Source organism: Camelus dromedarius, chromosome 4, assembly GCF_036321535.1.
Source record: "Camelus dromedarius isolate mCamDro1 chromosome 4, mCamDro1.pat, whole genome shotgun sequence".
Lineage (NCBI taxonomy): Eukaryota > Metazoa > Chordata > Mammalia > Artiodactyla > Camelidae > Camelus > Camelus dromedarius.
In genome coordinates, this window is record NC_087439.1 from 59,622,086 (window position 1) to 59,694,174 (window position 72,089).

The 72,089-nt window shown below is 38.8% G+C and overlaps 1 protein-coding gene across 2 annotated transcripts; it reads right to left on the reverse strand.

The window, feature by feature from the left end:
• Positions 1-22,335: 22,335 nt before the first annotated feature.
• Positions 22,336-43,795, reverse strand: SLC40A1 (solute carrier family 40 member 1). Of its 2 annotated transcripts, XM_064484978.1 has the most exons (9): positions 43,713-43,795; positions 40,790-40,976; positions 40,233-40,300; positions 35,063-35,222; positions 32,768-32,883; positions 31,597-31,723; positions 25,469-25,714; positions 23,998-24,651; positions 22,336-22,885 (listed from the first exon to the last, which is right to left on the reverse strand). In XM_064484978.1, exons 2-9 carry the CDS (start codon positions 40,830-40,832, stop codon positions 22,572-22,574), a joined length of 1,728 nt encoding a protein of 575 aa, XP_064341048.1. In that variant the 5' UTR covers positions 40,833-40,976; positions 43,713-43,795; the 3' UTR covers positions 22,336-22,571. The 2 variants fall into 2 exon arrangements, with proteins under 2 accessions (XP_064341048.1, XP_010990174.1); XM_010991872.3 differs by lacking the exon at positions 43,713-43,795 and having other exon boundaries at positions 40,790-41,186.
• Between the last annotated feature and the right edge of the window lie 28,294 nt (positions 43,796-72,089).

The window sequence follows — 72,089 nt, forward strand, 5'->3', positions numbered from 1 at the left end:
GCTCTGTTTTAGTAAGAGGTTTGCCCAAATCTTCGTTAATGAGATTAATAGGATCAATTCTTTCATACAATTACCAACGTATAATAAAGCCCCAAATCCCCATACTCTGACTAAGACTCCAACGGATATTTATAAGCTTTTCCTACTTTGTGTGGCATACTTTACTTGATATGAATGTTTTGATTTGTTCTAGTTTTGGGGGACTTTTTTCCTAAGAAAAAAGTTTAAAAATATATTTTTTTAAACAAATAGCTCCTGGGCCCCAAGCAGCTTAGTTAGCTGAAACACCCTTAAATTAAGTCTTATAATCATTTAGAAAGCACCTAGGCCAGATAATCAGAAAGATTATTAGTGTTTTCTCCTAAAGAACACAGTACACAGAAAAAAAAATCTAATTCAATTAGTACAAATAATAACCCAATACATTTTTGCGACACTTCAGAATTACAGAGTAGGTCCACACCCATTACTTTTTTAGTCTTTATAAGGTTCTTGTGAGATAGATGCTAATCTCTTATTTAACAAGTTGAGTAACTTGCCTGAGGTGACCTAGATGCTCTAAGGCCAAAGCCAGCTCTGTTTACATATTACACCGTTATTGAGGACAGACCTGGTGCCCATACTAAGCGAGGTGCTGAGGTTACAACAATGAGGGAGGCAGTGTCTTTCTTCACGTTGTGTTTGTAGTGTGTGTACACATATTCTCAGTGAAACGGCTAATACTTGCTGGGATGAGTTAGAAAGCAGTCCTTCTGCCAGCAGAGAAGAAAACCCCAGCCAGGCCTGGATCCAATTCAGCCTACCTGCCCTGCTTCAGCTTTGACCTGGACCGATCCTAAATCGTGTAAAAAGATGTTCAGTCACTGGGCCGAGTCTCTCTTTCTTTGGATCCATACAAGTTACCGACGAAGCTGAAAAGCAACTCAGTTTATCAGATTGTTGTTATGAGGGTGGTTAATGTCACATTCGTTGTGCTAGTTTGCATCGGTGCCTAAGCTCCTCCCTAGGAAAGTGTAGGGGCAACTCTTGAAGTTGCAGGAACAAAGTGGAAACCATGCCCTGAAAGAGGTCACCTATGACCACAGTTAAATGTGAATGAAAAATTTTTTCTGCTAATATCTGAAACAGGATATAGTGAACTCTGATGTTCCCTAAATTCCACTGAAATATTGTCAGAAAATCAGTATGTGAAACTTTCAAACCATTGGCCAGAGGTACAGGTAGTGACCTGATTAGTAGAGTTGCCCCAGAAGGCACATAAAATGTTCCAGATGACAGAGACCTGGGTCAGCTTTGCCGCTCCACCTCCTCCACCTGCCCACTTCTCTGCACTGAGACACTTCCCTCTGGTACTTTCAGGAATGGGCTTTGTCCCCTAGATCTTTCCTGAACTGTAAACCCAGGAGTTGCTCCTCCCTACACCTTTAAGCTCTGGCATCTGCATGACTCATTTTGCAGCTAGGAATCCTCTAGAACTTATAATCAGAATTCAGTTTGAGGGAGGCTGCCCTCCTTCACGTGGGACCAGCATACAAGGCCTTTCTTTTTTCAGTTCAACCCACATGTTGACCACAGCACCAGCCTGCAAAGCTGGGTGATGCATCACTCTTATCCAGAGTGCCAAGATAACTAAAAGCGCTGGGCCAAGAAATGAGAGATTTAGTTCAAGAGAAGCAGTCCAGGGGCAAGGCATCCAGCAAGTTTAAGCCTTTGAAGCAGTTCCTATGTGGATCCTCCCCAAATCCTCACTCTCTTGTCCTCTCTGTCTGGTGTCACCTCTGCACTTTACACAGCCTCCACCACACAAATCTTCACCTTTGGCAAAGCCCACTTTTAACCTCAGTGGTTGCCCCTCCCTCACTATTTATTACCCCACGTCACTCCATCTAGAGTAAATCCCTGAGGGGCTCCAGCTGGATAGTCCAGAGTGGTGTGTGGAATTCTCCATCATGCAAAGCGGTCTAGGGTGGATGTAGACACATCATGTCCAGGTCCTCCCTGAGAATTTCCCATTAATGGGAGCTGCAGACACTCCCCTTCCTTCAGATATCCAGGGAATAGCTGGTGGATCAGATACACACATCTCTCAAGGACAAACATTCATTCTCAGAGAGGGTGGAGCCAGAGTTTAACCAGAAATCACAAAATAATGGCCACAGACATATTTTATTTAGACCTTTACATTAAAAAATTAATCCATTTCTGGAGCAGACAGAATAATATCCCCCTCAAGATGTCCATGTCCTAATCCCCAGAACCTGAGAACATGTCACCTTCCAAGGCAAAAGGGACTCTGCAGATGTGATTAAGGATCGTGAGATGGGGAGTTTTTCCTGGATTTCTCAGATGAGCCTAATACAATCACAATGGTCTGTACAGGGGAGAGAGGAGGGCAGAAGAGTCAGAGCCAGAAAAGGAGATGTGATGCAGGAAGCAGAGGATCAGAGTAGAGAGAGAGGAGAAGATGCTATGGGGCTGTTTGAAGATGGAGGAAGAGGCCGCAAGCCAAGGAAAGCAGGCAGCCTCTAGATACTAGAAAAGGTACAGAAAAGGCTTTTCCTCTAGAGCTTCTGGAAGGAGCACAGACCTGCCAACACCCTGAGTTCAACCCACTGAAACCAATGGCAAATTTCTAATCTCCAGGACTGGAAGATCATAAATCCATATTGTTCACATCACTTAAGTTTGTGGTAATTTGTTTCAGCAGAAAGAGGAAGTTAATACAGTTTCCAACATATAAAAATCTGAAGTTTCGACATCTCAAAAAAAATCTATCTTTCTGGCCTCTCTTGGAAAATGAGGAAATTGGTCCACACTCGGCCCACCTTCCATGGCAGAAATCAGCGGAGCAGCAGCTGCCTCTCTCAGAAAGAGAACAGGGTGTAGAGTTCTCCCTCGTCCCCCCTCCCGTGTTCCCAGACGCCGAGGCTGAGAGCCAGGTGTGGGTTATTTTCATCAAGTTGGCATGTGACTTATGGCTGGTCTGTGTCACTCAACTCTCAGTCATCTCTGGTGGTCTCCCCATTCTTCCCCCACCTTTTTTACTGACTTGGACAATTGCCTCCATGGACAGCCATTTGAAGTTTAAAAACCTGCCAATGGAAGGCTACTACTTTTATCCTCACCTCTGAAAAGCACTGGGCAGAGCATTGGAACAAATCAGAGAGAGGAGGTAAGTGTGTCCATGGGCAAGTTGGAAAGAGGACCAGGATCATCACGGTAAGTGTCACTAATGAGGCCTCATATCCTCCTGGGTTCAGACAGATTCATTTTGACAATATTATATCATGGGTGACTCGTAGTCATCTCATATACACATCAAGATTCTGCAGGTAAAGATCCCTTGAAAGCCCTGGCTATTTTTAGTTTGAGAGAAGAGGAGCCTAAATTAGATTTGAATAATATTTAGCCAGTGATGGATATATATCACATTTTATAAAATCAAATTTTAAATCCAGCGGTTGTTAGCCAGAATCTGGCTTGTTTTCTCTGGGAAGAAAAGCCTTGGCCACAGAACAATTTCTAAAGGTCTTGTAAATAGAATTGCATAATTCCAAATGTACATAAAAGGGTACCAAGGTAAGTACCTCTGCCATGAGATCCACCCACTCACTAACTTGGCTCCGAAAAAATGTTTCTACTGTGTGGGGAGAATATTTTTCCAAGCCAGGTGCAACCATGATGAGCTGTAAATGTCTAAAGTAAAATATAAATTTTTTAAAAGGCTACTTTGTAAAGTGGCAGTGGTATTTTCTCCAATAACACTGAATATCAACAGTACATTTCCAGAAATCATAAGCACTTCCTCCATTAAAAACACCTCTTCAGAGCCTTCACTTGTTAACAGACAACTCCATCCGGCTTTATTTTTATGGCACCTCTGATGGCTCCACTATGCAAAGGCCAGTCATTGTGAACAGGCCAGTTCTATTATTAGGCTGGTTTGGAAGAGTCGGCAGCCCCGAAGAGTGGAAAGCATGGAAGAGATTTAGTCTCCAAAACTGGCTGTTCCCTCTCCATGTAAACTCCAGTCAAAGAACTGCTGTGTCTGGGAAATGAAGCGGATTTGGAAAATGAAGCCGTTTTAAACTGCTCACGTAATACATTTTCTTTCCAAGTGAACTCAGTTGCTCTGTTCTCTGTGGTCCATGAGATTTCAGTGCATGCCCCCTGGGGAGACATTGTTGACCTGCTTGCTTACAGACTTGTATTCGTTGACGAGGACTGCTGTAACAAAATACCACAAAGGAGATGGCTTCGACAACAGAAACGTATTGTCTCGCAGTTCCAGACGCTGGAAGTCTGAGATCTTGGTGTTGGCAGGTTTGGTTTCTTCTGAGGGATGTGAAAGACAATCCATCCATGCTTCTTTCCTAACTTCTGGTGGTTTGATGGAAATTCCTGTCATTCCTTGGGTTTGGCTGCATCACCCCGATCTCTGCCTTTGTCATCACATGGTATTTCTCCTGTGTGTTTTTTGTCCAAATCATCCCTTTTTAGAAGGACCCCAGGCGTATTGGATTAGGAGCCCACCCTATTCCAGTATGATCTCATCTTACTAATTACATCTGCAACAACACTGTTCCCCAGTACGGTCACATTCTGAGCTACTAGGGGTTAGGATTTTTAACATGAATTTTAAGGGGACACAATTCAACTTATAACAGGACCAAATCCATGTTTTATATAAATGGGACCAATCTTTTAGAATACTAACATACTAACAGAAAAAGAGAGAAGTCGTAAACTGGTGCTTTTCGCTCCCTTTTCTCTTACACGCCATCCTCTCTGTTCTTGGCATTTGGAGGAAGGATGAATATTTATGAATGATAGCCTCTATCAGGGTAAAAGCTGTAGAAAATTGTGTTCAATACTTAGACATTGTAATTAGACTTTATCTGAGACTAATTTCCAAAAACTGGAAATGGGTGAAGTAATATTATTAAGCTTTATTTTAAAAGAAAAGAATGAGAGAATTTCAGATAAGATGGGTAACATTATTTCTTAAAATGAAGATAACTTGGGTCAGGGTGGGGTTTTTTGTACAACAGCTCAAGAGTTCTTTACCCCATCACCACCACTGTCCCTGGAGACTCCTTGGCTCCCATGCCTGCCTCTCCAGTGTTGATTCTCTTCCTGCCTTGTTCTCACTCTTTGCCATCTTCAGTGTATCACACTTCTCTTCCCAGCCGCTCAGTGTAAATTTCCTCCACGTTATACTCCAGTCCTGTCCTCTATCCCTGCTCTAGCTTTGGGACTGCATTTACTCCTTGGCTCCAACAATCACTTTTAGGCACCTGGTTCCTAAGTTAATATCTCTAGCCTGGACTTCTCTGCCTCACTGCAGCCTCCCATGTCCAGTTATTTGCACCTGAAACTCAATAAAATTACAACTGAAAGCAATGTGTCATCCTTTGCCCAGAGCCATCTTCTCCTCTCCACTCCATGGTTTCTGTTAATTTCTTCTTCTTCTACTCAACCAGGCTTGGAACCTTACAATCATCAGATAAACCTTTTTCTTCTATATCCAGTCTTTCTAGAAACTCTGCTCTCTCTACCTCTGATTTGTAAACGGTTTTCCTCTGACTTGTCCTAAAGCCCTCGTTATTTTTCACCTGAGTGGTTTAAATTGCTCCCTGTTATCTCAGCCTCTCTTTGCTCCATTAGAAACTACCCTGCTTCTACCACTTTCAGAAGTTGAGCTGAGAAACATAACTGAGTCCTCTCTTCTCTAAGATTTTCAACTGAGACTTAAGTTTTAAATGGGCATTTGTGACCTCTGTACTATGGGTAGACTCTTCTGGTTTCCTTTATCTCCGACCAGTGTGGTACCGGTACCCCCTTCTTTGGCCAAACTAGACTACCTGCTTTGTTAAAAAATGGATTTGACGGAAACAGATTCTTCCAAACAGTGCATTCTTTGAGGCCAAAGACAAAGTATTCTATATTCTTCATGAAGTCATTTTCTGATAATCCAACCAGATCTCTGAGGCTTAGCGTTCTATTTGAAATCTCTGCTGTTCCACTTAACACAGCCCTACCAGAGTGATGGGCTCATGGTATATGCTTAACAAGTGTCTTAACTGACTTTCTTGTCTACTGTGCCTTGCCTTAGAGATACTGGCATGTTTATCTTATCCTGTCTACTAGATTCCAAGTTTCTAAAAAGTGATGATTCTGCTGTATTCATTTATCTATGCCCCAAATGCCCTCCCAATGGTTTATTCTGGTCTTTCAATAGACAACTAAAGACTATTAATTTAAACTAAAAAAGATACTGGAAAATCAACTTGACACGCCAAGAAATTGTTATAAACTTCCCAGCCAATAGATGAGCAGAAGATTGAAAATTATCATTTGATCTAAATATCTATTTTGTTACATTTACATTGATCACTAGATTATATAACCTTGCCTTTGAAACAACCTAAGAACCATCTTATGAATTTCCCATGAGGACCCACAAGCCCTGTTGAAAGTGAAGGGGAAGAAATGACCCCAAATCTTAATCTCAAGAATGTTCTCATGACAACATTTTCTTATGTACCTGTTTCTACTCTTTAGTACAAGATTTCCTGCAAGAGACAAGGCTTGGTCTTGTCTCCTAATTACTTAAATTGAACATTCAATAATAATAAAAGTTGTTCTTTTTTGTACTTCCTCATAAGCTCACAGTAAATTATCCACGTCTATTTTTGATTTATCTTAGAGGCTACGTTCACCTATAGAGGAACAGGAGTCCCTGCTTTCTCCTGTAATGTGAGATCCTTGGTTTCCTCTGAGCTGGTATGATACATATTCCATGATAATGACTCTGGAATTTCTAAAAATGGAGAGAAATTTGACACCGTGCAGTTTTCACATACCTTGCTTCTTGAAACAAAGGCAGTCTAAAAATACGAGTTTACAGATGTGGAAACTATTCACCACTTTTATTTATTTGTGTGAAAGGCACAGCAATCCCTTCCCACAGTGAGCTGCTCCAGCCCTGAATACTTTTTTTTTTTTCTGATGGCTCTCCCATTTCTTCTTCTTTTTTAAAATTTTTATTGAAGTACAGTTAATTGACAATGTGTTAATTTGTGGTGTACAGCATAGTGATATATATATATATATATATTTATATATTCCTTTTTAAAATGTATATATATATTTATATATTCCTTTTCATATTCTTTTTCATTATAGGCTATTACAAGATACTGAGTATAGTTCCCTGTGCTATACAGTAGGACCTTGTTGTTTATCTATTTTACTTATAGTAGTTAGTATCTCTAAATCCCAAACTCCCAATTTATCCCTCCATCCTCCCTTTCCCTACCAGTAACCATAAGTTTGTTTTCTATGTCTGTGAGTCTGTTCCTGTTTTGTAAATAAGTTCATTTGTGTCATTTTTTAGATTCCACATATAAGTGATATATGGTATTTTTTCTTTCTCTTCCTGGCTTAGTATGACAATCTCCAAGTCCATCCATGTTGCTGCAAATGGCATTATTTTATTCATTTTTATGGCTGAGTAGTATTCCATTGTATATATACATATATATACACCATATTTTCTTTATCTAGTCATCTATCGATGGACATTTAGGTTGTTTCCATGTCTTGGCTATTGTAAATAGTGCCGATGTAAACACCAGAGTGTTTGTACCTTTTCGAGCTAGTCTTTTCCAGATACATGCCCAGGAGTGGGATTGCTGGATCATACAGTAACTATTTTTAGTTTTTTAAGGAACTTCCATATTGTTCTCCATAGTGGCTGCACCAATTTGCATTCCCATCAACAGTGCAGGAGGGTTTTCTTTTCTCCACACCCTCTCCAACATTTATTGTTTGTGTACTTTTTAATGATGGCTGTTCTGACTGGTATGAAATGATACCTCATTGTAGTTTTGACTTGCATTTCTCTAATAATTAGAGATTTTTTTTTCATGTGCCTACTGACCATTTGTATGTCTTGATTGGAGAAATGTTTGTTTAGGTCTTCTGCCCATTTTCTGATTGGGTTGCTTTTTTGTTGTTGTTGTTGTTATTGAGTTGTATGAGCTGTTTGTAATATTCTGGACATTGAGCCCTTATCAGTTAGCCCTGAATACTTTAAAACATAATTCAAATCGCAAAATCTGACACTTTTTTTTTCAGAAATGTCTATTAAATAAAGATCATTGAGAAGTTTTTGTATGTAAACAATTCTTTTATAGATCTTGTTGCACAAAATTACAAGCCACAACTAGAACCAGTTAAATGAAAGAACTGGTCTAGGTCTTCCGGAGATGATACTAACATTGAAGATAATTGCAGTTTACAGCAAAAGACAGTCAAAACCAGGTCAGTCCTCAGTGGTTCAGTTAGCTCAGTGTTTCAGAGGTTGAGCTCCGGAGACAGATGACTAGGTTCAAATCTCAACTCCATTCCCTACTAACTGAATAACTTTAACCAAGATATTTAACCTCTTTTAGTATCAAATTTTCAAGGATGAAATAAGGATAATAGTAGTGTTTCCTTCTTTATAAACTTACTGTGAACATTGAATGAGACTCTGTATAAACTGTTCACTCCCAAGAAGCCACTCAAGCTGCTTTAGCTATTATTATTCATAGCAGTGAGTTACTCTGCCAAATTAAACTGGTAATTTTGTTTTGTTTTTTGGCTTTAAGATATTTGGATTTCTTTCACTTTTTAAAATCAGCTTTACTGAGATATAATTCACATAATGTACATTTCACCATTTAAAGTACACAATTCAGCGGTTTTTATATATATACAGAGTTGTGGAACCATCATCACAATCTAATTTTAGAGCCTTTCTAATTTGCTTTTTAGCTAACAAGTTAGCGAGTCTTTTTTTTTTTTTCCCTCAAATTACTATACTCTATAATTCTTCCTACAGTCCCTGTAAGGCTATGTTGAATTGCAGAAGGAACCATTTTATTAATGGAACTGCCAGGATTTTTGAAGTTGGAGAGGTATGAAAATTTAATTAGCATGAGGACAATACTGGATGACGTCTGTCTTCCTGTCTGTCTCATAGGAGATCTAAGATCAATTAAACTGGTAGGGCAGAGAAAAGCAGTGGCCTAATTATTATTATTTTTCAACAGTTAGGTGGCAGGTTGGCATATAGGTCGGACTCATGCTCTGAGAATGAAATGAGTCCCCTTATCCAAAGATACATAGTATTGTTGAGGGCTTAGAGAAGAGGAGGATGCAGCCCTATACCCCTGGAGCGTAGAGAGTAGAAGTTAAGTGTCACACGATGAGGGATCATAAATCTCTTTAGAATTCTGAGATCTCAAAAATAACGCTCGATAGAAAGTGCTTTGAGGTACGTTCTGTGGGAGAGGAGCATCCTGATGTTTGTTTCACCACCTGGCCAAGCACAGACTGACTACGGCCAGCTCTCTGTGACTCGATATTTGAGGGAGAAGGCTTTATTCAGTGTTAGCTTGAACAGGGCAGAGAATGTAAGTGCCTGAGCAGGAAATTAACCCCTAGTGATGATATTCCAAGCCCATGGTTCTGAGGTTGAGGTGAGGTGGGCTGAAAATGAGATCAAATGGTGGATGAAGGTGAACTGGAACCACTTCACAAACTTGCCTAGGCCCTGCTCTATTCAGAACACCCACAAACACCCATCAATCCATATTCAAACTCCTTGGTTCATATGCACAGATTGAAAGCATACTGGACTTTGGATCTTTTTAAAACAAATGAATAGGTTCAGAAGGAGCTGAACATGTATATGGTTGCCAGTCCCCAGAAGTTTCTTGGACTAGTTCAGGCAACAGCTGCACAAATATTTCTTACGTTGGCCACCTGCCGCATTCCACTTCTTAGCAGGAAAGAGCACAACTTTTTCCAGCTCAGTTTATTGCTTGTATCATTTGTGGGTGGACTGAAGAACATTATTTGTAGAACTAGTAGTGTTCCAACTATGACTTCTGCTGCTAAAGAGACACTCCAAACAACCTTTCTCCTTTTCTGTCTGGCTTATTCCTGTTCATCCTTCAAAATTTAGCTCAGAATATTCAGTATTACAAAATGAAAAGGATTGCCTGAATAAAATTATAAATCTTTACTAAATACCACAAAGAAACACTTGAGTAAATAGAATGATATACCTATTTAATGAAAAGGAAAATTCAGAATTATGAAGAACTCAACTTTTCCTAACTGGACCTCTTCTCTATAACGACAATCAAAAGCTCAATAAGCTTGTTAGGAATTGACAAAATGACTCTAAGGTTGATCTAGAAATATTAAAATGCTAGAGGAATCAAGAAAATTCTGAAAAAGAATGAGAGAACTTATCTACCCATAAGTTATAAAGCTAGAATTGGTGCTGCCCCATGACTTTCTAGACTCCAGTGGGTTAACAGAATAGAGTCTAGAAATAATTCCACGTAACATGTGAATTTGGTATCCAATAAATAATAGCTACTATTTAGTGAGCCCTTACTATGTACCGTGTATTCTTCTAAACCCTTTGCATATAGTAACATATGCAGTCCTGACAACTTTAAGAGGTAAGTACTATTATTATCCCCATTTTATTTATGAGAAATTAGGTTTATCCAGTAAGTAAGCAATGAAGCCAGAATGTGAACCCAGGCAGCTTAACTCCAAGACGTATTCCTTAATCTCTATATTAGGCAGTATTTGAAGTCAGCAAGAAGAAAAAGATCATTCAACATAGGTGACGAACAGAAACCCTTCCTCACTTTTTATATCACAGCTGATTCTAGATGGCTTAAATACTTAAATATAAAAATAAAAATATTAGAAAAACAGGGAAGTATAGGCTTTTAGAAGTCTCAACATGGAGAGACATTTTTACAACTCACGCAGAAGTCAAAGTCAAAATGGAAAATACCGAAAGCCCTGACTCAGACATTCTCAAACCGTAATTAAAGTCAAACAGACAGTGAAATAAGGGGTCAGAAGGTAAAAAGGAAAAATAGTGCCAGCCACATGGGGTTAAAAAAATGCAAAGTAAATAAATGTACATTTGACTTTGGAACCTACATGCTTAACACTATAATATATTGGGAAAATATTAAAGGGAAAAAAAAGAGCTTAAAGTTAAAAAAATAAATAATAATCATAGTACAAATGACAGGCAAATATTCACATTCCTAGCATACAAAGGTCTTTCACAAATCAGCCAGATGGTGATAAACATGCCAATGAAAAACATACACAAGTAATTCACAAAAGTAAGAAAAACAGGTAAAATCATGTAACAGGATGTTTAAACTTACTAATGACTAAAGAAATGCACATTAAAATAAGAAGTTTTCATTTATCTGATTGGCAAAGACATAATAAATAAAATTTAATGTTGACAAACGCATAGGAAATCATGGAATTTGGATTGGTACAACTTTTCTGGAGAGCAGTTTGGCATTTGTGAATCAAAATTTCAAATGTGCGTAATTTATTTACTATCCAGCAATCCTCCCAGAGACTTACCTGTGGAGATCATTGCCCAAGTATCCAAAGCTGTATATACAATGATACTATGTGCTCCATTACTTAAAACAGTAAAAAACTGAAAACAACTGTACTTTAATAAGGGACCAGACACATAAATTGAAGCACAAAACATAACTGAATACTATATAGCCTTGAAAAGGTGATCTAATTTTAAGTTCATTGATCTGGAATGATGTGCAGGATATATTATTGAATGAAAAACATAAAAATACTGAATAAAATGTGTATGGCCACATTTGTATAGAATTTTGTCTATAAACACACACACACACACACACACACACACACACACACACACACACACACACACGCCTGGAAGGGTACTCACCGAAATGTCAATTGTGGTTATCTCAGGGTAAAGAGATCTGGGGTGAGTTTTACTCTCTTGTTTAAATTTTCATGTATCATTTGGAATTGTTTACAAGCAAATAAATTCCACCAAAGAAAGAATCAGAAGAGACACAACTAAAGCATTATCATTTCCAGGAAGGTTTCCCTAACTCCAAGGTGGTCTAAAGTGGCCCTCTGACCTCCCATCGCACCCAGTGCACATCTCAACCACAATAAATCCACATTACAACGTCAAGATATTTATTGGTACGTGTCACCCCTCCCCCACTAGCCCATCAGCTCTGGAATACCCCCAATATCCTATTTATGTTGCCTTCCCCCAGAGGTGGGCTCACAGCAGGCCCCCAATGACTCAGCTATTTGGAAACACAAACATCCCATAAAGTAATATATTCTTCAGGACAGTAGTGTGAGTTTTATGAAATTAAGATGTGCTTTTTGTTTTCCCATTGGTCTTAATAAATTGTGGAGAAATGCAAAGGAATAGCCTTCTTTTTGAATGGCTCTCTCTACCTGCAAGCAAGATACAGGGTCTCAATGAATTGACCCTTCTTGTGAGGACTGCTGTCTAAGTTGTGACAATGACTGACACTGATGGGCTACTGGGAACATGTCTACTTTCTGGAATTCTCCACTTTCTGCATCTGCAAACTGGAAATGAGAATAATTCACCCAGCAACAGACATCAGCCTCCAGTGACTTGGCCATGAGGAACATCTAACAGCGTTTGCTCCAGTGCCTTGCTTTTGGCCTGCTTTATTTCAGCTCCAAATTTTCCAGTGAACTCTGTCTCTATTTTGACACTGGAAAACAATGTTTTGGCACTGAGCAACACTCAAAATGTTTCACAATAAGCTCCCCTTATCAGCCTGTTGACTGCATCATGTGAGGCTTCCCTTTAGCCAGATTACAGATGCATTCCAGGGTTAGTGCTTTCGAACTGAAGAGACAGATACGAACTGCAGGTAGACATGGTCTCTAATTAATAACTATTATTAGATATTAACATATTTTTAAATACGTGGAAAGGGGACTAGATAACAGATACCCCAAGAGTAAAAAGGAGACCTCTAAACTGAAATTAGTTAAAAACTAAGAGATCAGAAGTCCATATCTATAATGTTACTGTATTCAGAAACATATTCTAGAGCACAGTGTTAGTTTGGGTGTTGATGGCGCACAGCAGACAGGACAGAATTGCAGTAATGTGAAAGTTAGAGCTTTACCCCTCAATACATCTACTAGAGACAATCATTTCACATTATTCTTAGGTGTTCAGGTGATTACCTCATCATTGGGCTTGCTTCCCTGTGTTTGAGGCAGGTGTGATTTTCACACGTTCCTCCAGCCACTGAAAGCACCAGCTTTTAATGATCACATGAAAGCTATGACTCCTATTTTATAAATATTGACACTGACTAGTGAGTCAATGTCTTTCTCCGGGTTTGCTTGCTTAATCTTTTGGAAATCAAGCTTGGAATTTCAACAATGTGTCACATTAAGCATGTGTCATCATTTTAATCTTAACATATTACAGGAAACTGTTTACAAGACTTGTATGCATTGCTAAGCATTTATTTACTTAAAATCAATGGTCAAAAAGTTTTAAGAAATGTAAAACTTTGGGGCATATGAATGAAGTACTGCCAGGAAAATGAAAAGAGAGAAGAAAAGTTAAAGAAAAGATGATTAGAAATAAGAAGAGTGAAAAAGTAGTACCAGCTACAATCTACAAGCTATAGTCAACACAATTGTATATGATGAAAATAGCATAACATAATTTATAGTACATTATGACATATATTTATATTACAAATACTGCAATTAATTTATATGCATTTCTAAGGTCACACAACTATTTCCTTCTACTTTACACAAATATTCTTTTCATTTTCAAAAGAAGGGTGTCTGTTACATATTTAGTCAAGTCAATGATGATTAACACATCACAAAAAGCTTCTGAAAAAGTCTGCAAATGCCTTCCTAAATTTGTATTTCCAAATCAACAGTATAAATTATTTGCTCAGAAATTCAATCATCAGGCTCATTGGGAATTGTATTTGAGAAGGATGAGCTTGTTAATAAATGTGTAGCTAAAAGACAGGTAACTATTAGGATCAGTTAGAGTGGCTGATGTTAAGCCAGCTACATCTAAATACTCAGTACCACTGATACATCTCTACTTCTCGATTTAGCAACCTAAGACAAGATCTCTTAGAGACCCACAATGACAGATAAGTAATTCACCTCGCACTACTTCCTGCTTTTCCCCTACGCCTTCTCCCAGGTTTTGTTGGTTACTCTGTACTTTTTAGCTCTATTATGGGTTACATAATTCATATGATACGAATTATTTTATACTTTCACATAATATAATGCATATAATTTCAAATAATATGCTTAAATTCCCTTTATTGTTTCATAATTTTAGACAGTATCTTAATTCTCTTTCCATAAAATGGGAGACTAAGAACCTTACACTATATATATATATATATATATATATATAAATAACTAGGATATTATGCTGTACCCCAGAAATTGACACGCTGTAACGGACTATACTTCAATAAGAAAAAAGAACCCTACACTATACATTACCTCTTCTCTACCCCCAACTCTCAGCTTTGTCAACTACACCAAGACTTTTCAATTATCAGTATTTATAGCGTTTATATTTACAGCCACTCTGTCCTTATTTCCTAATTTTTTAAAAGATTCTGAGCTTGGTTTAGAGGTTAATTCTGCAAATTAAAAATTAACAGCCAATAGAACATTATCATGATGTCAGTATTATTCATTGCAGAATCAAGTATGATGTCTGAGCCTCAAGAAGAAGAAATGTAATCCTATGGAAGGAAAATTTTGCCATTCAAAGAAAGTGATTGAAGAATCAAAGTAAAATTAATTCATCAGAATCATGCTGCAGTTTACTTTGTTTTATAGGAGGAAATGACTTTCTTGTACAACTTTTGGGTTTTTTTCTGAGGTTTCTGGTTGCCTTTTTTTTATTAAACAAGAAACATATGAAACCTTCCTCATATCATTAAAGTAATCCAGCTCCTTCTCCATTTCCCCCCTCCTTTCCTCCCATTCATCACCTCCATTTTTCTGCTACCTCTTACTTGGTTTCTTAATGAAAAGATATTGACATTCCAGGTTAACCTTTAAGGTCACCTACTTTTCTCTCATACTGTGTTTTTGTCTCTTTGCTCTACATTTAAATTCACCTTCTCATTGAATTTAGGAGGGTGATATAATTTCCAGGATATTAACTAGAATTGAAAAAAAAAGTCATTTTCTTACCTAAATTATCATTTTCTTTCCTTTTTTGGAGGGTTCATCACTTTATTCATCTCATTTCTACTATTTGGTGCTGTTGCTCTTCCCCTGACTTCATCAATAGTTACCCGTTCATCCGCATGAAAGAAAGGCTAGGTTGATGAATTCAAGGAACTTATGTGGATTTCCTCTACTGTTGAGTAGGTTATTTTTTCTCAAAAAAAAAAAAATCACTTTTGACAAAAAAAAACACTGACTGAGAGGCTTTCAGTGTAAGTGGACAAGTCATGTCGGTGGGCAGGCTTCTTTAAGATTCATGGGTGAGAGCACCAAGGCAATCGGGGTTTCACTCCCAGTATCAGAACCGGAGGACTTTTTTCTTGAGCCCACATGCTAGGAGCATTAGGGCTAATTAGCACTGCATGTGAGCTCCGCGTGGGTGGGAAGGAGCAGCTGTTTTGTATACAATCCTTCTGCCCATTTCCCTCACTGGGTACCCAAGCTGTTCCTGGAGAGGTAGCTCACTTATACATCAATATGTTCTCATTTGCTTATGTCAGAAATTTATCTTTGATCTGCTAATGATTCCACCCTAGCCTGTTATCAGAAAGACAAGGTTTGGGTCCTCTTTTCTTTTCATTTCAGTGACATCCAAGGAGGCAGAGTGGATAAACGTATGTACTACCCTGTGTACTATTTCTGACTGAAAACTTGTACTGTGAATTGGCTCCCCACTCTCCCCAATACCCCACCTTCCTCCTTTCCTCTCTCCATCCTTCTGTCCTGCTTTTCCTCTATCCTTTTCTTTTACTGATAAGTGCCTGGAAAATGATATTAGGATTTAAAACAATGGTGAGATATATACCCAGGGGTGGGATTGCTGAATCATATGGTAGTTCTATTTTTAGTTTTTTGAGAAACCTCCATTATTGTTTTCCATAGTGGCTGCACCAATTTACATTCCCACCAGCAGTGTAGAAGTGTTCCCTTTTCTCCACATTCTCACCACCGTTTGTTGTTTGCTTTTTGACAATAGCCATTCTGAAAGATGTGAGGTAACATCTCACTGTGGTTTTGATTTGCGTTTCCTGATAAACAGCAATGTTGTACATCTTTTCATTTGCCTATTTTTCATCTGTATGTCTTCTTTGGAAAAATGTCTATTCAGGTCTTCTGCCCATTTTCAAATCAGATTGTTTAGTTTTTTTGGTATTGAGGTATATGAGCTGTTTATGCTCCTGGGTATATATCTGAAGAAAAAGAAAACATTAACAGGAAGAGATACATGCACCCCAATATTCACAGCAGCATTATTTATAATAGCCAAGATATGGAAGCAACTTAAGTGTCCATGAACAGATGAATGCATAAAGAAGATGTGGTACATATATACAACGGAATATTATTCTGCCATAAAAAAGAATGAAATTTTACCATTTGCAACAACATGGTGGATAGACCTGGAGGGTATTATGCTTAGTGAAATAAGTCATACAGAGAAAGGCAAATACTGTATGTTTTCACTTATATATGGAATCTAAAAAATAAAATAAATGAAAGAATATAACAAAACAGAAACAGACTCATAGAGAAGGAACTAGTGGTCACCAGTAGGGACAGGGATGAAGGGAGGGGAAGATGGGGGTAGAGAATTATGAGGTACAAACTATTATGAATAAAATAAATAAGATATAAGGATGTATTGTGCATCACAGAGAATATAGCCAATACTTTATATAACAACTTTAAATGGAGCATAATCTATAAAAATATTAAATCACTATGTTGTACACCTAAACTATAATATTGTAAATCAACTATACTTTAATAAAAATAAAAATAAAAACCTGTAACAAGAATTTTCCTTTTTCTTTTCACAGAGGTTCTTTACAATGTCCACAGTAGAAATCTCAGCTGTTTTTCAAAGAACTGAAACTAAACTTAATTCAGTGTCTCTTCTAAACAGGTTTCTTTGCAGACTTCTACTATCAAAGAGAATGTCACATTTGAAAAAAAAATGAACATGTAAAATTAATTGGTATATTTAACTAAATAGTTCATCCAACATGACATATTTGCATAAGAGTAATTCATGTAACAATAAATTGTGTTGAAACAGAGAATATCCTTAATTATTCCTCATATGAATGTAAGAAACACTTTGTTGGGGGCTATTTATCAGGTACTGGGCTAAGAGTGCTAATCCCCTATGAAATAGGTATTCATTTTCCCATTGTACATATGAAGAACAGAAGTTCAGGGAAGTTAAAAAAAAATTTGCCTGAGAGCACAGAAGATAGTAATTAGCAAGGTCAAAATTTGAACCCAGGTATCTCTACCCTTCCAACCATTTCCCTATTCCACCTCATATAGGTATTAGGAAAGCCCCAAAATATTGTTAAGTGCTACACGTGGACCAACCAAGACCCTTAGAATGGATGTGACAGCTATGAATATTGGAAAACTTCAGCTATCTGGAAGCATAACAAGAAATTCTCATCTTCAATAGTCAGTTGATAGAGTTATACCCACTTCACCATGTAGGTTAAAATGTTTGCCTTAAATAGACACCCTTAAGAATATTAAGGATTTTCTGACCTTTTCCACTAAAAGAAAAAAAGTTTGTGCTAGGGCTATGTGCTGTGGAGGGAGGAAGACAGCCTTTGGAGACAGACAGAAATGGTCTCGGATTCCGTTCTGCCACTTACTAGCTATGGAAGTGCATGGCACATGTCCTAAGACTCAGTTTCCTCATCTATAAAACACAGGTAATACCTTCTTCACTGAGTTATGGTAAGGATTCAATGAATAACATGCTGACAAATAACAGATGTTTAAATATTATTTCCTTTCCACCATAGTGTCTTTTGCTAAAATACCCTAGAATTAATAAAGAAGAAACATATATATTTGATCAATACATAGTACTAAATAAAAAGTAAATCTATCATTGGGCAGCCATGCTTTCCAGAATATATATATAAACTCAAATATTCCTTAAGGTTTGATTTACTACGTGACTATATCCTGACTATTAGGGATCATTTATTGTAAGGTCTTTGAAAATTAGTTCTTCTAAACATATATTTCTCCTGAAGCATTTTAGTTACTATAAAACATACTTATCCTCTCTCATTTTCAATCTGTTTAATTAGATTACTTTCATGTTACCATCACTATAACTGCCTACATGAGTTAAGGACAACTATTCTCTAAGATAGTTTTGAAAATAACTACTTCAGAAACTTTGCACTTTCATCCCAGTAAAACGCAGTAAGGAAAATGTTCAAATGGAAAAATACATACTAACTTACAAAGAGCTCAGGGTGAAGAATGTGGGAAAAAAGTACTTACTTGAACTTTGATCTCTCATTTGTCCATTCTTCAGATAAAATACTTGCTCCCTTTTGGACTTGGAAAATGTAAACAAGTATCCATATAAGGAAAAAAGTCCTTTAACTTTCAAAGAGTGACTCAATATAGCCGGTTCTGACTTGTTTGTAATAAAAGTGTATGCGTTGTCAGCAAGGTTCTCCTAACATTTCAACTCTATTCTTGAATTGCTGCCTTGTAAAACAAAAATGGTCTGATGGGAAGGATTACTCTGAATGGTGGATCAAGAGGAAAAAAGGAGACATTATAAAAGGAGAAGCAATGTTTAACTGAAGTAAAAATAGTTTCAAGTTAAGTGTCACTTAGGGAGAAAAAGGTAAAACTCAGTGATCTTTTGTCTCGGCTGAAACGAGTATCAGACTAAATTTACTTCTCAATCACAATAAAATTAGACTAGGTAATTTGTATACCTAGTTCTCTGTTTTTAAAGTGTTTAATTGCTGCATCAGCAGCCTTGTGCAAACCTGACTTTAATGCAACCCTCAGAATTTGGGGGGAAAAATACATTGACATCAATTAACAGATGTAGATAGATAATGATATAATCATGGTGAATAAACTAAATGATGATATAACAAATTATATTTTAAATTTTATTAAAAAGAAATTATCTGGAAGGATATCCTGAACTGTTCACAGTGGGTACCAAGGATTCGGAGAGTGGGATAGGAAGAGGGGACTTGAATAATTTAAAATCTGTGCTTTTTCTTTTTTAAGGTAGGAGCACATTGTGTTTATAGTTCCAAACTTTAAAAGTTTTTTTCATTAAGTCATCATTATCCTTTAACCCAACTGTATAAACAACATACTGAATAAGGAACTATGGGGCAGAATTCTCAGACATCAACATGGCAAGTTATTAATGCATAGATTATTCGACCTTATATGATCTCCAATAAAGGATGCCTACTAGCTTAGTGCTTTTTACTGTAAATATGTCTCTGCCAAGTTGTTTCCTGTTCCCTGTACTCCACAATTTTTGGATGTATACTTCCTCTTTCCTCCACTTGTTTTTCAAATACCACACTCTTGTTCACAAACCATCCTCTTAGACAAAAACTTTAAAAAATGGTGGCCCAGTGGAGGCTCTTAGGTAGCCCACAGATGTATTTTGTTTAGCTAGAAAAACATTTTTAGCATTTTCAAATTAGTTGCCAGTATTTAAAGATTTGGAGACAGCACACACAGTTCCAGACGCCCAGCTTCTCCTGAAAGAAAAGAAGACAGGACGAGAGAGGGCCCGCAACCCGTGTTGCTGACAGCTGTTTCTTCATCGGGGTGTGTGGTGTGTGCGCTCCAGCTCCCGCCCCGTCACCTCCCCAGCAGCGCGTCCAGGGACTGAGCTCACCTCCTGCATCTTTTTTTGTCTTATAGTCCACAGGGAAGTTCTCTCTTACTCATACCCTTTTGTTGCTCTCTTCTTTTAAAAATGTGGGGTGGGAGTGGGGGCAATGAAAGGACTGTCATGCAAACCAGATGTTTCAAGAAAGGAAGATGGTAGTAGGCATGTTTCTTTTTGGAAATGAATATAGTTTTCCTGTGTCTAATATGCAGACGAAGGATGTGGAAGGCCTCTGTGGAAAGAACCAACTTAATAACAGCAAGAAGCCCGCATGGAATAGGGAACATGAAAAAAAGCAATCATTTGTTTTTAAGTGAGAATAGTGATACTTTTGTGAAATGCAATTACATGTTAAATGAAAGACTGTCGCTAATTCACTCTCCTCATTTGTATTATCTAACTGACCCTGCAGGTAGATGAGTTTGTCCCCCTATTTAGAAACACAGCTAGACACACGTCAGCGACCCGGCCCTACTTCTATGCCCTGAGGCGGTCCCACCAGCCCAGCAGCCGTTCACCTCCACTTCCCTCTGCTTCCTGCTCTGCGAAGATAATGGAGGCACCTGTAAAAATTCCTATGAACCAACTCCATTTTCCTTTTTCCCACACAGGGCCTCTCTCACTAGGCCCACCATCTGGCAAGATGCCCATGTTGAGAGCCGAGACCTTCCTTTGCCAGGACGATTCCATTCATTTGTACAAGGTCCCAGGCCTCCCATTACAGCTGCAGACGCTCGGGGCAGATCTCCGAGTTCGACCCCTGTGGGAGGAAGCCAATGACCCGTTCGAGACAGCAGCCAACACTAACAGGGGTGCCTACTGTCTGCTCAAAAGGCAGAAGCAGATCAGTAGCCACGGGATGACGCCAGAGGCTCTCAACCTCCTGATTTGGGGGGAAAGAAAAGGAACCTCTGATCAACCTGTGTGAGCCAAATCTGCATCCTCCAAGACCAGCCCATGTGGGACACAGATCACGTGTCCAGCAAACGCCTGCTGATTACAGAATGTGGCTCGACCCTCTCTGGACTATCACCAGGACTAACTTTAACTCTCTGCCATTAGCTAGGTCCAACTTCTAGCAATACTAACGCCTTGTCATACAGTCCAAGTGCCTCTGCAAAAGCTGTCTTGACTTGACTCAGCCAGAAAAGCTGTGAGGTGGGTAGGGCTGGCTTTACAATATCATCTCCAATTTACAGAAGAGACAATAGAACTCAAAAGAGCTTCATATAACTTCTTCAAGGTCAAACAATGAGTCCTGGGCCTCATGTTTACTACACTTTTTTCCAAGCCACCACAAGCTAAACATATGAGCTGGGAGATAAAACTAAAAATAGTGAGTTATTATGAAACTGTACACCTTCAGAGAGAAAAAAAAAATCCATTATCCAAAACAGGTTCTGTAACAAAAACAGTATTAAAATAATTGAGGAACACAATCAGGAAGAAGAAATCAAGGTTTTTTTTTTTTAATGTTTTTATATAGAAATATTTTAGAAAGATTTTACAACATAGTAAATCATTATGTCATACTACAGAAAGAAGAAAAAGATTAAACCTCAAGGATCAAGAAAGTGCTCGTAGCAATGTATTGCAGTCTCCATGAAAGTGCATGAATGGTTAAGGCAAAGGACCCCATTGGTACTGGCATGCTGCAAAATGTTTTGCAAAACAGTTTTTAAAAATATATACAAAAGGGTTTTTTTTCCTCCGTCGTTATCAAAGGCATTTAAAAGGGATACATTCATGAGCAGTCTTCCTCTACAACTAGGTAAAAATAACTCCTGGGTACAAAACAGTAAAAGGAAAAATGCTCTGCCAGAGCATGTTGTAAGTAAATCAAGTGATTTATAAAACAAAACCTCTTCCAAGTTTGGGTTTGCTTTCTGCCTTTAACTCCCTCACATTCCCAGACAGAGATCATTAAGGAGAGAGGTGTGAGTTAAATTCGGTTCTGGCCCTTCCGTGTGACTGTTAACCTCTAGTTTCTATGGCCAACCCACTGGCATGTTATAAATCTACTTCACAGCTTTGCAGCTTACATGACAGCCATTTTATGAAGTGCTACATATACTTAATACAATATTTTGCCCTATCTGATAATAAAACTACAAAGGTGCTCTCTAAAGCTAAACCATAAGCCCTGTTAGAGAATTCCAGCTAAGTATTTCCTTTTTACACATGTATGTAAGTCCCTTAAGATTGAGAGGATCAATGAAGAGAATACTGGTTATCAACCTTTAATCTTCACACTTGGAAGGGGATTTGTTTTTATAATACCACTGAGAATGAGATTTTTAAAAAGTAAATTAGTGAACAAGAGTGAGTTTTAGGGGAAACTGACATGTTTGGATCTAGTACAGATAACAAGTATCTGCCAAAGAGTAACTTACTTCACATGACTAACCACTCACTTATGTAAATTTTATCTACTCGTGAGAAATAGAGAAAAATCAGTGTCACCATTTTAGTCTCCGTATTTAAACCGAGTTTTTCTTTCCATATTTTTTTTCCATCTTTGAATATAAGGGAAAATAACTAGCTCACTTCTGCTGGCTTAAGATTTCCTAAACAGCTTTTAGCCTTCAAGGTATAGCTGTGTAAAACCAAAGAGAGACACCCAGCTATTTATTGGGATTCCAAAGTACAAAATAAACACACAGGCCCCTCATAATCTAGTAACAGCAAGAGCAACAGTTAAACTGTCTTACACAACAGATGTGTTAGTTTGATTTTCATCGGTAACTTCTTTTTCATCAGGACCACAGACAAAAAGCTGGGTGCCCAGAGTTTTCTGGGCAAATCGGAAATACATGATGTGGCCCATTGCCACAAAGGAGACTGAAATCAATACGAGCAAGCCAAAAGCTTCAGGATTCGGAGCCAGGATGACCATGATGAAATGCAGAAGATCAAGAAGATAGTTCATGGAGTTCTGTACACCGTTTATAATGCCTCTTTCAGATTCAACTACATTTTCTTGCAGCAACTGTGTCACAGTTAAATCAAAGGACCAAAGACCTGTAATAAAAGATAATTTTAGAGACTTAATTTTAATTTATAGCTGTACACTTTGGATTTATAGATTAAAAATTTGTTGACGTGTGCAAACTACATATTTAGCCCTATTACCTTAAAGTTACCACATGTATATTTATCACAGCCTAGCCTTAGAGAATTTTCATTAATGAATACTAGGTTATTAGTGGCTTCAAGAAATTATTTTTACAGCCACAAGACAAAAATAAATCTAAACCACAAACTTCTTAATTCTATTTTTCTGTGATTATGCATACTATGAAAGCAAAATTCTGAAATCAGAGACAATGAATCTTATTGTAAGTACTAGTATTTTTAAAGCTTAAAATGAACAGACCTAACACATTGTTATGGTTAAAGTGTAAGGAAATTTTAAGCCATTAGTACATTTAATACTTCTAAAGCACCTACAATAAAGCTGACTTGCTTAAATATTAATGTCTTTGATCAATTAATGAACTGCTTTGTATCACAAGATAAACATGGTTTCATTTCAAAAATGAATCCAGGCAGAGATAATTCATCAGTACTCTATTAATGATTACTTAAATTTTGCTTTGTCAGAGGTCTTTATGTTTCCTTCTAGAGCTATAAAACCCATTTGTTTGGCAAAGGATACAATAAATACACATCATGTAGAGAAGACTCTTGAAGGATTTTTTCCCTAACTGCTATGTCTTTTCTTTTCTTTACAATTTAAACCCAGCACACTTTTTTTACCTTGTCCCACAGAAATACTAAGTTACAGTCCTTTTGGTAGAGTTATAGAAATATAAAGGCTCTGAATTACTAAAAGTATAACTATTATACATAACATCTTTTTAAAAATTAACTAAATTAAAAGACTAAGATATCCACTTAGTAAAAATTTTCAAGCCCGAACCATGTTTTAAGAAACTATATGCACATACACACACACAAATAGATTTTTAAACTATAAAATAAAAATTTCATAATAAATGATTCTAATACATAAGAATAAATAGTGTATTTTGCTTACATTAACATTCAGCAAATATTTCAGACCACTTAACGCTTTATTCTCTGAACCCGCATTGCAGACACTTTATTAACATACAAAACTGATTTCTTACCGATTCTAGCAGCAATGACGCCTGCGAACAGCAGACTGACAGAGGTTATGGGCACAGATTTAGGACTCATCTCTGGGATAATACTAGCAGGATCAGACTCATTTGACTTGTGTATTTCAGCTGTAGAGATGATTGCAGGTAATTCTGTAGGTGTAATTGAAAGTGGCTCTGTTTGAATGAACCTAGAACGGATATCTTCAAAAGGAGAAACAGACAGGTCCAAGGGGCTTCCGGGCATGAACACGGAGATTACACACAAGATCAAACAGGAAAGCTGTGCAAATCCTGAGATTAGGCCAGTCCGAACCAGGCCACATTTTCGACGCAGCCACGTAAAAGCCACAGTTCCCATAATTCCAGTTATGGCTGATGCTCCCATCAAAATACTGAGGACGGACCCGCTCAGCCCCTGAGTGTAGGCGTACCCTGTAGTGATGCAATCAAAGCCCAGGACAGTCATATAGAGGAAAGCAAGACCCATGCCCGCCAGAAACACTGGCTGATTGTAATAGGAGACCCATCCATCTCGGAAGGTGCGGAAGGGCTCAGCCATCTGGGAGGCACAGCTTGGCTCTTGCTCAGGTTCAAGCTCGTGGATTTCAGGCTCTTTCTCACCCATTAGATGAGTTCCCTCCAGGGGTTTTGGCTCAGTTTCTGTTAATAAAAGATATCATTAAAAAAAAAAGACATCATTATTTGAGGGAGAGGACATGGGGAGAAAAGCCAATTATTTTACTCAATGTATTCTCTTCTCCCCTTTCCCTCCCTCATGGATACCCTGGCTACTACCATATAATATGTATTTTCTTTTATTAATCTAAAAATTCCAGCCAAGGAACAATCTCCAAGCAGCATTTATGTTAAATAAACAAGAAACTATTGATGCCTCCTTCTCCTCCCTGCCCCTCACCCTGAAATTATATTTCCAGCAAAGTAAATAGCAAGAAAACTCATCAGATGAAATATAATAATTGTCTGGCAAAACACAGCCTCTTATTTTCTGGGGTCCTGTTAAGATTCCATTTGCCTAGAAGCCCAATTTCCTCTTCCCTTCTTGAGAAATGCCCATCTTCATGTCCTTACTCCCTCCCATTGTCCTACAAATGGCATGTAACCTTCTTCTTTGGAGACTCCTAGGAATTCTCTTATTCTCTTTTTCCCCACTGTTCCTCCCATTCCTATGGCTCAGCTTTGCCCGGTCATCCATCAGTTAATCGTCCCTCTGTGCTTACTGCTCACCTTAAGGAAAAGGGCCAGGGGTCCCATTACAACCCCTTGGAGTTCAACCCAGATTTGTTCCTTAGACCCTCAAAAGCCTGGTTGTCGACTCATTTACCAAGTTGACATATTTAACCTCATGCAGGCCTTCATGGTAATAAAACCTGATATAAATTCAATATTATTTTGGTCTTGACCAACATTTAAGGTCTAAGAAGCACAATAAGAGGATTGATCATTTTGTTGAGTTTACCTTTGTATGAATTCAGCTGTTTCAACTCAGTTTCCTCTACTTTAAGAGCAGCTTTCACAGCTAGAGCAGGGGTTTTCTGGTAAACCTTCCAGAGCAGAAAGTACTCCACACACATGGACACCAAATTCCATCCGGAAATGAAACCACAGCCAATGACAGCAGAGCCATACGTCATAATCTGGCCGACAGCCATAGGGGCCAAGATGTTGGTTAACTGGTCAATCCTTCGTATGGTAGCATTCATATCTACAGAGAGGTGAAAGGGGTAGGTAAGTGTGCAAACCCATCAAAGAGAGACTGCCCACTTACATAACACAAACTCACAAACCAAGACCGTGGATCCCTAAACTATAACTTTCTAAAAGCACTTTGCAAGCAAATCACTTTATTAGATAATCATTCGTTGTTTGGCTCAAGCCATAAATTTGCCTCAAAAATCGTGACTCTCTTGACTGCACAAATTAGTCTAATATCACCTTTTAAAAAATGAATACAATAGTAACTCTACACTCATTTACTTCAACAAACATTTATGAAATACCTATTAGGAGCTAGGTGCCATTCTGGCACTATAACAAAAAATAAAGAATAGCCTTCCCTGTTTGCATTCCCATGGGAAAACAGGCACAGTAAATCAACAAGCACATAAATACATACAGCATACCAGATGTTCATTAAATGTTATAGAAAAAGTAAAGCAGAAAAGGGGCACAGAGATTACTCAGGGGAAGGGGGAAACTTCAGTTTTATGTGGCAAAATCAGAGAGGAACTCACTGAAAACAGAGAGCATCACAGCAAAGACATGAAGCTGTAGGAGGCAAAAGAGTGAGTCACGTGGCTATCAGGGAAAAGATAATTCCAGACCAAGGGAAATGCAGAAGTCCTGAGGCAGGAGAAGCATGCCCAGAGGAACAGCAAGGGGGCCGGCAGGACTGGAGCAGAGGGAGGAAGGCTGGGAGAAGATGAGGTCAGAGAGGGAGGGCACACTGGCTCAATCATGTACGGTCTCAGTCTACTACTGAGACTTCAGTTTTTACACTGAGTGACTCAGGAAGCCTTTGGAAGCTAATGCACAGAGAGGTGGCACCATGTGACCTACTTTTAAAGGTTCATTTTGGCTGCTGTGATGAGAAAGGGTAGGGTGAGGGTGTGTGGTGGCCGTGGACAAGAGCAGAGGCAAGGAAACAGGTAGGAGATGATGTGGCGTAGAGCAGGACAGTAACAGTGGGAACGGAGAAAAAGATACTGGATATACTTTCTAGTAGAATCAGGGAGACTCGCAAACAGATTAGATATGGTGCTATGTGTGAGAGAGAGAGAGGAATTAGAGATGACTCTGAAGTTTTTATCCTGACCAACTATTGGAAGGTAGAGTTCCCACTGAAGAAACAGACTTCAGAAGAATTAGGTTTGGGACAAAAGAATCAGCATTTGGTTCTAGAGATACTGATTTTGATAAGCCTATTGACATGTAAGAGGCTCTGCCAAGCACACAGGTAAGCATACAGGTCTGGAGGTTAGGGAAGAACTAGGTGCCAGATTTGGGAGTCACCAGCTGCTTGATTTTTAAAGCAGTGACACTGGAGCAGATCACCAGGGGAGTGTAGACTGAGAAGAGACAAGGCCTGAGGACTAGGTCCTGGGCACGCCAATGTTCAGAGGTCAGGAACTAGACGAGGAGAGAAACCAGGAGAGTGTGGTGTCCTAGAAGCCAAGAGGTAATAACAGGATTTCAGAGAAGGGAGTCATCAACGGGCAGGTGCTACTGGTAAGTCAAGAAAGATGAGCACCGAGGAGACATGGAAGGTCACATGGAAGGTACTGGAAATCCCCAAAATAAAACAGTCCTGGTGGAGCAGTGAGGGCAAATGTCTGACTGAAGCTGCTTTAAGGGACGGGTGCCAACTCGAGGGGACACCACTTATATTATATTTTAAGTGAGTGGCACCTCCTGGACTCACAATGTGACTGCTGCCCCCTGGCATTATGGAAAGCAAGGCCCCGGCCAAGGAAAGGAGTTGGAAAGAGCGAGCACAGGTATTTCTTTTTGAGACAAGCAAGGCCATGAGTAGTGAAAAGGCAGTGGAATTAACGACCTGTAGGTGCCAGCCAGGATGGAGGGTTGCTGGGGCTGGGGCACCAGGAGTGAGCTGGAAAGGCAGGAGGTGCAGTTCAAGACACGGATGCCTAAGATTGAGATGATGGAAAGGGGGTGGTTAGCAGTGATAACCAGGTGTAGGGTATGGCCAGGGGAACACAGAGCTGAGTTGGAGTGGAGGACAAGATGAAAAAGGAGAGGAAGTCAAGAAAACAACCTACTTTCTTGTTCTCTGTCTCACAGAGGATACTGAAAATTAATGAGGCAAGTCCTTATCAATTATGTGGGGCGCCCCAGAGGAAAAGCAATACATGGCTAGTAAGCACATTAACAGAAAATTGACTTTTTTCTTCTAGTTCTTCCTGGTCCTCAACTGCCTTCCAATTAGTCCTATGCATGTATAACGCCTGCATGTGATAAGAGAACTTTGACTTATCTCACCTTTCACTTGGGAGGCAAAGGCAGTTTTCACTGATCTCATACACAACCATTTTTGCAGAGGCCTCATTCATTTCCATCTGCCGCCCACTAGTAAGTTCCCAACTCATATGCTAACAGGGAAGCATAGAAATGATCCAAATAACTCAATAATTTGGATCCAAAAATCAAGTACTAGTGAAAATACACACTGAATCTGAAAGCCCCAGAACAACAACAAAATTCAGTTAAAATCACTTGCTACTCTTTCACCACCTCCTCTGTCGAGTGCTCGTTAAGCTTCCTAACGCCACCAGTTTCTGTAATGTTTAGGGTAATGTAGTGTCAGAAAACAGCTGTTATTTTTCTGAAATAGAATGAATTAAATAATAATTTTTTAAAAAGACTTTTACTGGTAAGAGGCTAGAGAAGAATCAGTCCTCTGTGCAAACATATTCTTTTTGCAAATGTATATTTAGTCTTATGCAAACATGCAAACACGTGCCCATTTAATTCCAATTTAACTGTTTTCAGCTACAGCTGTGGCACAGAACATGACATTAAATAATTGCTTGCTATTATAAAGGGTATATTACATCTCATAGAATAACAGTGAAAAACAGATTTGCTGAGCAAATAGCAGCTAGCAGGTTTGTTGACCTCAAATAGGAAATCAATTTTCAGTCAATAGAGTTCAAACAAGAAATACATCCGCCACACTTGATCAAGCTAACAGGCAGATGTTTCTCTAGAACGATGGACAAGAAAAACCTCAGAAGCTATTAATAGTGATTAACAAAGGAAATGAAGAAAAAAACAACAGATGGAATAAAAAGTCTGGCAAAGAAGTGAGTTTCAAACAGGTTTGATAGGCTCAGGGTCATGGCTCAAGAGAATGTTTTAATAAAACACTAAATCAAGTACCTAGACAAATTAGTTAACAGATTAATTAACAGTATTTATATGCAAAGAGAATGTCTTTTCAGAAGCTGGCTAAACTAGACAGTAAGAGCTATATTATGACCCAATGCCACTGAAATTATAAAATTTTTAACCTTCCAGGGAAAACTGTTCTTTACCTTCTATGATACAACTTGCAACTTTAATTTATTTCTTTGTATGTAGGGGGGGAATTAGGTTTCTTTCTTTCTTTATTTCTTAATGGAAGTACTGGAGATTGAACCCAGGATGTCGTGCATGCTAAGCAGGCACTCTACCACTGAGCTGTACCCTCCCCCTCAACCTGCAATTTTAAAACCTGCTCTGAAATCAAGAAACATTGGGATGAGGAAATGAGAGCATGGGCACACCCTTCCCCATCACACACATTTTACACACACACACACACACACACACACACACACACACACGGACGCAACCGGCCCTGCCCGGTCTCCCACTTGGTTTCCAACAGTCTTTGCCAGCAACCTCAAAAATCTGCCTGCATAAACATAAATTACAAAATACTCCTGACAGTAGTAGGTGCATCTGTGTAGAGACACAAAATCAGAGGTACCTAAGAAGGCAGCTGGATCCCCTCCTCCTGTACTTTTTCCCCTTTCTCTTCTTTTTCCTTTACCCTCCTCCTTTTTTCTGTTCTGTAACTCTGCCTCAGCAGGAAGGGTACCAAAAATCTGTGGTTATACCCTTGCTGACTGTCAGGACTGAAGCAGTTTCTGTTTCCTGTTTTTAACTCATTTTTAAACAAACAGGGAGGTCAAAACCTGAGGGAAAACAGTAAGCCTGGAGGTATTCCTCCGCGGGGCTGCTAACCCATACCACCGGCTGAGCACCACTCTCTGAGCTAATTCCCGGTGGACAAGAGCTCAACAGGCAGCTTACTTCCTTTCTTAAACTTGAGAAATTCCAGAAGGTTAGAAAACAGTCTAGTGAGCTGGATTCTTCCACTCTGCAGTCGTTTCTCACATAAAGACAGGCAGCTGAGGAATGGCTGGTCATGTTTTTGTTGTTTTTCTGGAATATCACTTTGTAGTCAGAAAAAGCCCCCCAAAGGTATGTGGAATCTTTGTTTTTCTTTCTTATTTATTTAGATATTTAGCACCAATTGAAGATTCTGGGTAGCTTTCTCTTTACTTGGATTTTTTTTTTCAATTACAGACTATACACACTTCACAGAGTCAACATGAGTTAAGAAATTCAGGTATGAGAAAGAAAGTAATTTAAAAAGCCACCTTTCTTCCCCAAATGTATTTCAACAGATATATATGTGATCTGTTTTCAAAGTATATCCTTTTGTACCCTTTGAATTTTAAAACGTGAACACGTATCACATCCTCAAAACAGTACACTAAAAAAAGAGCAAGTAAATAACAGGAAAAAAATTTTTAAAAGGACAGAGCTTTATCTTATAATTCAATGTGACAAAAAGAGATATGGAATTATTTCCTATTAATAAATGATCACAGGAAGAGAAATCAATGAGAATCACTACTTTTGCTCCAGAGAGAATTTCCTGCAGTACAGACTCACATGTGCTAAATTCGTCTTCTACATTTATCAACCTCTAAAATCACTGTGGTATTCCTATCTCAAGCAGTGTTATTACTGCTACCACAAAGTTATGACTTAAGCAAATCCTTCCTTTTCCCACTTTAGACTTCTTCCACAGATTTTGTTCCTTTTCTCTCAACCATTTATCTTTTTTTTTTAACCACATGTCCAGTCAAACAAAGTTGCTTACTGACCCCAGTACCTAACCTTGTCTCTGTGTCGGGGGATAAGTCATTGAAGTCCTTGGGAATGGTTTTCGTGTCTGTCAGGATGGTTGGGCAATGTGTCTGTGAAACCCATTATCTCGCGGACCAGCAGAGTTGATTCAGCTGAACTGATTGGCAGACAGGTGGACCCTTCATCCTTTACCCTGTGTAATTTCAATCCAATTTGTGTCTGGGTGCTGTATGGGGGGGCAGGTAGGGAATATCGAGGGAGGGAGGTTATTCTGAGCCCAAGTAATATTGATGTAATAGGACATGTTGCTATGTAAGCATTCTTCAGCCTTTGTTTACCCTCTTGTGTATGTTTCCAAAGGACAACTAAGATGTAAGCTTCTTAAAAACCTATGTTCTGCCCTCTATTTCTTTAGTAGTCATAACACCAATTATATTACATCATACATAATGCAATAAAAGTCATCAATTATGACTTTAAAGTTGAAGGAATTAACTTCTAGAGTCTCTCCTAGAATTTAATTATTTCCATTTGATTTGGATAAAAATAATATCCATAGTATGACCAGTAAATACTGGTAGTAACAGTATGACTGATAAAATCCCATGTCAGACTTTCACCATTCTAAGTATTAAGTAAACAATTTGAAATAGTTAACAGAATTAAAAGAAAGAACTCAAAAGAAATGTTCTATTTGCCAGGTTTGCATAGAATAAAAAAGGTCCACTCACTATTCTATACCACCTTTATAAAAGTGAGATAGATCTTTGAATTGAGATTAATAATGTGGTAAGAAGACAACTATGCTTTCAAGTTATCATTCCTAAAAAACACCCAGAAAAAAGGCTTACGCCTCATTTATTACCACTGATTTAAAGTGATTCCTAATAAAACCCATTTAGTTGAAAGAGAAAACCAAATTACCTGCTAATTTGCTTCTGTCTCCTCCTGCAACAACAACAATCCAATCCCTTTGGATTGTGATTGCAGTAGCAGTACTGGCCAAATTTGCAATATTTGCAATAGTGATGATCAAGATATAGCAGGAAGTCTAAGGGATTACAGGGAAAAACTGATTAAGATGTCAGTTTTACCACACTGTACATACTCCACTGCACAATATAGTTTAAAATGGTCTTTGGTGGCATAAAAATAAAATTTTCATTTTAATTTCATTTCATAAAATCTTAAGATATCATTTTACTTTTAGACATGAGACACTAAATACCAGGGGTCAAATTAAAGGGCACAATATCTTTCTAATCTGTATCATCTATGGTACACATAGTACAAAAATTTTAATAGTCATATGCACATTTATGTGACATAGTTATCATAAAGTGTTAACATAGGGGTGATTTTTAATCTCAACCACAAATATCTTCTTTGGAAAGAAGGGAACTGAGGGGGAAGTAAGAAGACCTATATTTAAATCAGAGTTCTGAACTTTCCAGTTGCACGGCGACAGGCAATCAGCTAACATCACTATGTCTTAGTTTTTTTCATCAGCAAAATAAAGGGAATAGACTAGAAGATTTCTTGTCCTACCTGGCTTTGAAACTCAACAATATCAATCCAAATATACATAGGAAGATTCAATAGTGACATCAAATCCATTGTTTTCTGCTACACTCATCTCTGTCCACTTTTCCATCAAACTATCATGAAATCAGAGTGTGAGAAGTTATCTCAAACAGAAATACCAATTATTATTGGAGGAACACAATCATGACTGATTAATACATAGATGGATAACATTTCTTACATGGTGTGAACAAATTACAGGTTAATACGAATGAGCTGAAAACTAACAACTGAATTATTTAATAAACTCTTAAATCTTCCATAAAAAAACAAATAGGAAAAAACCAATTAGGACAAAATTCAAACAATACTTGATGAATGCCTGTTAGGGGCAAAAAAAACCCCAAACCCAAACAAAATAAAAATGGTAGGGGATATCAAAGTAGACACAGAGATGAATATTAATAGGTCCTATTTGCAAAAAGACACTCCGTAGCCTCAAAGGTTTTCATCTTTTACCACTACCAGATGTTCAATTTTTCTGCCATTAAGAATTTTGTTCAGAACTTACAAGAACCCATCCATGGTACATGGTCAGAAGCTCCTCTTTATGTAAGAAAACCATCATCAGAATGATTCCACACAGGATGACCGAAACATTCTGGATCACCAGTGAAGTCTGGGCCACTATACAGAGGGAGAAACAAGGTGTTCAGACACCAAAACATCGCAATGGAGCTGTTCTTATCCACACATCATTGTTCTACTATATTAATGCATGTGTAAATTTCTACAAGAAATAAAAACATTTCTGAAGTAAATCCTGCCTCAGTTATGTCCAGCAGGACCCAGCACATCACCCCAGACCAGAGGAACCTGCAGTCAGAATAATGAAACAGCCACCATTTTTCCTGTTAGTTGAAGCCGTTCTTAATGACCACATTTTCATTTAGTTTATTCTCTTGAAAGTTTACTGTCATTACATGGACAAGACCCACCTTTTAGCCCTTTGCTGCTTAAGCTAAAGTAAGAACATGTAGGAGGTTATGGAGGAGGTGAAGGAAGAGGTCACGGAATCCATAACCTCCTACTTGGCAGGCTGAATTTGAGAAGATAAGATGGTGTGGATAAATAGGAGAAACATGTAAAAAGTTGCCAAGAATAAAGCAGCAGTGTGTTCCTTTTGGTATACTAATGCTATTCGCCTTTGCTATGAAATTCTAAACTATACCTTACCTCAAAGGAAATGCCAGCTTCTTAGAGTGAGGCTTCCGTGAAGATAAAGTGCTGGCATGAGGACAGGTTACTACAGGGAAGGACACCTTGTAGGCTTCTCTCTGCCACTCACTAGGGTGGACAGTCTAGGGCAGGATACTTAATCTCTTAAGTCTGTGTCTATAACGTGAGGATGATAATACATCCCTGCCTCCCTTACTTTATGGAGTCATTATGATGCTCAAATAAAATACTTATGAAAGCCCTTTGAAAAATATGGAGGGTTCTGTATGTAAGGTATAATTACCGCTCTTGTCTTCTGGCTTGGAACATTAGAACAAAGCCTCAAGACAAAATAAATTGCCTTCTGAAATTAGTTTGAAATAATATGCCAACATATGAGTCATTCATACATTGCACATGGATTAATATCAACTGAATGAGGTTCTTAGCTTTCAGAATTCCACAGACCAGAGGAAGGACAGACATGCGGACAGATAATTATAAGAGCAAAAGTGCCACTGCAAAGGTATTAACACAGCCTCATTGGAGTGCAGGAAAAAAAAGTGGTTAACTCAGCCTAGAGATATCAAAGAAGATTTTCATGGAGGCTGACACATGAGTTGGTCACGTGGGGTAAGTGCAAGATTGCTATCCTGCCATGCTCTTCTTCACCCAACTCAATGGTCTTTCCTACCCCACAATTTCAGTGCTCAACAATCATCAGGTTAAAGGTCTGTATGTATAACATTTCCATGTTCCTACATATAATAATGTAAATAATTAGGAATTTTTTTCTAGGACACAAAACTTTTTTTCTACATGTGTTTTGGTCTATCCATTCTCAAAGCAGAAAAATGTCCATCTTGGCGATTTTACTTAATAGCATCAAGTCCCAGAACTTGACAGTCCAGTTGCTCTCTATCCAGAGGCAGTCATCCTGCAATGAATACCTCAGTCTTTCCCCAATGTCTTAGATAAACATGGCCAGTTCTTGACATGAACAACTGAGCAACTCGGGGAAATTTTGCTCTGAATTATTATCCAAATTGCCCTTATATTCTGAACTGTTCATTTACTTTCTCTCTTTCCTATCTAATACTGAATGACTTCAGTATTAATGCTCTAGAATAAATATCAATAAATTATCATTTCTTCTTCTTCTTCCCTCAAAAATTTATAATTCAGCTCTCTGTGATCCACACTCATATAGTCTTTCTTGAATCCATAGTTGTCAAACCCCCTACAAACTCCTTTATATGAAACACAGTAACCCCAAGGACAGATGTTAAAGCTGTCCCAGGAACATCTCATTAAATGGACTCCAGTGTAAGTCACAGTTAAAAAGGATGCCAGAGTTAAGTGAACTTTTAATGTTTAACATGATTCCCAGGGAAGTGCTATGGTGTTAATCATTAACATTTGGAATTTATGAACAGCCAAAGATACCAAAAGAAAAGTCTATAAACTCAATATCCTGGCATCCCAACTTTGTGCAGGAGCCCCAGGCCCCTCCATGCAGAGGTGCTGCCACTGAGCACCCCATCACTCAGCTGTGGTGTGCAGACCGCAGTGGAATAGTCACAGTGGTTTCCCTCCAGCTCGGGCACCGGTTCCACAAACACAAAGGCTTAGTTATAACACTACTCACCTTTAAGTCTGGCATTCTTATCCACCCAGTCGCCAATGATGGCTCCCAGGATCAGAACAGACCCTGCCACCACTAGCCCGTAGACTGCAGTCAAGAGGAGGCTGTTTCCATAGAGCTCTACCAGAAACACAGACACTGCAAAGTGCCACATCCGATCCCCCTTGAGTAAGAAGAGAAGGGAAAAGGTTTTGATGAAACATTTTTAGTTTCTAGTCAATTACACTCAAGAAGTTGCGTCCTGACCAAAAGGGCACTTTCTGGCTACATCGTAAGATTTTCAAAGTCAGTAATTCCTCTATGGATTGAATATGGTCAGGTATTAAAACTGTTTGTCCTGGCATAATGGAAGAATATCCTTACCAATTACTAAGTAAACTTGAGAAAAGCATAATGCTAATGAAACAAACATACTCCTTATCATTCAAGAAAAAAATATAACTTCCAAGCCCAAGAAGGCTTTTTTTTTTTTTTTGAGATAAAATCTGTTCCCTTTTGTGTCAAGTTTCTACTTGGGCCTGGAATTTACCTATCCTAATTTGAGAGGCATAAAGTAGTTTGCTCCCGAACTAGAATGAAACTACAGCATAGTTCACAAACATTACTGGACCTTGAATGTCCAGAAAAAGCCAGTTTCCCAATTTGTAAAATGGACTATATGATCTCTAAAGTTTCTTTTAACTCTAACATTCTTTAATCTATGTTCACAAATAAATTTGAGTCAAAAAACAGCAGAACAATAAAAAAATGAAGTTAATATGGGCAAATTCTGGCATCATATAAAGATGTCAGAAATAAATACATAAGCAAGAAGTTATTTTAACATTTTAACAGATGAGTTTTGAAAGGGGAAAAAAACTACTTATTTCTTCACTCAAGTGTATAGGGAATTTTGGAATTCACTATTGTAAAATGTGGTATAACAGAAACTTTTAAATGAGTCAGGTAAATTCATGCATAAGAAATCTATAATGGATCTTATTATGAGATTTTAGGCTCCATCCCTGACTTACGAGGTGAAAACCTAAAACAGGATAACAATGTTTTACTATTACCCATCCCTACAAGAAATCACTAAGGGAACTAAACTCCCAGGCTAGGCTCCTTACTGATCTGACCCTACGTGGAAACAGTACTACAGTCCTAGTTCTTCCTAAAGTCTCTTAACATCTTCCTGACAAGTTTAATGCATACAGAGCAAAGTATTATCCTGGTATGTCAAAATATTTTTTAAATTTAATAAAGCCAAGACAGCAGCAGTCTTATGAATCCAAAGCAAACTTGATGCACATACTAATCATTAGCAATAAACACACAATATAATCATTAGCAGAAATTAGTCAGTAGCAATCATTTACAATAAACAACATGCAGACCAGTATTTCTCAAACAAGGCAGACTTTATCCTCCAGGGATCACTTAGCAATGTCTTGGGCTACAGTCACAACTGTAGGGGTGGGTTTACTACTGGCATCGACAATGCATAGGGACTGACCCCCACGACAAAGAATTATCCACCCCAAGACGTTGATAGCGCCGAGGCAGAGAATCTTGGTGTGAAGGAATGTGAACATAATTTAGGACCACAATTCAAAATTAACATAAGATTAAGGCCTTGTCCCCAAGGGGTAAAAATGACCAAGTAAACATTAAAACAAACACTGGAAGCCAGTGGAAGCACCATGTTTGAAAGACTGGTTGATTCTCACTTGATGATCTGGAATGTGAGCTCAAGAGCACTCTAAACTCTCAGCCGTCAGCACAGCGCACAGCCCAGAGTAGACACACAACAAACAACCGTGGAACCAACAAAGGAGAGAGTGTGCAGTGGATCCCAGTTATGAAAGAGTAAATACAGAGTAAGTGGCAAAAACTGAGGTTCATTTATCAACTATATTGTTCTGGTACGCTAGATTTGTTCCACAGATGATCAAGAAGTTTGAGGATGAATCAGCACCATAATCCATATTCCTGACACAGCTTTTACAAGTTTGCTTCGATAACAGAATTTTTTTCACTTAAGTAGGAATTACATTTTAAATGCCTTTGGACTAAATGATTAAAAATGCATGATACACACACAATTTGCCTGAAACCAATAAAAAGACAAGTTTATATAGTAAGATAAAAATGTCAATAAGAATAAATTAAGCTATTTTCTTGATCTTTAACAAGGGAAGAAAATTTAGATTTGATTAGAATAAAATGGGATGTGAAGAGAACAGGTATTTTATCCTAAGCTCCATTCTTCTGAAAAGACAAAAACACATAAATGCTTCAAATGACAGGTTGCCTCCATGAGTGAATTTCTTCTTCCTTAACAAAAAGAATAGGAAATATTATTCTATTACTATAGTCTCTCTTTTTCTTTGTTTTTCTTCACTCCTATATTTTTTCCAAAAGAATGTGATTTAGGTTCTTCTGTGGTAGGCCTTTGAAACAAGCACTCCTAAATGGAAGTTTTTTTTCTTGCTTATCCCTAGGTGGCATGCCACTTCCTTGACAGAGAGGAATAAAACTGCTCCACTTACCCTAATTTCCAAAGGGTTTAGGCTTTAAGAAAAAGAAGATTCTACACTTAAAAAGTCTAAGAATCTGGTAGATCTCTGCAAATGTTGATCAAGTGCAATCTCAAGGCCACCCATTCCTTCCTTATGTCCATTTCCTGCCTTCCCACAAACTCTCATCATCCTTTGAAGATCTGTTTACATGTTCATCTGCCTTCAGTGGACTGAACACTGAAGGCCAACTGAATGTCTGACCGTATGATCACAGTAATTAACGCACTGAACACTTTGTGTACCCGGTGCTACTGCAGGCACCAGAAATCCAGCAGTGTGCAAAACTCAAGATTCATGCTTTACACAGCTTGCACCCCAGTGAGTAGAGACCAAAATCAAATCTAGAACAGGTCAGGTGGTATAAATGTTATAAGGAAAAATAAAGTAGGGTGGGGCAGGAAGGTGGCATTTTGCATGAAATGAAAGTAGCTAAAGACTTCTATGAGCAGAGACTTAAGGAAGTCAGGGCTGGTGCCATGCAGACCTCTGGCATAGAAATGGAGACAGTCCACAGCATGATGACGTAAGATATACACACTGGCCACCCCTTTTCACTGCCTTACACTGTTAGTTACCTTTTTGTGATCAGATATATTTTTAAAGCCCATACTACATTATATTGTAAGTGACTTGATGACAGGATCCACTTCTTACCATACTTTGTATTCCAATAGTATAGAGTAAAACCTATTGATCCACTGGCAGGTAGAAAAGAAGTCAGAAATAAAAACATCCAACCTCACACAAATCTAATCTGATGCAACCGTCTACCCTAACACCTGTATGCTCAGTGTATAGGAAATCATGATTTGGCAGAGTGGGCAGAGGAATGGACAAATAGATAAGTATATGTATGTATATACATATAATAAATAAGCACACATATTTTGTTGTAATAAAATCAGGCAAAGTGTCAAATAGGAGACAAATCTCAAAAGGCAGAGTTATCCAGAGTTAGATGGCACTCCTTTGCAATATAAACTGAAAATCCACTAAACCTCACATGGCTGTAATTTGCTGGGGGTTTTTGTTTGGTTTGGTTTGGTCTTGTTTTAATCCAAGTTTCCCACAAGAACTCCCTTTGTTCAATTTACTGTAAGACTTGGTTAAGTGTCTATCACTTTTCTTGTTTTCTCATGATTAAAAAAAAAATCCTCCTACAACAATCACAGTTCCACTCTTTTGGCAAACCTGACCTCCCAACCTAATAATGAAAGGTCACACAAGCCTTAAACTTAATCAGTATTTGGAAATTAGGCACCTTCTTCCCCTAAGAGGTCCAGACCACAAGATGAGAATTTCAGATACTACCTCCATCACTTACCTATTTTTTAATTCTTAATACTTACTGAATTAAATTGGAAGAACTACTGATTTAGATTAATTAAGGGTAGTTTCACTTGTTTTCTACTTAGAATTATCAGCTATTGGAAAATGAAACTCATGCCAATTCCACTTTGTTTACATGTATTTGCAGAGTCATTCCTGTCTAAGCCTCTGGGGAGATAGAAGCTGGCCTTTCTAAAAAGCCATCTTTGAATTGCTGTTTCTTAAAGAGCTGATAACCTAGCTTAATAATTTCCCAAGAGCATATGTACAGGTTTCCTCATACAATAGTTTCCTCATACAAATGTCTTAGGGACCATCCAATAGAAGTTGCCAATTTAAAAAGAATAGAACATTCACAAAACTTACTCTCAAAATTCTTTCTCCTTACTTACGGGTCTTTTAAATTAAATATCATGAATGAGGCACGAATAGAATATACTCAGATTTTTTGCTTTTAAACAATAAGACCAATTGTTTAATTTAAAAGATTCTAATCATCATTAATTAAATACACAGCCAGCATCCTTTGGGGATTATTCTTTTGGGCTAGGGGTATTGATGAAGCCACTCAGGCCCACAGAAATTCTTAGTAGTCACTGCGACTTGTCTAAGACTACATAAGAGGTCAGAGGAAGAAATATGAATCAGTTGCTGATTTTCATTGGATGAGGGTTTTTAAGAAAGACTGAGATGTCCCACACATCTCTACCTGCAGATAACATTTTTAAAGACCAGAATTTCCATCACTCAGATATTTGTTCTTGGGGTCGATTATATTTCAATTAATCTTAGAATGCTATTTTCAGCCTACGTCAGTCACGCTATTATTCTACTGTATCTTCATAATGCAGTATGCTTGAAATTAACACTTTAACGAAAGAAGAAAACAGAGAAATATGTTAAAATGTGAAAGAATAGAAGATCCATGAGACATCTATCCCTTCTTAGTAGCAGATATTATCATTTATTAAGCTTTGTAATGCAAAATACAAACAATGCAAATATTCCTGTCCTTGCTAATCCTATCTTTGGAAAGTTGTCAGGCTGCATAAAGTATGATAACTCGATAATTAAACAACATTTACTAACACCTGTGGGAAAATATCTTTGATGAAAATAACTTTCCTGTTCAAGCATGTGTGTTTGGTTGTTTTTGTGTGTGGGTGGGTTTTTTTTTTGCTGCATGACAAAGCTGTAAGATGGCTTAATACAACTGGCCCAAATGAAAGGAAACAAGAAATTGTGCAAGTATGTTGTAAGAATTACTGTAGATTCTCTCTTACCCAAGTAGATAGAGAATGACCAAGGTAGAGGAGGAATTTTGCAGAGGTCAGGTAGTTTGCTAAGGATCCTGCAAAAACACACAGTGGGGAAGATAAAAAGCATATTTAGTCACTTGAGTGAGCCAAGATTGGAATGCTTATTCATTTGTTCTTATTAAACATAATTATTAAAACTACGCGCGGAGCAAACTATGTACATTTTATCAAGTCACTTAGAAATTGATGGGCTGATTAAAAACTCAGCATGACCTATTTGGTCAGTACCTGCAGAACTTCCCATACAGTGAATAAAACTCCCGTTTCAACATTCTTCAACTCCGTTTTATTTTCAACAAGGCAAGCAAAAGTGTCCAGTCTACTCCATCCTTGCCTGCGTGCTGGGCTCCTTCCCCATATCTCGAAATTCCGTTCTTCCTCAACCCCCACCAAAATACAAGTCAAAAGAGCTACAAAGCACTCTGGTTAACAGCTGAGCCACATTACTCCAAAACCTGGGTGGAGCTGCTGGTCTCCACAGCCCAGCGTGGGTTTCTACCACATGCATTCACGCAACTCACCGCAGCATCCTCCCTGACGGTTGTGCTCTCCTGCCCTGGTCATGACACCAGGCGCCTCCGCTTGCTCTTCTGCTGCCGCGGCTGCTGCTGCCTCTCTTGCTGAGGTGCTTGTTAACAGGAGTGCAAGGAACTGAAGAGAGCACCGCGAAAACCACAACAGCTTTGTGCAAAAAGACCCCGACGACGACTATGGCAAAAAGAAAAAAGAAAAAAAAAGGGAGGGAGGTGGGGGGGAACGGTCCGGGGGTCTCTTTGGTCTTCTTTCCAAACTTAGCTAACACTGTAGCTGAAGTTGGAAAGGCAAGGCCTTATGGAAGCGGGTGTGAAGGCTCAACAGGCCGACCGAGCAGCGCTGGGCGCTCAGTGCCGCCAGTGCCGCCGCCGCCGCCGCCGCCGCCGCCGCCGCCGCCGCGGGCCCGGCTCAAGCCCTGCACTTATACAGAGCCGGGGGCGGAGCTCCCGCCGCCGCCGCCGCCGCCGCCGCCGCGCGGGCCGCCCCCGCCAGCCGGGCGTCCCAGCGGCGCGAGGCCAGGAGCCCAGCCGCCGTCCACGCCCTTCCCAGGAGGAGTCGCCCGCCCGCGGCGCAAGCGTCCAACGGGGCCGAAAACAACCTGCGGGCCTGCGGGGACCTTCGCTGGGCTCGCCGAGTTTTCCGCCCTCGGGGAGGCCGCTAGAGAGGCTCGGGGAGGCCGCTAGAGAGGCTCGGGGAGGCCCGGCGGCCGGGAGGCGCAGGACGGCGTGCCGAGCCGGCGGGGCGGCGGGGAGACGCGTGCGTCAAGCCCAGGGCAGCGGCTGGAGACCCGCGCTCCGCACCCGCTGCCTGGCCGACCCGGGGGTAGGCGGCCGCCGACGGTCGTCGTGCAAAGCCCCAGCCTGGGCTTGGGGGTGGGGGAACCCTTTTCTTGTTTGTTTGTTTTTTTTTAACGAAAATCATTTTTAATATAGATATCTAAATAAATAAAATCCGTGTCACAGAAGCCCCTTTCCTGACACCGCCCCCCCCCCATTCCGGCCCCGCCTGCGGCAGAGAATGTCTTTTCTTCCCAGGACTGCATAGCGGGGCTTCCCTCAAAGAACCAGAATCAAAGGGCAGGAAGGGGCGCAGAGATCAGAGTCCAGCCCTCTTCAGAGGAGTAAACGGAGTCTTGTAAAGGTTAAGTCCCGCAGCGACTTAGGGACCCAGCTCCAGCCCAGAACTCGGGTCCTAAATCCTTCCTGGAGATGCAAACAGGAGGAGGCAGCCCAGGCATTTTCCTTTTATTATCTTTCCTTCTCCCTCAGCGTCCTCTGGCCCCAGCCCGCACCTGCACGTCCCTTCCCCACCTCTTCCAAAAGGCCCAGTATCTGACCGGCAGTTACCAGGAATACCGGTTATCCCAGTTGTGTCCTAGTCCAGAAGAAGCCATTCGGTGGCCTCCTGAAGGAGCAGGTGAAAGACTCTAAAGAACTCCAGACCTGAACCTTCCTTGTCATTTCCAGTCTTCCTCCTCCCCTCATCCGGCTCTGCCCAAACCCCTGGAATCCCTATAGACCCCTGGTTACCTTACCCTTCTCAGTCTCACCAGAACCCCCGGACTGGGTCCTACACATTGAAACTCCAACCAGATTCCACACCCTGAGCACAGGCCGGACTGACACCCATTAGTGAAAGGAGACACACGAATATATGCCCTATATCTAGACTCCCAATCAGGAGCCCCAGAGGTCAACGGGCGGGGTGCAGCTGGATTCGGTTGGGATGTGGTCTGGAGGTCAGAGATAGGGGATTTACAGTTTACCTACTGCTGTTAATTGCCTTGATCCTTTCCAAGCCCTCCTTTTTCCCCTTTCTTTCACAACACTTTCAAGTCCTTTTCTCTTCACTCCTAGAGAGGTTTCAGCTTGTCTTCTGAAGTTGGAGAACAGGGTTATGTGAGGCACCGGCAGAAGGAGGGAATTGGCGAATGAAACTCCTCCACATTATGATGATCTCTCACCGGAGATGCATTTTGTTGATAGGTATTCAAGCAAGGCACAGAAGATAATGATACACTGCACATTTGCCACAGCGTCTCTCAGCAACGAGGATCTCCAAGTGCTTTACATTATTTTGTATTTGTCATAAGAGGAGTGTGGGGCAGTCCCCAACTTCCAGGTGGCTTAAAGGAGATTCAGTTGGTTAAAAAAATAAAGTACTTCCGGTGGACACTGCCTGAGAAATGTTTGTGCGAAACTGAAGTTGTGTATAGCTCAAAATGTGATGGGGAGACTGTTTTCCATTACCATCAGGAGTCCCCAGAAGGTACAACTGAGAGTACAGGTGCAAAAAGAACAGATGGGAGCCCACAGTGAAGCATTTGGAAAGAAAACAAGAAACCATAACACCAAGACCAGTAGTGTTTGAGATTTGGCAAAGGAATCCTAAATCCTTATTAATGGGAATAGCCAAGATATATTAGTTGGGGCTTATGAAATGGAAAGGAATTGAAAATGAAAATGGAATAAAAATCCTCAAAATATGTGCAAAATGCAAAACGACAGTAATCTCCTGGCCTTGACGTTCTAGATTACCAAGCAGCACTTAAATTACAAGACGCGACTGGCTGTTCTGCCTTCTGAAGTATCACTTGACTGGCTGAAGAAGTAAGATTTCTTTCAAAAGTCATATTTATTTTTTCCATAACTCAGATAATACAACTTTCCTGTCAATGTAATCATAACTAAGGAAATCATGCAAGTCTTAAATCAGTTTACAAAAAAAAAAAAAGCTGCTCTAAAGACCATTTTCTAGTTCATTCTCAAAGTTTTAGAGTTGCAAATAGGTTAACTTTAAAAAAAATTCCAGCGAGAGTAAAATGCATGTTTTAATTTAATATTGGTAAGTATTTATGGTTGTGAAATAAGAGTTTTTACTATTTTATTTTTAAGTTGCTTTTTCACTTACCGGTCAGGCATCCTAAGTTTCCTCTGCTGTATCTGACGTGCTCACCAGAACAAGTAAATGCAGAATAAACAATGGTCACCACTTCACTGCTCTAAAGAAAAGTAATAGGGTTATCATCAGCTATTCCAGGAAGAGCTCAGATCCAGGACAGAGCTTCTGTTGGGTGTGAAACTTTTTTAGCCTAACATAGGAGCTATAAAGCCACATTACCATTCAAACGTCTTTCTCAATGCTTACAGGCATATCTTAAGAACTGTATGACATTTCCATAACATGTAACTGACTGCACCCTTGAGCTATTTACATTCAGACACCTAATTTAAGTTACAGACATTTAATTAAAAAATAAGTACCCTCCCAAGTTTCCATTTTGTTTGAATATTTTAAATAGATTTGACCTTGCAAAGTTTCTTATGAACGTTGACTCTCATTTCTCTCTCATTTCTGTCTCTCTAGCTCTCTCTCTCACACACACACACACACACACACACACACACACACACAGATACACTCAGTAGTCTATAGCTTCTAATTGTAACATTAAATGCAGAATTCAGAAGATTCCAAAAGAGGTATATTCCTAAGGCAAATCCTCAGAGACAGGAAGCACGTGAGTGGTTGTCAGGGGCCGGGGTTTGGGGGAGGGGAGAAAGGGAAGTGACTGCTTTATGGGAATGGGGTTTCCTTTCGGGGTGATGAAAATGTTCTAGAACTAGATAGTGGTGATGGTTATACATTGTGCATGTACTAAAACTTATGAAGTGTATACTTTGGTTAAAATGGTGAATTTCATGGTATGTGAAGTTTACCTCAGTTTTTTTTCTTTAAAGAAATATGGAAAAGTGTCATTTTTCAGTAATAGTATTCATTGGGATAAATGTAAGCCAAATGTGGTCTTAGGAGATTTTAAAAAGAAAGAGAATTTGGAAAGACCAAAAGAGACACCTTGTCCATCACACTCACTGAAAACAAAAAAAAAATGGACCTGAGTTAACTGTTTAGTTTCTCTGATGCATCCAGGCATCGCCACAATATTCCCTTCACGTTCTCCAGAACTTGCTCAGCCTTGCCTTCCTCAGGCTGAATAAACAGGGATAGATTTCTTCTATGTTCAGTCAGTATCACTGCTCTTCTTGGCACTCTTTCCTTTTTTGGGGGGAGGAGGTAATTATGTTTATTTACTTATGTATTTATTTTAATGGAGGTACTGGGGATCGAACCCAGGACCTTGTTGGCACTCTTTTCAATTGCACCATTTGCTTGCAAGCCCCTCACAGAAGACAGCACGGAGAGCCTCACCCATCTGAGCAAAGAGCTCTGGTGTCATTCACACTCATACCCTTGGTCATCTGTCTCAGACTCTCCACACTGCATCCCTGTTTCTAAGCAGCACCTTGAAGCTGATTCCCACTAAGCTGGCCATACACTTAGGCAAGAAGTTTACATCCTGGGCTCTCAGCAAAAATTTCAGAGTTCCTCAATGTTCCCCTTGGGACATAGTCCATGTGTCCAGTGCAAGAGTCCTCATTTTCCAGCTCCCTCCCCACCCCAGTTTCTTACTGATGTGATCATTATGACTGCTCTTTTGTTTGTTTGTTTCTCTTTCTACTTCCATTCTGTTGATCTGTTCTTTAGGAGGCTCATAAAATGCTGAACTATAATAGTGCATCAGCTATGAGTACAGCATAGTAAAAGATAATGGTGTCTCACAACCATAAATTCCTGATGAATGATATCCCTCATCTTGGGTCCTTAAATCTGTGCACACACAGACCCTGTAATAAGGAAGACCCTGATATGATTAAAATAAAAAAAAGACCCACATCATTTGCCCTGGACACAGCCCTCCTCTCTGCTGCAATTGGAAAATAGTGACTAGAGTGATTATTTCAACATTTAAGGATAGTTAAAAATAGAATAAGAAGGTCCTCCTAAGGATGTCTGCCAGAAATGTTTTACTGCATTGTTATCTGTGTTGAGTCACACATGTACCAGAATGCACCATATATGTGGAGCATCATGGCAGATATTAAACAGGGTGCTTATCTGATGTTATCTCATCTCATCGTCACAACATCCCTATGAAGTAATACTATTATTATCCCCACTGTACACAAAAAGAAACTGAGACGAGGAGAGGTTAAATAAGTCACCCAAGGTCATTGAGAGAGGGGTAGAGCCTAGGAGTCAAGCCTAGACTTGTCTGATTGCAAAGCCCTAGCTCTTTCTGTTTTGTTATTCTGCCTGTCGCCACCTAATAAGCATGGGACAACACAGGTGATGCCAGTAAGCATAAATAGGGCTTTTTATTCCTGTTGGCGCCCTTAGAGACGACGGGGACTTGGGCACCAGTAGGGCTTAGAACTAAGTGTTGATAGTGGAGGCCAGTGTAAAACTCGGGGTGGGGGTGAGGTGGGAGGAGTATCATCCCTTTGGTGGGGTAGGAACCACCTACTCCCAGGAGCTGTTGGAGACCTTTCTGGTGGTGCCCACTGCCCAGGTCCAGCTGATATACAGTCCCCCTTTCAGAGCACTGTGTGGATATAAGATGGATAAAATAACATTAAATAGATTGGTTAAAAGGCTCAATTTTATACTTTCAGGTATGAAAAGGGGAGACTAGGTCAAAATAAAATATTTGGGGGTTTTTCTGGTTTTATTTTTAGACTGCTTACTGCTGAATTTTGTAATCAGTATTAAAAGTTGGGGTTTTATAAAAATGTTTTGTTATCTCAAAAATAATCTAAAGGAATTTCTTGGCACTGTAAAGGGAAATAAGAGAATTTTAAAAGGGGGCATAATCAGCATAGATTTTACATGATTAAGGAGGTTTTAAGCTACTCAGAAAGCAACATAGATACCGATTTATTATTAGGTATAGGAGATTGAGGTTTTTCTATAGTGGCAGAAGAAATGCATTTTTGAGAATAATTTTTCACATTTAGAAGAAGTTCTACCTAGGAGAAAAATAATTAATATTTGCATAGGTCTTTTCAGTCTACAGTGTACTCTGTTATTTTCTTAATCCTCTAATAATTGTACAAGGTTTCTGATCAGGGACATCATACATCAAATCAGTCCCAGAAGTCCATTGCCTGTGCTCACACACACACAGACACACACACATACACACGCATGGTCTGTGTCCCTCTGGAAACAGGAAAGGTTTTGAGTGATGAAGGTTGGTAATGAGGATATTATGGGTTTGGAAAGGAGATGAGGTTAGGGAGAACTTAAGGGGCTGAAGAAAAAAGTGAACGAAAGAGCAGGGAGAGTGAGAGTGGGCAGCACGGTACATCAGAAGCAAGTTTCAGATTAGAAATCAGGAGACAAAGTTCCATCTTTGCTAATAAGCAGGCTTGTGTCCATGGCAACTTACTTTACCTCTACCTAAGGTCTGTTTTCTCACTTGTAAGTGAAGGCTTTAGTTGACTGCTGAGATCAAATTCATCAAAATTGTCTGTGATTCAGTAACAGTAGTTAGCTTTAGGGATTTTTATTTTCCTTTCAATAATTTTCCATAAAATGAGCATGTATGACTTACATACTTTTATCATGAGTGTGTACTACCTATATATTCAGAAACAAAAAGATTAATGTAAACTTTCTGTGGTTTAATTTCTTCAACTACAGGAAGGCTTTTTTAAGTACCAGTTTATGCCACTTCAACCTTTGAACAGGACTAACTGCACATTATCTTCAAGGACACCGATCCATAAAATACTAATTAAATTAATTAGGCTTTTAAAAAAATCTGAGTTGCAATAATGTTTTTGAAATGAATCTCAATAAATTTTTTTACCACAAATACGGCATTATTTTATTTAAGAGGAAAACAGATGATGGTTTTCCATCTTTGATTTTGCACTTGAATTGATTCTATTACTATACCTCTGGGGAATTTTGAGGTATTCATTAAGGCAACCTATGATCCTTATTGATTTTTAGACTACTTTAGTTATCTCCTGGATCAAAATATCCACAACTGAGAAAATAATATCACCAAGTAAGAGGCCTTGGTTTGGTAACTATTTTGGTACTTCTGCACTTAAATTAATTGCTTTTTGAATTGTTTTGTCCATCTGTTATCTGAAATGAAACAATGAATATTTGAAGTTTTGCTTCCCAAAGAATATTGCACTTACATGTAAAGACTGATTTTCAAAGTACACCCATAGAGTTGCCAAAATACGTAAAATATGCTACTAAAACCGATTGACAAAAATATTTTCAGGGCTATCAATCTCAAAGATCGTGTCCTTGAACTCCTAGGTTTCATTTGTTTTCAGAAGTCCAGCTTAGGCTGGCTACAGCTTCTTCAAGGATTGTTTTCTTGTGTTTACCTGACCCTACATCAACACTGACTGTCTCTCCTTTTCCATTCCCACCCTTTCCTTCTGATAGACATGAATGGCCAATTACTGTGCTGTAGCAAGCTCAACATCCCACTTCTTGTGGTCACAAGGTATGTACCTTTTGTACAATCTACTTTGTGTTCTTAGCATTAAAATGATCTGTCCTTTGAAAAAAAAAAAACAATAATGCATCCCTAGGAAGTCACATTAGAAAACATGAATGTTTTGACTACCTTAGAACAGCAAAGGAAAAACACTTAGGCTACAATCATCAGTTTATGAGGATACAGGGTATCATTAAACGAGTTTAGTTGTTTTTTCTTAGTACCAATTACTTTAGATAGGCCTAATTTGTTTTTCTTTGTCTGAGCAATGCCCTTTAAGGTAAAGGGGCCTGATGTAGAAGGATGATTAACTCTGTGTCAGCTCTTCATCAGGTGGACCATCTAAGCTAAAGTTGGACACTAAGGATAAAATAGTTTAGGAAAGGTTCATACTTGTGTCATAGGAGTCTCTTCTGTCTACAGAAAAAAAAAAGTCTCATTTTGTAAGTAGTTGACCAGCTCAAACAAGACTGTAATCATAGCAAGTTAAGTCTATCCATTTGCCTACTGTGAGCTTATATTGAGCTGGTGAATAAATATTTAGGAAATAATTCCTCACTAAAATCTCATGAACTACATTAAACTGGTATTTATCTTTATTTGATTGTGGGATCTGGCCCCAGGGAATATGTGGCATGTTTTCTCTTTCAAACTGTTAATTTTTTTTTAAATAAAAGTATATGACAACTCCTCTGATTTCTCCTGTTCACTATTTCAGAGAATGCTTGGCTCATAATGCCATTTGTTACAAAATGCTTTGCAAATCGTAACAGTATATAAATGCCCCATAGGACAAAAGTCCAGCCATACATATAAACTGATTAAGCATTTCTGAGGTGTTTATAAGGGTTACTGGTCAAAATAGCTCTCTCATAAATTTCCATATATATATATATATATATATATATATATATATAAACTCTGGGTGTAAATATTGCTGAAATTATCCCTATATAACTATCACTCCGTCAAGGGAAAGGAAACTTCTCTACTGAAATCTATTTGTTTTTAGATTCAAAGGGGAAAGAATATCCTTCTGATATTTAGTCTAGATTCCTTGAACTTAAATTTTATTTGCTGACTCTGCTGTTAAGACGTTAGACACTACTTTTTAAACCATCCCCAAGAACAAGACAATAAATGCCAGATGGAATTAACCTAACAGTCCATGCATCCAAGATTCAGTCTCTGACTGGGACAAAAGGATAATCTGTAGAAGATGGCAGTAGCTTGCCCCTTTGTCCTTAAGGAAGTAGTATGGCATAGTAGGAGGACACGCTGTTTGGCACTAGACAAGCCTGAGTTCAATCAAGAATCTACCTTCTATTACCTATGTGATGTGGTTACCTAACCCTCTGAACCTCAGTTTCCTTTTTGGTAAAATGGTGACAGTAACGTCTCTGCATAGTCACTGTAAGGCTTAAATGAGATGCCAAACTTACAGTGCCTGGTACATGGTGAGCCTCTATCAGAGCCTTTATCAGAATTCAGGGACAGACACCTTAGAACCCAGTTAGAGAGCCATCTCTTCACTCATCTCCACATGTCCTCAATCTGAGTTTTGATTTTGTAGCATGTAATTATCACTTCCTATCTGAAAAAAATTCCATTTGGTTACCTTCAGTATTTTATTTGCTATAAAGGTTTATCTTCAAACTTTCAGAAAAGAACCCTGATTAGAGTCCCCAGAAGTTAAGTTCATGCTCACTTGATCTCCAATGTTTATAACTGCATTGTCTTCAATTATTCCTTCTTTAAATCTTCATGTTTATGAAGTAAAGTCCTAATTTAGGGGTTAGAAATCTTTGGAAAAGTACAGACCAATTTCCTGATATCATAAGGAGTTGGGTAGTTCTGACTGGCCAAGCCGCCTGGATAATTTCCCAAACAGGAAGTGGGGTGTAAAATGCATAAAGACCACTTGCCCTAGAAGCAGGGGTGAGAAGGCGGGGTTATACGTTGTCCACTGATTTGAATAACTCAGCCCATTGCACCCAAACTGCAGGAAGATGCATCTGTCTTGCTTAACATTTTACTTCCAGTGTCTAGCACAGTGATCATCATATAGCAGTTGCTTAAGAAATGTTTGTTCACTGACTGAATGAATGAATGAGCAAAAGGATGCCACTGAGAATCAACCCACATGTATGCTTTGGTAATGTACTATATGTTATAAATGCCTGGTTATATCAGTGATGCTTTCAGTTGCAAGTCAGAAAAACCAATCATGGCCTAAATAAATGAGCCCCCCCACAACAGTTTGGAGAAAGGTAGTTGTAGGTATGTTGGCTCAGTGGCCTTATGATGTCAGGTTGAGTCTCTGACCATCTCTTGGACTTTTCTGGCTTCTAAGACTGTTGCAGGAGTCCCAAATATCATGTCCTCCCATGACTATGCTGAAAGACAGAAGTAGCTAGTGGTACAGGGCAGAGACAAAATTGGTGCTTTTAGTTATCACTGCTAGAGCTGAATGCAGAGCTAAGGCACTGTTAATTAATTTGTTAATGTTAATTAAATTAATTAATTAAAATGCTGTGAATAGTTCAAGGAAAAGGACTAATAATCCTTTGGATTTTTCATCGCTATCTGTGATGTTGCTAGCGTTTCTGAAGAAGTGTATTTGAATGGCTTTTTGCCTCATAAAGGGAGTAAAAGCTATTCCAACAAATAGAAGTAAATAAAGATCTGGACTGATTCTGAAAACTTGTCTTTTATTGTGAGCATAAGAATACCTTGAGTTTGTGTTTGCCCTACTAATCAGTGACCACAAGAAGAAAATTGTGAATTATAAAGAAAAAATTCAAACAGCTTTCTAGTATCATAGAAGCCTTAGATACTATACCTAGCATATAGTATTAAAGAAGCCCTCAAAAGACTGGAATCCAACCTTTTGAAATTTAATTTCGTTGAACTGTTTATGAAAATACAGACTTGTTCTCAAAATACTTTTTTCAGTTTAAACCAAGAAATACAGGGTTTTAGTCCACGTAGTAGCTAGCACTTAACAGGGTTTTACTGCTTTGTGAGGTTCTCCAGACTGTTATTATTAGAGAGAAAAATTTCGCATAGTTTTCAGATACACTGTTTTAGGTGATGTGCATCAAACATTAAAAATATTAAAAATTGCCTGTGTTATATATAGTAAGATGTCTCCTCAGGAAAAAAAAAAGCACCTGTTTCTAGTAATTTTTAATGAGGATTAAAAACTATAAATTAGATAAAAGGATAAAAAACAGAATCTGCCCATTTCCCGTTATAACCGTACCTTCAAATATATCTATATCTGTATTTCCATTTTAATCAAGACAGACATATATCAGAGTAAACCTGGCTATCAAACCAAAACACGCATCTCATCTCTGCCTTTTTAAAAAAAAGCCAGTACATTAAAATTAAAGGTTATTTCCTTTTAAATGTTACATGCTGTAAAAGGCAACTACTAAAAATATCTTCAGTTATTCATCAGTAGGCCTACCACACTTTTTACAGTATGCACCAGGGAAAAATGAGGTGGTAATATAATAAGTCATCATCAACCAATAACTTGGTTTACCTCTCTAGTAAATATTAAGCATTTATTCAGATATGAAAGTTAAGTTTACAGGATGTAAGATTTTCCTGGTAAGATTGGAACAATTCCACAAAATACAGGATGGGTGGCCCCCTTAGAATTTCCTAGTAAGTAGATTATATAAAATCTGAAATTTTTTCAACTTTGGGGTTTTTTTTCCTCTTTTTATCTGTTTACTCTTTCTTTTTTAGAAGTTATTTTTATTTTTCACACTACAATTTACTGGGTGTTAGACCCTTCTAAGGCTGTAAAAGAATATCATTTCTGAATCTGTGCTTATTAAATGAAGCCTATCTCAATCAACTTGTCAACCGAGCTTTAAAATCCTTGGCTGGCAGTGGGTTGTATAGATGGTCAGGAGGTTCATTTGTTTATTTTTGGTTGGTAATTGGCACAAACCCAAGAGACAGAACCCACTGCATATGAGCATTTAAAAATGGGATCTGAGGATCATAATTGTTATGGGTTGAATTGGGTCCCCCCAACATTCTTATGTTGAAGTCCTCAAAATGTGACCTTATTTGGAATAGGCTTATTGCAGATGTAGTTAAGATGAGGTCACACTGAGGAGGCCTTTAATCCAGTATAACTGGTATCCTTCTAAAAAGGGTAAATTTGGAACCCAGACGCACAACAAGAAAAATGCCACGTGAAGATGAAGGCAGAGATCTACAAGTCAAGGGACACCAAAGATTGCTAACCAGCCACTAGAAGCTAGGAGAGGGGAATGGAGCAGATTCTCCCTCACAGCCTTCAGGAGGCACCAGCCCTGCAGACACTTTGATTTCAGACTCTAACCTCCAGAACTGTGAGACAATGAAGTCTTAGTGTTCTCCACCACTCAGTCTGTGGTACTGTGCTGCAAAAGCCCTAGCAAACTAATACAGTAATTAATTAGAAATATCTGAGGCTGTCTCAGGGGTTGAAGGCTCTCTAGGGAGATGAAATCCTCCTTGGAAAGGAGTGGTTCCTACTCAGGAGAGAGAGAGAGAGAGTGAGTGACTGATTGATCGTCAGCACTATCCAAGGGAAAGAGAACCACCGGACAGGTTGTCCTAGGATGATCACAATAGCAGATATAAGAATCATCTCTGCTTAGGCTGCTGGTTTTTTAGACCAAGAAAAGATGCTGGCCATCCCCAACATAAGGTAGAAAGCAAGGAAATAAGCAAAAGCCCAGGACATGGAAAATGGGAAACTTCTGTATTTTAGGAGTCTGAGCTTCATGGTAAAGCTTCATTTTTTATCTGAATTACTGCAGATTTCCAGCTGACACACCCACATTAAAATGTAAATTCAAAGCACATTCCAGAGACATGTATAACCATGTAATCATCTCTTAATTATCCCTGCCAATAGGAAAGAGTAGTAAAAATAACACCAAATATCTTTTTTTAGACACCACATTTCTATGCATTTAATGTTTTGGGTTTTTTTTTTTTTGAGGTATAACTGACATACAAGATTATATTAGTTTTAGGTGTACAACATAATGATTTAGTATTTGTATATATCGTGAAATGACCACCACAATAAATCTATTTAACACCCATCACCATATATAGTTACAGATTCTTTTTTCTTGTGGTGAGAACTTTTAAGATCTACTATTCTCTTCAGAACTTCAAAATACACAATTGAGTATTATTAACTACGGCTACCGTGCCGTATGACTTACTTATTTTATAACAGGAAGTTTGTACATTTTGACTCCCTTTACTCACTACGTAGTCCTGCCTCTGGCAACTACCAATCTATTCCAAATATCTTTTAAAAACCATCTTAATTGGGCTATGAATATAGTATAGCATCAGCATATAATGAAAAGTGAATGAGCAGTAAGACTTACTACCTTGAGATTGTTGTTTGTAGCTGTTTCTTTCATTCCTTCAAGTTTATGCCCAGTGCTGATGGAAACTGAAGAGATATAATGCATCCCTCGGAATACATTAGGGTCAGAGAGAATATGGAAGTTGAGAAGTTTTCATTTTTATGTTCTCTTCCAGTCTGACATTTAGGAATCTTTGTCTGGAAGACAAAGAAGTTAACAGGCGATCGCTGGACTACCTATTATACAGAAAAGGGAAAAGAAGTTTTCTAAGAACCTTTGATCTTCAAAGTCAGAAATAAACATAAAATAAATTTATGAGAGGAAGCCAACCGGGGGAGCATACCAGGCAGCAAGAACCATTTGGCTTAGAACCAACTGGCTCAAGTGCAGAGGAACATTTATAATCTCAATGAAACAACAACAAAAAAAGAAATCTTAAAAGAAAGGTGATAGCATATTTGATTTGCTAATAATTTAATATTTGAAGACTTCCAAAAGGGCATTTCTACATACTCACAACAAAAAAGTCATGGTCCCAATCATATATCCACGCACAATTGTATTTTTAGTGTCTGATACACAAATAGCCTAAACAAGTCTAGTTCTAAAACATATTTCATGACAAATTCCCAGGCTGGAGCCAGGGTAAAACCCAAGAGGCTACTGCCCCTTCCACGAGAACCATGCAGGGTGATTAGGTGAATGCAGAATGGCTATGAGCTTCTCGTAGACAGAACTAGGTATTATTCATCTTTGGAAACCCAGCACCTATTACAGTTCTTACAGTACTGGATAAATGTTGATTAATTAATAAATGTGTACCTTATATATGTATAATCATAGGTAGCTACCTGGATTGGAAATAAATCACAGATTGAAATTCAAATTACGTTAGTAACTTGTTCTGTGAATTTTCATGAACTTTCCTGTCCATTCAGTCATCTGGGAAAGAGGAGTCCTGTTGGGGTGTTTAAGGTATCTAATGTGCATTGAAGTCCTCATATAAAAGCACCAAATTACTCTTATTATTAACTGAAGAACTCATTCTTTATATTTCCCAAAATGCTCTTCATGCAAATTGAAAGTATTTCCAATCATGGCAAATTACTCCTAATATTTTTCTAAAACCTTAACATATTTTAAGGACTAAAAATATATCTGCAGTTCTCACTTGTAATTATTATTTCTACCCAATTCCAGAGGACTTCACTCTAATAATTTTAAAGCCTTTCTCTGATCTCTTGCCTTCTTCAGAATTAATAAAATATTTACATCAAAAGGGAGACTGGGTAAAAAGGAATAATGTAGAGATCCTTACACTCACTATTAAGTACAAGGGCAATATGCCTTTAACTCTATTCATTTTAGCCAGACTCAGACAAATCTGAAGAAATCTTTTGCCATCTCAATCTCTAGACCATCACTAGCCCTGAGGACATAGGTCAAGTCTAGGATTTAGGTGGCCCAGATGCACCAGGGGACAGTCACACTCAATGAATGAAACCTGAGTCCTCAGGAATTGCTGAAACTCAGTCAGTCCTTCTAACACCTGAGAAGCCAGGGGGTCCACCAGCAGGACACACTCAAAGACCCCTTACACTTCTGCTGATCAAATCTAGGCCAGTGTTGGCTACTGGCACTTAGCCATTTCCAGGCATCCCACTGAGGGACATTTGTTACTATAGCACACTGACGTCCAGCTTCACAACCGGTGCAAACCTACCTGTCTTCACTGCTGAAAGGAACAAAAATGCTAAGAGAAAACGAAAGAAAGCAAGAGTCAGTAATAGATTCAAGAAATTATTATGTCCAATAAGACCTTTTACATAGAAATATATTAGTATTATTTTCCCAGGTCTGTACTTAACATAAAACAATAATCATTTTGAAAATGAAACACCTATATTTAAAGCATATGACACGAGGACATTGGTTGGAAAAGAAAAAGTCGGAAAGGACTTTTGTTGGAAATTTGAAAAGGACTAAATATAGATCTTTACTTTATAACAGTTGTAAAAAAATTAAAAATTGTATGATTGACAAAAATAAAAATCAACCTCCCTTTTCCTTCTCTCTTTCATCTTATACATCCAAATTAATAAATTCCCCCCCAAAGTATGAATTATTCTAAAATATGGACCATTTGTAAATTTTTGTTTATAAATAAAATATATTTTTTGTTATGTTGCTCATTGTTCATTGACTGAAATGAACTTTGCCAAATTAAAACATTTTTATTTTGTTACATATATATTTTTTAGGAAAAAAAGAGATGTATGCTTTATCCTCTCTAATGATTGCTTCTTCTTTCCTGACTTTCCAAAGGAAAGAAACATAAAGGATAAAAATTAACAAGATCAAATGTAAAACTATCCAGTGTTTTATCAAAATCCTCTATGGACACTATATTTATCAGTTTTAATGTGAATGTTCATAGGAAGTTGTCTTCCTTATGATTCCTTAGAACATTGCCAGAACTTTTTCATTTTATAGATTTTCAATTAATAGTGATTAAATACATTTAATCAATGTAATGTGAATTTTTCCTAAACTTTGATTAACTGATCCCAAATAAATTAATAAACCTTAACATGTTTTTGAAAAGTACATGATTATTATACAAAAATAATAATGGAGTAATGTACATAAGTAGGAGGTATACCAGTAAAGCAGAGATTACAAGAGTGACTAAACACAGATTACAATCCATGACAGTTATTCGTGGTTTCCAACCCCTGTCTCCTTTACAACAGTGGCAAGAAAAACTAAAGACTCCCTTTCCCAAAATCCCTTACAACTAGATGTAGCCATGTGACACAGTTCTGGCCAGTGAGATGTAAGAAGTCTGCAGGGAGTGTTTGGAAAAGTTTTCCTTTTCTGATATAAGGAAAGCCAGACAGGGCTAGCAGCTGCCCCTTCCCACCTTCCTGCACTGAAAGCTGAAGTGATGCCTGGAGCTGTGGCAGCCATCTTGGAATCAAATGAGAAAGAATGAGAGAATCACAGTGATGCTGGTGCTGACATCACTTCGAGATGCTGACATATTGCCATCAGCCACCTCCTCCCAGATTTTGTGTTAAGTGAGAAAAATAAAATGCCATCTTTTTAAGCCACTATCAGAGTCTCTGTTGCTTAAAATGGAAAGTTTTTAACTGATAAAGAATTAATAAAGGTATTTTTTAAGTACACAAATAACCAACAGAGGCTCAAAGAAGGAAACTACATGAAATAGGGAGACTTAGGAAAGGCTTTGAAGAAGACTTGGCATTTGTGATGAGCATGAGAGTCTGGGATATGGAAGCAAGGTGAATTTCAGGTAAAAATTATGCTATTGGCAAAAGCTCTGAGGAAAATGTAAAAATTACTGTTCTTTTATTAAGCCATTTATTCATAAGGTCATTTTGCTAACAGTTTTATTTAAGCCTAAGATTTGATTTGCGTATTTAATGCTACCAACTATTAACACATTCTCAACTATACTTATAAGTTCATAAAAATAACTGATTTATTTTGCTATTTCTCCAAAAGTATAAATAATGAAGCATTTTGCAGTTTTTAACTCCACATGAAATTAATTTTAAATGCTGTTTGAATAACTTATATTTATTAAAGTTTATTTTATGTTTATTTTAGTTTTTTCTTTACTGTTTTTTTTTCAACTAGGTAAATAAAAACATCCTAATTCCATTTACTCATGAGAAATTATTATTTATTAGAAGAAGAAACTATCAGTAGCCAATGAGTCACTGCACTCCTCACAAACCTGATTATTATATATACATTCTAAAAATAAATACAATAATGAGCTCCTTGCCTCTGCATAGATATGGACGTTGTAATTATAAGACTGCAGGCTTAAGGTCAAAACAGTAGGTCAGAGCTCTGATCCTACACAGCCCAGGACAAAGCTGCTGATTAAAAGACAAAATTAAATAACAACAAAAATCCTATCCTAGTGCAGAGGAATGCATTTTGACTCTTTATTAGATTCAAATATGTTTGTTCAGCATGGGCAAATTCATGAAAAGATGCAAATGAAAGCCAGATTTTCTTATAAAAATGAGAGTTTTCCAAATTTCACTGAAGATTGAAGACGATCAATTTAATGATTTATTCAGAGTGAAAGAACACTGGATACTTGGTGTTAGAGGGAAAGATTGATTTTTATTCTCCGAAACAATCTCTAAGTAGATAATTTGAGAATTTCCCCAATTTGAACATTGTCATATTTCTGGAAGTATGCTTGACTGTGCAGTAGTAATAACAATGGATACTCTTCCAAGGCATCAAAACCAAAAAGTCTGTTGTGTCTCAGTTTTCCCAAGCAAATTAGTCTTAAGAAGTTATTTTAGTATGAGTTAAATACTAAGATGAGTTACATCAGAAAAACAAACTGATGCATAATAACCTCTAAAGTAGCTATGCATTTTTAATATTCTGAATAGTCTGAAACAGAGATGACAGATTAAACATGGTCACATAAATTCCCTGTGCAGAGCAGAGAGACAAAATAATATGTGAAATCATTTTTAATAATTAAAACTATTTTTAGACTGAAGTACTAAAAAGGATACTTGCTGAAAAGATGCCCAATTTTATGACGCTAACTAATGGGGATCTAAAAGAAACTAAACAAGAAAATAGCTATGTATTTGTCATTTTAATTAGTATTTATTTTAAATACTTAGCCCTAGACCATATATAGATGTGTATTTATGTATGCACGTACATATGTATGTATGTATGTATTGGTTTTATTGTCCCTTCATAGCTTTAGAAAGCTGACCTGTTTATGGTTAGTCTTGGGATCTGCAAGTATTCATGATTCTCGATAGTGCTCTAGGGTTAAAAACTAACTTATTTTCTTTTTAAAACATCTTTAAGTTTCTGAAGATTATCTGTATTTGCTTGCTTGCATCTGTTACATATTGAATCCTATTCAGCAAACATTGAACAGCGGAGAGCGAGGGTATGTTTCGTACATGCACATCACTCTCAAACCTCCCCAACTCCTACACTTAACTACCACCATACGCACCCTATCTTTAACAAAACCAAGGAATCATAGCTTGTTTCCTTCAAAATAGCTTTACCAACAAAAACCAATGGTTCATGTTCTGGATTGAAAGTGGCAAATCTCTCAACAAGGCAGCCAGTAGCAAAAGTATTCTTTCCCCATCAAAGAAGCAGTGGCTTCTCTGTCCACTCCTGGCTGACAGGTACTGGGAAGCCCAGGCAGAGCCAGTCAAGAGCAGATGCAAAATGTGTGTGCCTACCTCTGTGTGCACATCTCTCTCTCCCTCCCTCCTTCCTCTTCTCTCTCTCTTCTGGGCAGCCATCTGTCTTTCGTAATTTGGCCCGTGAAGTAAACCTGATTTCAGTATAAATGAGAGAAAACCTAGTAAATTAATGAATTCAATTTTGATACCTGAAGAGTTTAACCAAACATTTCCAAGTCTTCCTAGTCAATTGTAAACATTACTCTTCTGTTTTATTTCTCTCAATCAGATGCTACTTTTTCAGACATTATCACATTTTTAAAATTTTTTTTGCATTTTCATAATCACTGCCTCCTTGGTGAAAAGTCCACAATCTTAAGTCCAGGCTTCTTTCCTTTTCTGTTTTATTTTTTTTAACAGGCTTTATTTTTTAGAGTAGTTTTCCTTTGTACAGCAAAATTTGCATCTTGTTGCTAACACACCTTCATCAGACAAGAAGGTAATACTAGTGGGACCTGTTTAAGTTACCTGACAATACAGTGTGCTTTTAAAAGCTTTGAATACATGGAACTATACAGAATAATATTTATGTTACTAAACAATGTGTAACAAGGTGTGGCTCTCGAGTGCCACATCAGTTGTTATTTAGGTTTTTGAGTTTGTTCGGACATCTACCATTTGTTACAAGGATCAGAAGAGAAGCCAGACTAAGATCAAATTAGGCTGCTGCCTGGCGGGGCAGACTGTCAAGTGGACTGCATTGCTCTTCAGAGCTCCCCTTCCCTTTGCCCGACCGTCCCTAGGCGTAGCCCCGACATGTGCCCTCCTAGAGCCTCCCCCCATATAACTTCCCTTGCCATCAAACCAGCCTTCCACCCCTCAGCTAAGCCTGCTCCAGGAAATGATGGGATAGACTCACGTTCATGTATAAAGAGCGGACACAGCTTCATTTGTCACCATTCATGGGTTACTTAATTTTTAATTAAGCAACAAATAAGCGAAGAATATAATATTTAATTTTCTAATTTCAGGACCCTGGCAAGCGAAGAAAGTATTTTTTGTAGGATGGTGGCGAAAAGGGTGGCAGGAGGAGGGGTAGTGTCTTCCCAAAAAAGGGGACAGGAGAATCTTAGTAATTGCAAATTATTTTCAGAACTGCTGTGAATATTCCAACGTACTTAGTACTTCGGTCAGGTGAAACATTTCCCCATGAAATGTGACCGCTAGTATTTGCTTGTATCAAATAACTGAACTAGAGTACAACCCACAGCTTGATAACTTAAACCATAATTATTTACAAGCCTCATTTCATCCCAAGTCATCCCAAATCAATGTAAACTATAGTTAAATATTTGGTTGTCCACTGCACAGGGATGTGCCCTGTCATCTGTCCTCTGTCCCTGCTGCCTATTTCACCCTGTCAGCCCCGATGCCTCGATATACAGACCAAAGAGAAGAATTCCACTTTCTCATCTTAGCATTGAAAGAATGAAAATAGTAACTTTGTACTGGGCTAAGTAAGGAACAGGACGGGAAACAAAGGGCAGGAAAATATGTATTAGGAAAACTGCCATGAAATAAGCATTGAAGCTTCCCGATAGGAGGCTGTTGGCTAAGTCCTTTCAGTACTTCATGAACTACATAAAGAAAGAGCAACTTCCAAAGCAGCATCAGCCAAAATTCCAGTTCCTGGCTCTCGTCTCAGGCAGTGGACATAGAAAGCAGGATAAGATGTCTCCACCAGGTCTGACAGCAGCTGTGCAGCTACTGGGAGATGTTCGTTATGTTTAACCATGTATGTTTAATCACGAGCGCCAAGGGTCACAGCCATTTTGGGCTGCACTGCTGTCACGGATTTTTCTCTTCCTTCCTCCCTTCCTTCTTTCCTCTCTCCCTCCCTTTCTTCCTTCCTTCTTCTTTTTCTTCCTTCCTTCCCTCCTCTTATCCTTCCTTCCTTCCTATTTTAAAAATATTTTCTATTGTCCTGATTTATATCACCTCAACCCAGTGACCCCTCAGTGACCCCTACCATGGTTCTGTTTCCCAGAAGAGGCCAGGTAAACAGGGCAAGAGTTTCCAGAGGCTCCCAGAGATTTATAGGGAGAGAGGAGAGTTGCCTTGACTGGGCAGGAAGTTTCAAAATGAGTTGTGTTTGGAGGTGTCTAAAAGGTTCTCCTTAACCAGATGCCGCTTCACTTCCACCGTGGAGGCTACCACGGGTCACAGGTGAAGTATTCAGACAAACTGCACATGGGCACATCTCCTGGACAAGGTAAAGAAAGACGTCTATTTTTTTGTTTTACAAACCTCAATAAACCGGAATAAAGTTGTAAGATGTGCTTCCCACAGACTAACAGAAACAAACAAACACGATGTGTCGTACTTAGGCAGCATCGGGCAGCTGGAAGAGCAATGCTTGGGGAAGCAGGAGATGGGATTCTAATTGCTAGTGAGCCGCGTGGCCTCAGACACATTGCTTACTCTGTGGCCTTGTTTCCACACCCTGTAAATCAAGTGCGCTGTGTTTGAGGATCACGTTATTTTATTAACTCAACAGCAATGTTTCCACGAGGGAGCCCCTGCACTGAGTCTAAATATCTGGTGAGTGCTTGGAGCACAGATATCTTGATAAATGGGCTGAAAAGGGACTTACACCCTTTAGATCAAGATGTAGGGGAGGCAGTGACCCAGGCATTAGGAAAGAACACCTCCTCTCTATTTAGGAAAAACTACTGAAATTGGTCACTTCTATCTTTCATGAGCAACTGATCTCCAAGAGAGGCAGCGTGATATGATAAAAAGAACACTGGTCCAGGAACCAGGAGACTTGAACTCTATAGACCTGATTCTGCAGAAAAAAAGAAAAAAGAAGACGAACTCTCTCTCCTCTCAATTTAGAATGTCATATATTGGCACTGAGCTTCATTTCCCTGATCTAATACAATGACGGAGTTCAGCTACACGACTTCCAAGGTCCTCTCCAATATTAACATTTCTTGAAATCTATGAGTTTCTATAAAAGGGTGACTGCTGAGTTGAGTTATTGAGCAAAAGTCTGACCAACTAATCACAGAACCTGTAGAGCAGAAGAGAAATGACCAACGACAACAGTAACAGTAAAGATGTTCATCCTGTCCCTCAGAAATTACTCACCTGCCTTTCCATTAACAATCCTGGCTATTACAGTGCTGACACAGATCTTTCAGCTTAACCGTATGTTATCATCTGAACAATAAACACCCGAGCCAAAAGAACAGGCATTGTTTCAGTTATCCAGGGCATATTCTAAAAGCTCCTTATGCTACAGCTACCCAGTTTGGAATTCTGGCAGCAGAGAGGAAACCTTTCTTTTATCTAGTCCACAGAAATCATTTGTTCACACAGAAAACAGATCTACCAATATGGGGACCAACAAACTAGTTGGGTGATGTAAACATGGCTTTCTAGAAGGCTTCAAGACTCAATTTCCTAGTAATAATATGTCACCTGTATACAAAGCACTTCAAAGTGATACCACATGCCACATTATTTTTGTCTTTCCTTGCATAAAATTGTACTATTTAAGCTTATTTGTATTCCGTATTTAAATACTACATGATATTCTAGTTAAAGTAATACTAGGAAGTTAGTTAAAACTACTTAATAGGAAATTCATTATTTTTCACTTTTTTATGCGTTGCCCAGTCTCCATGTGAATTAAAGAAATGCTCTCCCAAAGAAATTAACCTTCAATGTGTTTATGCTTAATTCACTCGAGGTTAAAACAATTGTAAAAACAGCCTAGGGTAGGTTCCTCAAAGATAAAACTATCAAATTTGGCCTCCTACTTGAAGATAGTGCCGTGGTTTGACATAAATAATAGACATTATAAAAACACACAGGAGAAACTGACAAAGAAAGACTGACAAAATCTGGCAGTGTGAAATGCTAGAACAGTGCTTACTCGAAAAACAGCATAAATTTGCTAAAAAAGAAAAACCTGGAAAGCAACTCTAAAATAATAAGCAAAAAGGCAACAATATTATTTCACAATCTCCAAATATTTCATGACTGTGCCATTGGAGATTCCTATTCATTCCAATGATTGTCTTCCTCCACCACCGCCCTCATTTTGTACAGCTTAAAAATGTGTACAGACCACCCTATTACGGTTGGTGTTGAAGATGAGAAGACCACATTTCCACCGTTTCAGTCTGCCATTCACATGCTAATGAGTACATAAAACAAAGTATATGAGGCTTGAGAGAAAAATGCAAGAAAATTTGCAAATCCAGCGTGGGGGGAGCTGTTCAGTTGACCCTGCTTGTAATCTTGTCTCTGCTATTTACTAAGTGAATCAGCCTAGACAAGAATCACAGATTCTCCAGTACCCAGAATTCTCACCAATTAGAAAATTAGAAAGTGAAACAAAATTTTTATTTTTCAGAAGTGGAACCTTTCCTTAAAAAAAAAAGTGTGAAACCCCGTAGGGTAAACAGATACAAGAGTAACTGTGTATGCGTAGGGGTGTGGGGTGAAAGGAGGCAGAGCCTCATGCACTGGTCCCCTCGCCCTTCTGCCATCACAGAGGTGAAGGATAATTCTGACCTCTCAGCTGTTCCTCCATGAACTCAAGTCCCTAATCTAATTCAGGGCCATGTAAAATTTCTTTTTGAGAGAAAGACTGTTTCTCTTAAAGTTCAAAATCCGTATCTTAAAGCTGTGGTTCTTAAGCACTTTTTTGACTTAAAACACAAGAAAGATGGTATCACCATGCACCCAACAGTCGCCAAGACATGCCCAGAGCTGTAGGCAGCATCTTCGCCCCTTACCCCCACCGCCGGCCCCCGACTCAAGAACACAGAAAGGCTTGTGAGAGGGTGAGAGCAGTATTACTGTAAGGCGTGTCTTGAATATGTTTTTGTTCCTCCTCCACTTGTGACTAACAAGATCGCTGTCCCCATCATTGGAAGCAAGAAATGAGTAGGATACATTAATATTAATTTTACAATTCTTTCTAAATTATGACGTTTAAAAGAGAGGAGAATCACCAATACTTGGAGAAAGATGAAGGGACAATATGTAGGATTTAAAGAGATGATTTGATGTGTCTTTATTTTAAAGCCTGGTATGTTTAAAACCTGTGTATGTGTATATAAAACATTAACTGATGTTTTCATCACTACCCATAACCAGTAATAATTGATGTTTTTCAAATGAAATTGCTCATATAAACACAATCTGCATAATCAATAATCAAGCATAAATGAATCAGAGCAAAATCACTCATTACTAAATCTGAGGCAATGCCTTTTCTTTTCCTCCCCAGTCTCCCCAACACTTCACACACTCTCCACAATACCGGGGTGGGGCATACCCCACCACCCCAAACCCACAGTATGCCTATTGGCTCTGAGAAGCTATAAACCTTGGAGCTAGAGGGAAGTACCTATACTTTGGGTACCTCCCTGACATGCCTGGTGAGACTTAGTGCCCCCCCCACCAAAATTCTCCTTCATGACTTAAATGGGAAAAGGTTCATCAGGTGTGTCGAAAGGGTGACTCAGGTTACAAACCAGGCATTTTATTCAAATGCTTTCTTACAACTTCAAACCTTCATATAATATCAATTCTGGGTAAAATATTATCACCCCCAGGCCCAAACAGAAAGAAAAGACAACCTGACATTTTTTTGATGGAGGGATATCACAGTTTCATGGGAATCTAATTTAAAATCAACTCATTAAAATGTATTAAAATCAAATCAATTTTTTAATCAAATATGCTGTTGAAATGTATGTGCCTATTACAATAACACATATCCCTCCCTCCTCTGCCCCCTCCAAAAAAATTTTTTTTGGAAGACTAAGAAATTCATAGAAATAGAGGAGAGGGTTAAGAGGGTATATGCTTAGCATGCACGAAGTCCTAGCTTCAATCCCTAGTACCTCCAAAAATAAGTAATTAATTTAAAAAAAGAAATTCACAGAAATAAAAACATCTACAGTAGGAAATCAGTATAATTAATTTCATTGCTATGTGCCAAACTTTCCAGAGATGAAATTACAGTAGCTCTACTTAAATTTCAGTAATTTTTAGTAATTTCATCATTAAGTTTCCATAAAAGTATATAAAGACAATTCAATAGTAATATACGTGATTTTTTAATACTAAAAAAAGTGCATTTAGAAAAAAATAGAATCTGAATTTGAAGAAATCATGGAGATCATTTTATATATGTTTTTAAAGTCACTTTACTGAAGTATAATCAGCATGCAAAAGCTGTACATATTTAATGTACATAACTTGATGAGTTTGGAGTTAAGTACACACCTAAGAAACCATCAGCACAATCTATGCCATAAACATATCCATCACCTCCAGAAGTCTCCTCCTGCCCTCTTCATTTATTTATTATGAGAAAAACATGTAACCACCTCTTAGCTCTTAACTCTACCCTCTTAGCAAAATTTTAAGTATTCAGTACAGGTTGTTAACTACAGGCACTATGTTGTACAGTAGATCTCTAGGTCTTGTTGATCTTTTGCAGCTGAAACTTCGCACCTTTTGACTAATGCCTTCCTGCTTCCCCTCCCCCCAGCCCCTGGCAGCTACCATTCTACCCTCTGCTTCTAGGAGTCTGACTATCTTAGATTCCTCATGTAAGCAGAGATCATTTCACATTCCCACACACATACCTGCATCTCCTTTAACCCCCATCTCCATTCCTGCCAATCAAGTCCAAATTCAATGAAACTACAGTATAGATACAATCAGCGGCTAAAATCTGTCAAGTAAACGGCATTAACAGAATTGGGACCCAGATTTTTGTAACTGATACTTAGTTTGGAGATATTTTCAGCTTTAGAGATGTGAGGAAAAACACCACAACAGTCTTTTTGGTTTTTTGCTTATCTTTTGCTTTTTTTATTACAAGTCTTTATATAGATCTATCTTTCTGAGCCTTTTGGGCAGAGTAATGGGGGATGGAGGCCCAGGGACTTGGGGAAGAGAAGGCAAGGGAAAATGTATCAAATCTGAAGGGAAGCTGAGCCCAGCAGCTGGGACCCAAGGAGAGAGAGCCAACTGGAAACACCTCCTGATGGAACCTGTGCTGGGAGGGAACCCAGGGGCACAGATTTTTGACAGGCAGCTTTCAAGTCCCTTAAATCTTACTAACTACTGTAATCTAATATCTGCCTGCCTTTTTAAAAATTGAAGTATATTTGATTTACAATATTATACTAGCTTCAGATATACAACTTAGTGATTCAAAATTTTTACAGAGTACAGTTATTACTCCATTTACAATTATTTTTTAGATTCCACATATAAGTGCTAATATACAGCATTTGTCTTTCTCTGACTTATGTCACTTAGCATAATGCCCTCCAGGTCCATCCATGTTGTTGCAAATGGCAAAATTTCATTTTTTTTTGTGTAGTATCTGCCTGTCTTAACACTGTCTTAGAACATGATGGAAGGGACTCTGTCATTTGGGGGCTTGGAGAAGAGGGAGAAGGATGGACACGGAGTATGGTGACCAGATGGCCAGTGACAATCAAGAACTGAGAGACAGACGAGTTAAATAAAAAGTGACAAGTGACCACAGGACAGGCAAGACTCCCAAAGAACTCTCAAAAGTACCTAGAAGAGAAATAAATTTCCCGTGGACAAGCAAATGGGAGTTCACATAGATATTCATAGAAAGGACAATTTCAGAAGGCTGGAAAATATAAGGCATTCCAGTTACAACTAGATCGTCTAGAAAATTCTACTCATAATTAGAGATTCCTTCTCAGTGACTCTGGAGTTACATCATGACTAAGTATAACTTTCTAAAAGCCTGACACATGGCAACAACTTGTTAAAACCATTCTACTTGCTTTACTTGAGGAAGTGAAGTCATTTGTTGGACTGTTCTGCACCTCTGTATAGCCCCAGGGAATGAGGAAAGGAGCTCGTGGAGAGAAAAGAACTAACATTTATTGAGCACCTACTAAGTCCCAAGTGCATTATAAACATTGTCTTCATTTAATTCACAGCAACCTTCTGATGGAGGCCTTACACAGGATATCCTATTACACAGATTAATAAGAAATTAGGGCTCAGGGTTAACTCACTTGCCCAAAATTACAGTGTTTCTCATGCTTGAGTAAAGAATAGACCCCTTTTATAAGTATCACTGAAAATATGCCAAGTCCTTGGTTTGAAATATTGATCCAAGATATGTTTTGAAAGCAGCTTTCAGTTATAAATTACCACTGTAAAAAAAAAACACCATTTTTACTCATGTAAGGTTAAACAATAATTTTAAACATCACCATTGAACTGAAAACACACACATCACAGCTCAAAATACAAGGACCTGAAGATAATGGCTTCAGACTCTTAGGTGGCCACAGACTCTTGAGAAACATTCTTCTTTTACCATACTCTCATCATTTCAGATGTCAATAAAAAGACTGAACAGTGTTCTATGTTATAATAAGTTAGAATGTTAGATTGTTGGAGCTAATTTTTAAGCTGGCAGTCTGCAACCAGACATGACAACCCATATTCCTGATTTCTAATTTGCAGACATACTTCCACCATGTATCGTTCTTGGAGTTTTGTATGTGTTTGCTTTCAGTTCAATGATGATATTTAAAATTCCTGTTTACCCTTACATGAGTAAAAGTTGGTTTTTAACAGTGGTAAATGAGCCAGCCTCAGAAGATCAAAGTTATGACACCCTCATGCTGTGTAAGGCCATTATTTTGGACCTGGTTTCCCCAGGGTGCGTTCCTGCTCCCATCAGCGTGTTCAGCTGGTTTGAATAGTCTGAGACTCTTGCTGCCAAGTTGATCTGGCCTTTCTGCCTTTCCCCTCATGGGTCTGCCTTGTTCTAGGCTGTTTAAACAAACCAGTTATAACTGGCTCCCCTATATACCTTCCCTTTCAAGAGCAATTTCCTATACAAATTCCAGAGTGCAACTCACATGATGCAAACTTAAGTCTAAGAGCAAATGGGCGCCATCAAGCAGGAATTTCCTTTTTCCCAGAAACTGCGCCAGCTCCTTCAACAAAGATGTGATCTGGCCGTCTTCCAAGACTCCAATATGATCCCTCTTTGCACTGCTAGAGATAGATGTCACAGCTAAAAGCAAAAGATCTACAAGCACAGATGGAAAATACATTGTGTAAAACAAACACCAGGTCACAATCAATGGCTCCTTCTTAGGAATTCAGACTTTATCTTCTTGAATTTCTTTGTGGACATTCATTAATTTTTTTTTTTTTTTTTTTTTTTTTTAGATCTGTGATATCTAGAGGTGAAATCCCATGGAAGATCACAAAGGGAGAATTATTTCTAACTGGGAACCCGGCTCCTTTCCCATTTGGGATTTCATTTGTTCCCGTTTTAGACAACATAACTAATTCAAGTGGATTCAAAGACTTGATCTATTAGTGGATATTTGAATAACAGAGAAACCAGGTGAACTAACCCTAGAGAGCTAACATTTTTAATGGGGACCATGCTGACTCTGCCTTACCTACTTATCTCATTGCCTCCTCAGTGGCTCTGTGAGGTAGCTACTACACGCAATCCTAAAATCTACAGTTCACCTAGACAACCAAACACCGCAGGGCAGGGGGGCCTCTGGAATCTGTATACGTGGCCTTAGGGGGCACAGTATAGGGAATTTATGGGCTTGTCTTGAAACTATATAGGAGGCCCACTGTTTTAGATTGGATGTTTAGTTGTTGTATTTGGGAGAGGTGGCCGAAAGTGATACGGAAGGACTCAGAGGCCCCCTCCCGCAGACCCCCAGGCTGACCTGCTTCTAGAATTGCTGCTTTGGGAAAACAGTAAGAACCAGCACTGTGGAAGGAAGAACTCATGATAGAGCTCAAGTAACTACAAGAGTGAATACATATGATAAAAATGCATGTGATAACTTTTTTTTAAAAAGGTAGGGAGGAGTTTAAACTGCATTTTTCCAATAGGAAATAGCTGGTCATGAAACTAGAGACATGAGGTTTTTACAGCAATACAAGAACTGTGGTCCATACCCCGCAAGAGTAGGTTTTCAGCTGCTTCCCCCTGCATTATCCAAGGCCTGACTTTCTGACTTAGGTCTTTTCCAACTAAAATGTCAAAACATACCAGTTCAAATACATGGTGTCAGCAGAAAATTCAATCCAAACTGTCTGTTTTTTTTCTCTCACTATTAAGAGCTGAGCCAGATGTCCTCATGTGCCCACTCTGGCAGGGAAACTGGAAGCAAGCGTGTGGGGAGAGGAGGACTGGTATCAAGGTTCACACAGGCCCGCAGACGCCATCACTCTTTATGTTGTGCTGATTCCTGTGTTAATACTGGAGCCCTCTCAAGAAGATTAAAACTAGTTTGGATTATACATGATTCTTTGACCTCTAGGGAAAAGAATCAACATTAAATCAGTTCTAATTCATCTCTTGTTGTAAACACTGGCAGAGCAATTTACAGGAAAAAAAAAAAAAAGCATAGCTAATAGGTCTCTTCCATCCTCTCCCTTCTTCCCTCACTTCTTCCTTCCCTTCTTCCTTTCTTTCCTCCTAACAAATAGAGACCTAAACAATAAATTTGTTTTCCAGTATCAATGTACTGACTATGCAGTTAGTTAAGAAAGATGAACTGACAAAACGTTTTTTCCCTTAATACCAAACTCCAGACAGTGACTGAGTCGTTTTCAGTTGGGAGCATGTTTGTTTTTGAGCAGTGTGAGTCTGCAGTCTTTAGGACTGAAGCTGATATCTGGGAAACGTCACTGGAGGTGTCAGATAGTGAGAGTCCCAGGCTTGGGGAAAGCTGAAGCAGAAGAAGCCGTATCTCCTTTTTGCTTTTCAACAGACAGCTCCACTTCCTGCAATTCTTTTCTAATGTGCCTCTTTGCTGTTTTGCAAGTGCTGACCAAAAATGTCAAGATTGTTTGCTTTCTCAACTCCCAAAATATCCACGACCTTGAACAGAACATACATGATTTCTAAAAGGGAAACAGTAGACTTGATGGCAAACTCTTTCATATAGTCTTGTCTTTCCAGGGAATAATAGCTATCTTGAAAGAACAACTCAACAAAAAATGCTTTATTGGGGAGTCAAATAATTCTCATTTGAATAAGATTCAGACAAATAACAAGCTCATAACTTTAAGGTTGAGTCAGAAATTCAATTTCCACCTTTCTTTCCCTTCTCCTCCTATTATAAAACATGAGCCAATATATGAGCCAATTATAAAAGAAGAAACCTACAAATCTTGGTCACCTCAAGCAAAAATGTCAAGGATAGTCTAAACTGTAACCAGAAGAGCCAAATATGATGTGAGAATGATGAAGCTGCTGCCCACTTGGAAATAAAATATGGTAACAAACCAGGAGCTGGCCCCACAAAAGATTCTGAAGTGTGAACATTTTGTGTGTGTATTTCCCTAGTGTTTCTGGTCTACACTTTCCAACCATCTCAGCAGCAGCCCTTCCCCACTGCCTAGCTGCTAGGCCATGTGCACCTGTTTCCTGCCCACCACTCAGCCCTCTCTGGAGCTGCTGTCAAGCTGGGACTGACTTCTTCCAGTCAGTTTCACTACTGGGTCAGTTTGAGAAAAATGCGTTAATCTCATGAAGTAGGTTTTGAAGATAAGGAGAGTCTTTAATTATGGGATAAAAGCACTTTAGTCCTCATTGTTCAGGTTTGGGGCTATGGTTGGGCTGCAGGTGGAGAATTTCCTACACTTCTCTCCAGACTGACTTCTGTGCTTAGGTAGACCCAGGCCCAGCAACGGCAGTGAGTCTGCGTAAGCACATCCCATACCATCTGCATTTAAGAGAATTGTGTGTGTTTGTGACATTGGTACTTTGCAAGCTCCGTTTCCCTGGCCAAGTAAAAATGCCTTCTGTAAACTGCCTTTTCTGGAAACAATAATAGTAAAGCATTTCACCAAAATGCTTTCACAGTCATCAGCCTCACAGCAACCTGTAAGGTGGACAGAGCTGGCCTTGTTTTCCTATTCTACAGATTGGGAAATTAATGCCCAGAGAAACTGAGGATCGTGGTAAGGGTCCAAAAACTCAAGTATTCTCAGAATCCTTTCTTTTGCACCAGTGGGTCCCAAACATGACATGAGAATCGGATTTCTGGATCCCACCTCTAAGAGGTTTGGAAAAGGCCTGAGAACCTGCATGTTTGTAAAGGGTTCCCCAGTGATTCTGGTTCGCAGACAGGTTAACCCTCAGGAGGTAATAATAAGCAGGTGGGTAAGTATGGGAAATGCCAACATAACATGGTGTCTCCTGCAATCATCTCCTCAGCTGGCTCTGTGTTCAATTGGATGGGGTCTTCAATGGAGCAGACCTAGAGAGGACAGACTGGAGATACACAGAAAGCAGAGAATCCAGATGTGGGGAAAGAGCATAAAACTGAAGATTAATTCCAAATTTGTAGTCTAGAGCACCATCTATACACAATTCAGATTCGCCCAGCACACCAGAGGGAGGAGTCCAGAGCTGCCGCTGACTATGCTGCTCCCTCACACAGAGCTAGCAGAGAAAAGCCGGGGAAACCACTCCTTCCAGAAACTCAGAGAGTCACCTTGGAGGAACAAAACTCCTCCTTTGATCCACTGCAGAGCTACTTAGCGTCTGGAAAGCACAACGTCTTAACAAGTGTATAACTTCAAATCTGCTGCTGGATTATATTAGCTGTGAAATGCAAAGATTATCCTGAGAAGAAAAGGCACTCAGCAGCAGGAAATCACCGCAAGGTGGCTTTTCCCATCCATTAACAGGCTGCCTTTAGTCCCAGGGAGAAATCTGATGAAGAGCAAGGAACTTGGCGCCAGACTGCCTGGGCCCAAATCCCAGCATCATGACTTAATAGGGTGTAAACTAGATGGAGTTGCTTTACCTCTCTGACCCTCAGTTTCTTCATGTCATAGGGCTATTGTGAGGATGAAATAGGCTAATCTAGAACAAAGACAGGCACTTAGTGAATGTTATTTATTAGCTATTATAATTACTGTGCTTAGTTTTAACAAGCAATGAAAAGACAATAGAATATCTGTTGTTTCCATTTTAATGAGCACAAACTGGGTATAAACACTATAAATCTACTCTGGCTAACAAAAGGAAGTTTTTGGGAACCTGGAACAAGTTGGAAGTCATAGGATGGCTCACAGGATAGAAGGAAAGCTGAAGAACCAGTAAGGACAAGATCCACACAGCTGTGGAGACTTAGGTGCCAGAAACCAGTTGGCAGTCTTTTCAGGGCCCTGACCTTGGAATAAACGAGCCACAATTATTATT

Bases quoted from the DNA above. Each gene is read 5' to 3' on its own strand.
- SLC40A1 (XM_064484978.1), bottom strand. From the start codon at position 40,832: ATGACCAGGGCAGGAGAGCACAACCGTCAGGGAGGATGCTGCG. The intron at 40,301-40,789 runs GTGAGTTGCGTG...GTGTTTTTGCAG, and splicing joins CCGTCAGGGAGGATGCTGCG to GATCCTTAGCAAACTACCTG. The intron at 35,223-40,232 runs GTAAGAGAGAAT...TTCTTACTCAAG, and splicing joins GTCATTCTCTATCTACTTGG to GGGGATCGGATGTGGCACTT.